This window comes from Monomorium pharaonis, chromosome 2 (genome assembly GCF_013373865.1).
Source record: "Monomorium pharaonis isolate MP-MQ-018 chromosome 2, ASM1337386v2, whole genome shotgun sequence".
NCBI classification, from domain to species: Eukaryota; Metazoa; Arthropoda; class Insecta; order Hymenoptera; family Formicidae; genus Monomorium; species Monomorium pharaonis.
In genome coordinates, this window is record NC_050468.1 from 28,543,018 (window position 1) to 28,615,106 (window position 72,089).

The 72,089-nt window shown below is 37.5% G+C and overlaps 2 protein-coding genes and 1 long non-coding RNA gene across 3 annotated transcripts in view; 1 reads left to right on the forward strand and 2 right to left on the reverse strand.

The window, feature by feature from the left end:
* The first annotated feature begins 12,786 nt into the window (after nucleotides 1–12,786).
* Nucleotides 12,787–52,652, forward strand: LOC105831576 (transcription factor hamlet). The gene is made up of 2 exons (XM_012671785.3): nucleotides 12,787–15,757; nucleotides 39,303–52,652. Exon 2 carries the CDS (start codon nucleotides 39,353–39,355, stop codon nucleotides 40,718–40,720), a length of 1,368 nt encoding a protein of 455 aa, XP_012527239.1. The 5' UTR covers nucleotides 12,787–15,757; nucleotides 39,303–39,352; the 3' UTR covers nucleotides 40,721–52,652.
* Nucleotides 52,653–53,197: 545 nt separating this feature from the next.
* On the reverse strand, nucleotides 53,198–60,697 carry LOC118644527. The gene is made up of 2 exons (XR_004962304.1): nucleotides 55,577–60,697; nucleotides 53,198–54,424 (listed from the first exon to the last, which is right to left on the reverse strand). It is a non-coding gene; the product is annotated as an uncharacterized LOC118644527 (long non-coding RNA).
* Nucleotides 60,698–68,110: 7,413 nt separating this feature from the next.
* Nucleotides 68,111–72,089, reverse strand: part of LOC105835951 (polypeptide N-acetylgalactosaminyltransferase 1) — a 4,572-nt gene continuing 593 nt past the window's right edge. Inside the window, exons 2-11 of the mRNA XM_012679630.3 lie at nucleotides 70,935–71,296; nucleotides 70,747–70,856; nucleotides 70,506–70,686; nucleotides 70,234–70,403; nucleotides 69,967–70,134; nucleotides 69,778–69,877; nucleotides 69,238–69,647; nucleotides 68,985–69,127; nucleotides 68,576–68,842; nucleotides 68,111–68,495 (exon numbers count right to left, since the gene is read on the reverse strand). Of these exons, the coding sequence (XP_012535084.2) occupies nucleotides 68,364–68,495; nucleotides 68,576–68,842; nucleotides 68,985–69,127; nucleotides 69,238–69,647; nucleotides 69,778–69,877; nucleotides 69,967–70,134; nucleotides 70,234–70,403; nucleotides 70,506–70,686; nucleotides 70,747–70,856; nucleotides 70,935–71,065 (1,812 nt within the window). The 5' untranslated portion in view covers nucleotides 71,066–71,296 and the 3' untranslated portion in view covers nucleotides 68,111–68,363. The remainder of the gene's footprint in view (nucleotides 68,496–68,575; nucleotides 68,843–68,984; nucleotides 69,128–69,237; nucleotides 69,648–69,777; nucleotides 69,878–69,966; nucleotides 70,135–70,233; nucleotides 70,404–70,505; nucleotides 70,687–70,746; nucleotides 70,857–70,934; nucleotides 71,297–72,089) is intronic.

The following is a 72,089-nucleotide window of genomic DNA, read 5'->3' on the forward strand; positions in this document are numbered from 1 at the left end:
GTCGGGGTCATCCCGATTAAATTCATCAACAAATTTAGAAATAAATCTCTCCGTGAAAACAATCAACTCTCGCACGCAGAGGTAAGTCCGAGAGGCCCCCGAGAGTTTCTGGCGAACAATTTCACATGTCGCACCCACACGCGCCGTCATCATGAGATGCAACGCAAACCGAAAATTCGGTGCACGAAAACGGTATCCTGCCGCTGTTAAATAAGACGCTGTCACGAAAGAAACGTTAAGTGTTTAATTTAAGATTATAGGTCTCGTAAAATACATTATTATGTCTTATTAATCTATTATTAAAGATTTAACATTTAAATTAACAAGTTTATTACCATATTTATACATTATTCAACGGACGATCCCAAGTAAATTATCCCTAAAGAGAGCTAACGTGTCTCTATGACAGCAAGTTATATGTTAATTTAATTTCTAGTTAATTTAACTTCGCAAATTTATTGTGTCACAATTATTGATAGCAAAAGTATAATTTTAATGTATGAAATAGTCCCTATCACCATTAATAAATCCGAAGGAAATCACCGTTAGTTAAAGAAGAAGCCTCTAGCTCATATAAAGTAGATTAATTCGGAAAGACGATCCTCGGCGATTCCCCGTAGACGCGTAACGGGAACAATCGCGTCGATCGAACCGCTCGATCGAGGGAACAGCCGTGGATCTCTCTCTCTTTCTCTCTCTCTCTCTCTCTCTCTCTCTCTCTCTCTCTCTCTCTCTCTCTCTCTCGATTCTTGCATCCGCGAGCGGAGTCGAGCGAATAGCAGGGCGTGGGGTGGCTGACTACTCCGGAGCCTAGATCGCTCCTGCAAGGTGGCCTCAAGTGGGAAGGAGGAACGGCGGGGAGACGACTTAGAAAGTGAAACTGAAAACGCCAAGTCGGATACGAGAGGACCCCACCCTGGCGTGGTCTACTCGCGCGCACCGTAAGCCGCCGCGCGCTCCCACACGCGCGAGCCTCTCGCGTACGTGCGCGTAGTACGTCTTGAGCGAATTTAAAGCGGCGCGTTGGCGGCGTCGGAAGAAAAACAGCGCCGTGTTGTCGTCACGGCGGGACGCGGGAAATTGGCCGAGAGAGTTTTCCACATATAGCTGATGTTCACTTAAAATAAAACTTTGTAAAAATTGTTCGAAGTAGTGGAAACCGGAAAGTATATAATATCCATCACGAGCGGCAAAAAATCGCGCGGTCTCTTTCCTACGAAGTTATTTATGTAACGCAACGCACGCTGTTATCCTTGGAACACGTAAAATTAATTCCACATCCGCGCAAAGACTGTAAGATATGACGTCTGAAGTGACGGAAAAAAAAAGAAGAAAACTACAGATAGACAAAAAATCAAAAAGCCATCATCCATCAGCCTATCGTCGAATAGCACGGTCGCTTCGTCTGCCGCGAAAGGAAAAAAGGAGCAAAACGAATTTCGTGAAAGGATGCCGGGTGGACGGGGAGCAAGAGGGGAGGCGATTTTTTGCGATCTCCTGCCTCCGCGAGAGTAGGTGTACGCTGCTCGGGACGTGCGCGGTCGTCGCACGACAGTATCGCGAGTAATCCAGGAAAAGGGGCGTGGCGCGCGGGGGGGATGAAGAGGGAGGGGGGGAGGGGAAGAAAGATCTTAGAAAGTAAAACCGAAGAGTTAAACTTCCACTCGACGTCTCTACGGGCCCCACTCTCCGGCGCGCGGCGCTCTACGCTCCCGTTGCTCACGGCGCATTGAAAGAGGGACTTTTGCGCACGCGGGCCGCGCGCGAAACGCACGCGTGCACACACGCCCGTCCGCCTAGCGAGCGTGTGCGCGTCGCGTATACGCGTTGTTATGCATGCGCACACATACGCGCGCGATTAGCGGACCGACGACGGCTCGCCGTATTGGAAACCGCGCGCGATAGACGACGGGATTCACGGGGGAGCGAAGTAAAAGTGGAGCGCTCGCTGTTTTTCTCTCTTTTTCCTATGGCTTCTTCCTGGTTGTGAAATCTTTCCCGCTTGGGGAGCTCGCTCTGTAAAAGCGCGCGACCCATAAATTCTAATTTATTTCCTTTTCAAAAATTTTGATGAAAATGGTCACGCACCTCGGCGGATTAACTCGATAGATTTCCTACGGTTTGTGGTTAGCGTGTGATACGTGGGCGATTTCACGGCCGGTATTCCGTGTCTCACTGTCTAAAAAAAAGAGGCGACGGTCGTAAAGCAAATTACTCCGAAGATCTCTCTGTAGCTTTCTTTTCCTACGCCGAACTTTTTCCCCCCACGTTTACGCAGGGCAGGGAGGTGTCCGCACGCGGCTCCACGGTACTGTCGGATTGATTTCTACGAAGCGGAAAGATGGCCAGCGACGGATAGAGAATTGCCACTGGCTTTCGTCGAAGACATCCGAACGGAGCGCCGGCGAGTGAATGAAACGAGTGAAAGTGAATAAGTCTCGACGGAGATTGTGATTATATACGTGGGTAATGCCGATACACGATAGACGCGCTTCATTGATGAAGTGACGGGATGAGATATGAAGCAATATCGACATCGAAAGCATCGCGTGCAATTTTAGAAAGATTGATTCAGCTCGTAAAAAGAATCATCAACAAACTTTTGAACGATCCTATCAGTTAATTAAATTTCTACCTATTATTAGAAATTTTTCTATTCTCCAACGCTGGAACTAATTAAAATAATATGAGAAGAGTTACTATACTTGTGATGGTAATTGAAAAAGTTATAGGCGAAGTTGTGGGTACGTAGGTACGTTTTGTAGTAGATTATATACAAAACGAAATTATTAATTAATTTATTAATTGATCGGCAGAACGAAATAAAGTCACAAAAGAGTCTTTGAATTATTTTGACAAACGTAAAATAAATGTCCCAGAGAATAGGTCCTATATCTGAAGACTTACATAAATACTTATTAAAATTTAATTACTTTTTATTATCCTTAAAAAAATTCTTGTCTCTGCAACGTTCCATCGTTTGGTTATTGAGGCTTGTTACATCGTACAATTGTTTCATCGATCATTTCTGAATCGTAACACATAATACGTAATTCAATGTAATGTGTATGTTTGTATGACTCCAAAACAGAAATAACGGTCGCGCAATCGTGAAAATTTTATTTACGGATGTTTATCCTGTTAAAGTCTTTCGAAACATTCCATAAGTGAGACGATCCGCGCCGGTGACTTCCCTCCCCGCAGATGCGATAATGGGTCACCACTTTCGCACTGGCACACCTGGATTCCCTTGCAAGAGTCTATCCCTGTGTACAATTTTGTGCGCATCTCTCGCGCCGTGAGACCGTTTCATGGTTCGCTCGTCACGAAGATATTTTATGTGCAACAAGCAAGTCTCTATTCCCCATTGGAAATCAATCGCTATCGCTATCGTTATCTTACTAATGCTAATGTAGCGTAACGAATATGCCTTGTGATTACCGCGACACGACTTCGCATAAGCATCGTCTGGCGATTTTTCAATTTTGTCTTTTACTCCGTGCCTCGCAAGTTATCTTCGGCAATTTGCAACGCAAATTTGCAACGGCTTTAACGTTAAAAATAACTGATATGTACATGAAAGATAATCATTAATTATAATGTTACATGGCGATGAAAAGGAATAAAAAAAAAAATGAATTTGACGGATTTGATCTTATCGATATTATAAGGAGACTTGATTCTTGTTACTCGACTGCAGAACATCTGTTATATCTAACATTATATTGCTATCACAATTACGAAAAATATATAATCATTCATGTTATATGTCCTATTTTTAATTTACACAAAATTAAAATATCTTATTCTTTAATTTTGTAATATAAACATATACACATTTTTCTTCAAAATCATGCAGTGTCTGAATTTAAAATTAATGTGTAATGATATAGCAACAATAAATCTAAATGACAATGCAAAATATTTGCATGCAATTAAATAGAATACTTAGATTTGAATATGAAGTAAAACGAGATTTTGATAAATTCAATACTTTAAGCTTTTGTAAATGTAAAAATAAAAATTAATATAAAATAATAAAGTTACTTTCAGAATCAAAACCCTCCCTAAGATTTTTTACCCCTTAGATAAAAAATATATTTTTTGACATAATGTTTTTTTTCAAATAGAAATACTTTTGTCGAGCTAGAATGGACAAGTAATACACCGCATAACGGAAGACAACGGGCAAAATGGCGATCCATCATTCATTCGCGATGCGTGAGACATATTTTATGGGAACGTCGTTTCGATTTTCACTCACGTGCCATAATGAAGCTATTTACAGTCATAATTTCAATTTGATTTAGTTGCGAATCGGGGGCGAGGCTAATTATGCAGCTCGCGTACGTCCGTCGTGCATTAAAACGGCGATAAAACCCTCTCCTTACGCCCACGACGGACGCGCCGGGCCGCGCGGCTGATATGGGAGAAGGAGATGCAGGACTATGAGAACGTTAAACGTATCTCACGTGTGTCTCCCACCACCCACAATCGCATCCATCCGTCGGCGGTGCACTTACCAGCCCATTGAGAAACACCATAGACGGTGCTGCGCGCCTTCCCCGTCCCTCTCTTTATCGCCTCCCCTCCTCCCACCCTCTCTCTCTTCTCTCTTGCCCTCTGCCCCTGCCACCCCCGTTTCAATCATGCCCGGGTATCTCGTTGCGGTTGGACGACCGCGAATTCTCGAAATTCGCCGCGCGCACGTACTCAACTGTACGTATACATTATACTTGGCAACGTGATCTCCTCGCCCTTCCCAAAAATTCCTACTAGCCGCGCACCTTCTTCGCGGGATTTAATCTCCGCCTTGACTTTGCACACGCTTTCCCTCCCGCGCTGCATATTCCCAGAGTTTGCCGGCGGCCTTTTGTAATTTCCTTATATAGCGTGCTATATATATGTATATATAGAAACATTAGAGTAGCGGGGATTTAAGGGAGTTCTTGTTTTACGCAACGCGTATCGCGCGCGAGTCACAGGTAACAACAATTTAGTCATTTATGAAAAAGAAATATTTCAATTTAAATAAAATAAAAATTTGACTTTATCTCAAAGAATTAAAGTATATTATTATTTTTAATGGTGTACACTGAGAAAGAATAGTTGTTGATTTGATTAAATTTTTCAACTTGATTTAATTTTTTCAATTTAACTATTTATGTATTTTAGTCAAATATATAAATACTAAAATAAAAGTTCAAGTATTTTATGTATTTAAGTTAAATGCATAAATACGTGAATTGAAGAAATTTAATCAAATTGAAAAATTTAATGAAATTAACATTTTTCTCTCAGTGTGACCACGTTTTATTGCGCAAACTCGAAAACTCCTGGCAGGAAGTCGCTTCTCGGCGACGAGCGCGACGAAGAGGAATCCTCCCACCGGGTGGGACGCATCCCGGTGCCGTGCCCCCGTAAAGGTACGGTTCCGATGTGTTTCTCCTGGCCCCCCCCATAAATGGCGCGGCGCGGTGCGCGACCCGGCAGCATCGTATCAGCGTCAGGCATCTCGGGCACCGTGTACCTACCGATGTGCTCCTACACGTGTGGGAAGAATGTGGAATATCGCGAATGGAATGAAGCAACCCGACGGAGAGCAACACATACACGCACGCACACACATACACATCGATATTCATGGGCGCACACGCGAACGGCCGAGGCGCGGATGCGCTCCGGCGGGCGTGTAAGCGCATAATCGCCGGGAACAAAACGCCACGAATTACCGCCTCTAGTCTCGTAAATGGGGATCTTCCCGTACTCGCGCATTAACCCCTTGCACTCCCCCAGTCTGACCGACTTGGCCGTAACATTCGCTATTTTCGCTCCTGTGCGCGTATTTTGTAGACAGACAAAAGACTTTTACACGGTTAAAATAATTACAATTTTGAACGGCGCACTGTAACAGGAAATAAAATTATGTTGTCAAATATATAGAATATTTTTACATGTTCCGTATCTTAAAACAGTATACAGATTTTTGTTAAGTAATGGTAACATTAATGTTTTTAAAATATTATTGTTTATTTCAAAATTTGATAAGCGAGAACGGTTAGTAATAATATTACTGTATCGATGTACACGTAAACGTTGATCGTACGATAGGTGTGTCGGGAAAAAATTATACTGAAATATGTGAAAATTATCAGATAATTACTCCGCTTTGCTTGGGAGTGTAACCTGGTAAAGTGCAGCAATTAGCCACGGGCATCTCCGTAAACAATACGCTTGCCCACGATACGTTGGGTGGTGTTCACAATACGTCAATGAGAAAAACAATGCGTGATTTGGCGGATAATTACGGACGCGGTAATTATATTCACGCATTTATACACGCCGTGAAACGTGAATAAACAGTCTAATCATTTGCTATTATTTTCCATACAGAGCTTTCTTTTTCTCTTTCCTTTTTTATGTTATTCTTTATTGTGTTCTTTACGTATTATTTAACTATAGACAATTATTACGTTTTAAAGTTTTTAACGCATTAAAATATGATAAATTGTTAATTTTTCTCTGTTAATAATTTTACCTCCATAAATGGTAAGAGAATCTTGTACAGAGGGAATAAAAAATGTCGCGATTTTTATCGAAAATCAATAATGCACTTCATATAAAGAAAAATGTGTAATTATTGCATATATCTACAGAATTCTATTTATTATTACTAACAGAAAATTTCTAATATGTATTCAATAATGGTAACACAGTGCACGGTTATACGTAGTACATTAGTTGATCGAAACAGCAAATTGGCATCGGCATTACGGAGTTGACGTCATCTTAAATACTGAATCGCTTGCAAACCAGATATCGCAATAATTACGGTGGATTCGTAATCATCGAGGAGGATCGAAACATGCCGAGTAAAGAGAGGCAGGGATAGTTCCGAGGAGAGAAATCTGGTCATTGGCCTAGTTATGATTAAAATGAAGGATAGATTACATGAGGCGGTAGATAATTTGAGAAAAATGTCGTTTTTGTGATAATGTTATGTGCAATAGAAATAAGTAATTTTTATTTGTTAAATTAAGATTAAAAAATTATATCTTCTTATATTTTTCTTTATTTATTAAATATTGTTCCCATAATAATTACTTCAGTATTAATTCAATGACAGTAAAAGTTTGTAATATTATTATTTATTTAAAATTTCAAAACTAATTTTAAATTTATCTCTTGATATATAAATTTAACTTAGAAAATCGATTGTTTTTGTCTATACATTAGATATTGTTTAAAATAAAAATGGTTTATTTAAACATTGCTAATATTTGTCAATTAATAGTAGTCATTTGTTGAGTTGCCCTAATTAGAGTTAAATATTAAATATAAGTCCAAAGTAATTTTATTAAAATATAATATCTTAACAATATGTTGTTTAGAAAATTAACATCAGCACACTATAATTTTCTTTATTTAGACGTCTAGAGAGAAAGAGAGAAAGAGAGAAAGAGAGAACGGGAAATGAATCTACTGTTGACCTACTTATAGTGGGAGGATAAAAGAGAGGAGATTGGAAGGAAGAAAAAAATAATTACCGAACACGATCGGCACAGATTAGACGTACGTGAGGTGGGTGAGGACTTCGAAGGCATCTAGCTGGCTCCAGTTGCGTCACTCTGGAGGTTTCCAAGGACCTCTCTGGACTGACCATCGCATGCCGGAAATACCAAACGATTTAAATGACAAATCACAATTCGCAAGTACTTAATAATCGTTCATTTCTGAGATTAATAACGATAACAATAAAAAAGATTAATGATATCGTTCATTGGAATGTAAAGAATATTTAAAATATCGATTGATATTGTAATCAATATTTTTTCAATCACAATATTTAGATTCATAACAAAGTTTAAGAATACAAAATAATTAAAACAAGACACTTTAGCCGGCATTCTAGAAGCATTTGGATGACATAATAATGTCATAATAATTACGTAATTTCACTCTCCAAAGATGAGGGAAGATTCTTTCTAGGACAAAGACCTGCCCTGTTATGTAGGCAAGACAATGCGTTTTATATGTAAATTGACAATGGAATTCCGTCCAACGTACTTCCTGCGTCAAAGACGCGAATGACAGTCGACATTTCGTCGAGAAGTGCAATGTTCAAAGTCGAAGCTTGTAGCAAGTCCAAAAGTATCCTTGCACACCTGGCAATTAAATGTTCATCAGCAGAACAGTGAACAATCTTTAATGATTCACTGATCGGGATCTCACTTGCGTTTGTTCGTCAGATCCGAAAACCATATTAGCGACAAGATTATTCAAGTGGCTGTCGTGATCTCATAGAAGAAACAAGAAGTACCATTTTTTGGTCAAAGTAGATTTTGATGTTTAATAGCATTTCCATATTAATTATATTTCTCAATACTATAAACTACGTGCTGATAGGGTTATCAGATTTAAATCGTAAACTAAAGCTAGAAATAATATCTAAAATTAATTTAATCGTTAAACTTAATAATACTATAAGCGTCATGAAAGACTGTTTTTATAACTTCTAAATTTTGTATTTTTTTTATTTGTATTATTCACATAACTAACATTCAACTTATTACTCGTAAAAGAGTACGGCCAACAGCAAAGAGCAAATGGCAAAATTAATTTAATTTAGCAAATTATTTCTAAAATACATAATAATCGTAATTTTTATTGCTAATGTATAAACTCAATAAATTTCATAACTATAAGAAGAAAAATGAGAAAAAGTTTATCGCCTAACGGTATAATCGTCTAACGGTAATTAAAATAAAGGAAGAATTATATATAATTACATAACGATAATTAAAAGTAAAGTAACTCTGTAATCGTTTCATCGAGGGTTCATTTCGCGGCGTTTTATGTTAAGATAATAATTATCACACAATTATCACATAAGAGATAACTATCATAACGTTCTGTGTAAACAAAACGTTTTGCGTGATCAAAAATATTATTACTCATAGTTTCCGCATTAATATTCCAGACATGCATGGTAACTATGTACATATATACCGAGATGTAAAACACTGTGCAAATCTACTTCTGCGAAAAAAAAAAAGAAGGAAGACGAAGTGTCGCCTTCTTAACAAAAACAATTAGCAAGCGTACAGTAAACATTTTGCAGATCATTCTCGTCCGGTTCCGAGATCCTTATCGAATCCGAGAGACATGCCTCGATTCATCATCCGACCGTCAGAAATGTAATTCGCGCGAATCGCACAAAGAAGCGTGATTGCGTGTGCCGCGTAATGCGAAGAGGTGTAACGAAGCCGCCCGCGGATGCCCGCTGTACATATCGCTGACAGTTACGTAGGCATGCATTATGCATTTTCGCTCTACGCGTACGGCCGTACAGCGTTCGTAACGCACAACGCGCTCCTCCCACTGAAAACGTGACGGTGTGGTGACCAATCCAGAGAGAACAGAAATCGCGTCGCCCCTTCCGCGTCAATATCTTACCGCGGTGCATAATAAATGCACTTGCTCGTCGAGCGCACGCGGACGAATTCCCGCGCTCGCCAGCTTAGAGATGCGCGACTTCGCGTTATCTTTTCTGCGATTTTACATACCAAAAGGGAATATCTTGTGCACAGAGAGAAAGATTTCTTTAAGTTCAATAAACCGTTTCGTTCGACTATTCCAAAGCATATATTTCTTTGTTTCTAATAAATTTTATTAAATTGCATTTTCTATCATTAATGTGTATCGAGATTATTCAGTTTCCAAATGTATATTATTACAAATATTCATAATACAAATATAGCTTTTACACAGCAACTTTCCTCGTCCTCGACGTCCTTTCGTAATTTTCCTCGAAGCATCGGCAGAATTTAGATCAAAACTTGTGCAAGGATCTCACAACAATGCCCGGGCCAACCAGGCAAGATCTTTGTACTTAATTTATCTCGAACGTCGTTAAAGTAAGATTTAAAGCGAGCCAGTTACGGTGTGTTGCGCCCACGGGAAGCAAATTGGCACGAAAATTGCAACTAGCTGACGAGGATTCGAACAGGATTCGAGCATCGACAATAAAGACGAGTTTGCGGCTGTCGAGATGGCCCATAGTCGATGAAAGTCGAGAAGGTGTTACGATATCTCTATTAGCACATCGAGATTTAAGTTGGCGCAATGAAGTCTTAAATCTATTGTACAAGAATTATCTGCGTTTCCGAGTCCTTTTCCAGTTTCACGATCGTCTCTATATTACATTGAAAATTCCTACACAAAAATTTTTAATTGAAAAAAAAAAGCAAACTTAAAAATAAAATAAAGAAAACCAAATCTTTTAATTATCTTTTAAACACATTATGTTTAATTAATTAATTTAATTAATTGAAATTAATTAATTAAAATTATATTAATCCAATTAATTTTTTTTTTTTGCACTTCTTTCAATATTCTTTGCTTTTCATAATACTAAGTATTAAAACCGCAGACTATTCGGTGTAAATAACGTTCTCAAATTGGTAACATAACGAGAGGCTGAATCGACGCGTTCCTCGCCCAAGCGGTGCATCTCGGACGATCCTCGGCTAATCCTCTCCGAGAGGGGCGTTTAGGATGATTAACTTTCACCGCGGCGCGGCGGCGAGCGAGGCTTCCGGTGCGCGCAACGCCATTGTCGACGACCATGTTCTTACCAGGGCGACGTTATCCCGCGCGCGGCGTCTGTCGTGGCCTTTGTCGCGCACGACACACGCACGACACCATCCGCGACATCGTGTCGTATACCGTCCTCGCCGATATTCGCCCGCGTAGGCGTTTAATGACGGGTTCCGCGGACGGACCGAGCGTCATCGTGTGCGTGCGCCCGCGTGTTCCATGCACCAACCCTCTACCTTGGCGCGCGGAGAGGCATGGTGTCGCCGTATGAGAATAGAATGCTCCTCAGACGGCCGAGTAGAGGGAGGAAGGGAGGGAGGGGAGAATCCGTCGCGACGCGGTCGCGAATTCCGACCCGCCTCCGTAGGCCTCAAATATCACGATCGACGACCCTGAAGTGACACCCAACACGGCGCGCGGTGTACCTCCGTCGTTCATCCGGTTCTCTCCCGGGGAGACCTCGTTGAGCAACGAGGCTCCGGCCGCGAATCAACCAACTAACGTGCCGCGCGGACAAATAAATTTTCGAGCGCGGAATATATCGATAGGTACAGTGCGCGCGACAAGGCGACAAAGGATTCTGATAAATGGTAAAAGGACGGACCTACTCTCCTTGTCCTTTCTCCCGTAAGAATGCGCCGGGGTGCGCGGTCACATTGTGCGTGATTTTTAGCGTGACTGTGCAGAATCGCAGAGAAGATCCATTGTGGGATGCCAATTCGTTGTAACGACTCGGTCACTCGGAATATCATCGTGGGCATTGTGGCCCGCGTTGCACGGGCCCGGCCCCTTTTCAGCGTCGTCGCGACGACATCGTGACGGGCGGCCGCCGCGTGCCGAGTTGAAGGCCAAAATTTGTGCAAGGTTGCAACACGCCGCCGCCGAAGAAACAGCACGACGTTTAACGGAGAAAATCCCGCGGCGACGAGATCAGAGAGCGTTTTTGTCCGGCAACAAGAGATCGCAAAAAAAGTCCCATCAAACCGTGAAACCGGGGGAAGGCACTGCGAGAGCAGAGAGCCTCACGTTTCTCCTCGCTTCTTCCTCCTCCTTCTTCTCCCTTTTTTTCCTCTCCTCTTCGTTCTTTTTAATCTCGTCGTAACGCCCTGACCAGGTAACTGTGTCAGGACCGTTGTGCCCGAGATCACCGGCGGTTGCGCAACAAGGCGGAGCGTGGAGATCCAGCGAGGATCCGATGATCTAAGGTCTCGGGGCGTATACAACCGGCCTCCTCGATTTACTCGCCGCGCTTAGTTTCTCGGGCGAGCTAAAGCTAAGAAGCTGACTAGAGATTGACCCAGAAAGCCGGCTTGCGGATAAGGTTCCCTGCCAAACACGACGTAGCGATGATGTAGAGATGATCGGGACGAGCGAACGCAGAGAACATGAAACGTTACATTCTGACGCGATTAAATAAAAATTATGCATTACATTACAAAAATACAGTAAAGTATATATTTTATTATATATATATATATATATATATATAATATAATATATATAAGTATATATTTTATAATATATAATATAAATTCTTAAAGCGCATATCTTTAAAGAGTGTAATCGTTTCATTTTTTCTTATAATAAAAATCTTTATTTTCTAATTTAAATAGAAAAGTGTTTTATATGAAGAGTGTCATGACGAATCTAAATTGTATGAAAAATATAATGCAAAAAGTTTTCCTGGAAGCATGATGAAACGAAGATGAGTAATTTACCGTGATTAATCGGATAATTAATACTCTGGTTTGCGTGAAATCTTGGTTTATTGCGCTCTCAAGACAGGATTACATAATATAAAAAACAACTTTAGAAAAATTTCATGAAACAGAATGACACAGCAATTAACTGACAAGCTGTTCAAACCGTCAAGAAACCAATTTCTTACAAATTATATTTATTTACCACATTACTTTACAACTTTATTCAGGCTATAAAGCTGTTGTGGCAATTCTTTATCATATATATATTTTGTGTCAACTTCTAAATATTTATCAATGCAAAGTTAATCTTAATTATAACATTAATTTAAAATAGTCATTACTTTTCATCTTAATATTTTACGAAAGACTTTCAGAGTTATTGATCAAAAAGAGAGAGAGAGAGAGTGATTGAGTTGAAAGCATTTAAGCCAAGTAAGCTATCGTTACGGTACAATAACGATCTTCTGATCCGGTCCTAGGACAACTGGATCGTCATCGTGGAGAGCCGGAGAGTATAGGGACAAACTATAACGTAGTGGGGCTGCTATACAGTTGCAGAGGTGAATTAGCGTAGTCAGGAGGTGAGGAATGAAACGGGAGTATTGCGACGACGGGAATGCTACGAAAGGACAACGGGAAATCGGTTTCGATCCTTGACGGTGAGCTCACGGAAATACCGACACACTCCTATTCCTACTCCTCGATACACAATTGCGACAACGCCGAAATCGAAACGCAGTGGATTGAACAGGAAGTCGAATGGATAACGTGACGACGGGACAGCCGAGTATAAGACGCGTAACCGAACCAAAGATATATCACTTGGAAGCTAGCGATACAATATAAGGAAGGTCTCAGGCCTATCGGGTGTCCTTTCAGCCACAGACAATGAATGCAGTAAGTTCGGAGTCGATTCTAACCGTGACTTTACAGAGGATTATTATTTGCTGATATTTATTAATTACAGTATCACTCTATAAACTAAAATCTAAATACAATCTTTTAATCACTTAAAATTCAAGTAAAATTAATCGACAAATGAGATAATCGAGCATAAACGATACAAATTATCGATGGCAATTTTTTCTTGCTTTTGCATAACTTGGTATTTTTTCATGAAATTCACACATTGTATAAATAAGTGATTATTCTTAATATCAAATGAAGATGATACCAAACGTAAAATTATTCGAAACAATTAAGAAATATAATTGCCTGAAAATACAAACTATTAAAAATATTTGTACGTGTTCAATGTACTTTTTCTTGAACTTTCTTATAAATTGTACGAGTCTTATCGAGACTAACGCGGTGAACACAAACAAAGAAGAAGAAAAAGAAGAGGAAGAAACCAAAGAAGAAAAGGACGAAACAAATATGCTTGCGAACGATGGAGCGGTAGGGTGTCGATACAGTTGCAAAGGTGAATTAGTTGCTTGGGAGGTTGCACCGCGAGTAACGATAGAGAAGAGATAGTGACTGTGTTCAATACTCTTCGTCCCATCTCTCTCCTCCCCCCCTCTCTCTCTCTTTTTCTCTCCTTCTTTCTCAGCCGTTCTCTCCCTCTCGCTCCTGCGAGAGCACATCGGCTAGCTGGGAGGATTCCGGTGTGTCGGTGACCATCGGGTGGGAGTGGTGCACCAATACACCATCCACCACCTCTCTTCGGAGTCCAGATCGGGACGCACGGGGAGTGGGAAGGACAGTCAGAAGAGCGCCGGAGGAACCTAGGAGGAAACGTTGGCTAGAGGGAGAGACGTCCTTCGCCGGCCGAAGTAGGAAAAGGAACACAATGAGCGCCGCGAAGAGAAGGGGAGGGAGGGGGGCAGGAAAGGAGGGAGGAGAAGGGTGATAGAAGAGAAGGGGGGAGGGCAGGTCGCGTGCCGGCGTGGTGCTACTCCGGAGCTAAAAGAGAGGAGAGCACTTACCTTACCGACGTCTCTCACGGTTAACACGCGCAGGGGAGCTCCTTCGCGCGTATATTCCTCCGCGTGCGTTTTCACACACACACAAACACACACACATACACACACACACATACACACGCGCGCGCACGAGTGCACACGCATACACATACACACACGATCGGAGCGGTATACGATATACGTACGTACGGCGGCGGTTCCCCTCCCCTGTGTGTGCGGACGTCTCCTCCGGTGTGTAGCTCACCTACCTACCTACCTACCTACCTACTTACTAACCTACCCGCACCGCGGCCTACGGATTCAGTCTCCCCGCCCAACTCGACGGTACCCACGACGGAACGTGTAGTACCTCCGTGTTCGTGAACGTCCCCGATTGTGTGTGCGCGCGGAACGTTCGTACGCGGCATCGCCCGCTTCACACACCGGCACACTCGGCTTACTCACCACCGTACGGACCACTCCGCTCTCGTCGCGTCTCTCACGAATCTCCTCCAAGAGCGCTCGCGCTGTTCCTCGCCGATATTCCGCCTCGTCCGCGCGGCACGGAGTGCGAAAGAAAGAGCGAGAAGGAGAGAAGGGGAGGGGAGGGAGATATCACACGCCTCGAGAGAGGACCTGGACAACGGAGCACCAAACGATCGTCGGACGGTGGTGAGCAACGTGGTTGGCTCCTTCCGTCGCTCCTCCCGCGAGAGAAACCAACAGTCAGGACTCGACTGTCCTGCCGACACGACACACGCGTGTGTTACGATCTACGCATTTCGGACTCGTACCCAAGACCGGCGGGCAGTGCGATCCCACGGGGATCGGTCATCCGGATCATCGAACGATCGCCATCGAAGGAATCGTTAATAAGGCCGATCGTCGCTCTTCGGCAAAACGAACTCTAGTCAGGAAGCGTAAGAAGGGAAAAAAGAAAGAAGAAGAGAACTGTCATCCGGAGAAAACGAGAGGCCGTCTGTTGCGGTGTGTGGTACACTTGAAAAAGGGACGAGTACCGCGGTATCGTCGGAGCGGGAACCGATCGGGACCGTTATCCGAGCACGTGGTCGCGTGGTGCACCACGAGGTGCAAGAAATCGAGAAAGGCTTCCGGTGGATCTTGGGTGTATTATCGTTGGGGAACGATCATCTGGTTATAGGTCGACGGAATGTTCGTGCGGACGTTCCGGTATCTCGTATCCACGTCGTAAGGGCCGACACCTCGTCGACCCGTGAAAGGGCCTTCCCCCCGCCCCCCGCGAAAGAGGGAGAGTGATTACGAGTGTGAGGATAGTGTGTTGTTGTAAAACAAGTGATTCCTCTCTGCGTCACCACCGCTCCTTCCCTTCTGTCTTTTCTTTCTTCTTGGTGGTCGTCTGACTTTCTTCTTTCCTTTCTCGCTTCCTTTACCGTTGTACCTTTGTCTCTCTTTCTCTCTATTCTGTTCGGATTGCCTCATGAGCGGAGCTAAGGAAAAGTGTCGCAAAGTCAACGGAAGTGCGGGAACCGCTGTCACCCTCGGCTCCAAGGTCGTGGCATGACGTATAAGGTAAAACGATTTACGATTCTTTCTCTCTCACTCTCCCCTGTCATCTTCTGTCATCGCGGCACCGGGGCACCGGGATATTATTATATCTCGGTATCCCGAGCACTTCTGAATATTTATGAGCGCTCCGGGCGATCGGTATTTTCCAAAGAGGCACAAAAACGTTTAAGCTTACAAGCCGTTTCTATCGGTGTTCTCGATATGCTAATCTAATCGTGTCCCTTTACGTCAGTGATAATCTCGATAATCTTGATAAAATAATTTAAATGCGGAGTAAGATAAAAATGTCGAGAAAGCAAAAGTGTCCGCTTTTTTAATAAGGGATACAATTGTCACAAATTTATAGCAACATTTAAAATGTTTGGTGGGTTTAATTTTACAAGTTGAAAGCACAGTCCAATGTTCGTGTCTTCTTCTATAGATAAGACTGTAAAACGATGATAAATGATACGAACGATATTTACATTCTAATATTGAAAATTCTTATTGGCCGAAATATTAACACTCTCGCGTTGCCCGTGATGATGCGTACCGTTTCGTCGACGAAATCTCAATTCATACTCCTGGCGCCGGCGTCCTCCCGCGCTCCCGGTAATTACCCCGGTAATTACAGAGTTCCTGCGAAATGCCGACACGGTGTCGCGTGTGCAGCAATCTACGGGCAGGAACGTTGAAACAGTAATTGGAGACGAAGTGGTTTTCATTTGAATGAAAATAAATGCGCGCACGAGTGTGACCGCGGAAGTCCTCCGATAATTCTACGATGCATCATCTAAATGAGTGTGCACGCTTCTCGAAAGCAAAATATAATAATAACTAAAGTTAATCGATAAAAATACATAAATGTGTATCTGTTATGTTTTATTGCGATTTCAATTTATTTAAATTGTAACAACACATTGGATGATGATCTAATAATAAGATTGAAACGTTTGTGTTTGATTATATAACATTGTTGAACATTTTAAACCATATTTAACATGCACATTTGACGACATTGACTTATTTTAGAGTGATTTACGATATTTGCAAGTGCCTCGATATTTTTACAAAGATTAAATGTCACCAATGTAATGCAAATTTTTCAGACATTATTCAAATATCCTTTTAAATTATTTCATTATTACCCCCTAATTAGTAATCGTAAATTCGGAACAACTGACAGCATTAGAATTTATGTAAACTTATTTGCAACTACAAATCGTGCGCGCACTTATTTTTCTCGCATTATACAAAAACTATTGCAGGTTGACACACCAGAAAAATCTTACGTAATGTAATTAAAGCGACGCGCGAGAGTCACGCCCATAAATTCGCGCTCTCGTAGGTTCCGGCGCGAAAACGCGTTGGACGTTCTAATTCGTTCGAGACCAGTTCTGAAGCTGCGCTTGCGATCCCGCGCGCAAGAGCGAATCGCCCACGCTCGTCCTTATATCACCGAACGGTTCGTTTTGCCGCCCAGGAAAGCAGACGTTGCAAAAGCTATGTTCCCGCGTCATCCCCGCCGTTTCCTCGTTCATAAATTTACGTGCCTCCGGGCGCGCGCGCCCATTCGAAAGATAGAGGAATACAGAGAGAACGAGATTCCACGAGATACGAAAGACCCCGATAAATATGTTTACGTTGGAACAGTCAAAATAACGCAGGCCAAGCGTCTTACGTAATACGAATGCAAAAGTTACTGATACCGACTCATGCGATAGTCACATTAGTTATGAAATATTGTTTCCGCAAACCTAAGATGTTTAACTGTTGAATACCGGAAAACTAACCATTATATATTAAAATTATTACATATCGTTATAATCGCTATAAATTCCGCGGATAGAAAAAAAGAATATTCATCGCTCTGAGGGAAAAAAAATTATAATCTACAATTAAGTAATCAAATTATTTGGATCGCTCGCAACCTTGATTTTACGTTTATTTCTTTGAATGAACTCTGTGTAACTAAAAATTGCAATTAACTATTCTATCTATTTCAAAGATTTTTAAGTTGTACTGATCAACTCTCCCAATTAGTTTCTTCAATACCTCGTTATGTAAAAATCTTTTTTCACCTGAGTGGCATTAACCAAAATATTAAGTTACTTAATTACAAAAAAAGATCAAAATTTTTCCCAGACCGATGAGAGATAAAAATAAGAAAAAAAAAATCGAAAAATTGGTTCAACTCTATTTTCTCTCGTCAGAGAGATTATTCTCCCGTAGGAATAAAGACGGCGGATCGGAATATTCGATAGAGTGGCACGAAAGATATACCGGCGATGCATTATTCATAGAGCACAGCCTGCGTGTGGCGATAGCACACCGCAATAGACGCGCTACCGCTGCGTACGGTGACGTTAACAGTTAATTGATAACAGGTAAGTCGGGAGTGCGGGACGCGGTGATTTTTGTTGCACCGCCAAGCGATGCCGATCTCGATATAGGCCGGCCGACAACACCGTTAACAGTTATGCGAAACCAATGCGGCCGAGAGCGGCAGGCCGGGGCTCTTGTCTCGTGGCCCATTATTTTCCTCTCCCTCGCTCCGGCCGCCCGTGCTGTTTGCCCGATCCATCTCTGCCTCGCTATCGGCAATTTGTTAGAATCGGCTTCGTACGTGTGCGCCGACGCACCCATGACTATCCGTACGCGATAAATCGCAAATTACGAGACGGGCGCGAACATCGCACACCGCACGAAAGTAATTGTAAATAATATGCGCCGGACCTCGCCTCCCTTCGCCTTGGGAGTAATGATAATTTGTAAGACTGCGCGGGCAGAAAATTTGAAGAGGTGAATCTACGCGGATAACGAGTAGAATGATATTGCGGACGTAGACCTTCCCTTCACTGCAAAATTATTTGACGACAACAGTCGTGTACATGGGTCACAGAAAAACGAATTGGGATCTACAATTAAAAAGATTGTAACGATTTGCGTTTATAGTCAGCGCGTAAATCAGTTGAAACCTGTTACGACCGTTAAATTTCTTTGGCTTCGACAATTTTGCATATAATTTTACTTATTATTTACTTATTATTTTACGTCCATAGAAAAAAAAACGGTTTTGCTGAAGTACTCGAAAATTTAGCTAGATACAAATGTGAAAATAACTTTGTCAGATCATCAAAATGTCGGGAAAAAACTTTGTGCTGCGTTGCATTTGTTTTCTTTAATTTACACACTTATATTTAATTTTTAACATTTATGATATATAAGAAATACTTTTAATTATGTTATATGTATTACAAATAGAAAAATATTATTCTCGTGCTAAGGAAATTAAGTACTTCATTATTTTTTATTTTCTTCTTTTAAGTAACAATTATTCGTACAAAGAATACTTTCTGGTTAATAGTCTTTAAATATACTCATTATTTACTTAAAACCAAATATATGTTTGAATTTTTTAAAGTATTATTTATTTTAACTATTTCATGAGTTTGTCACAAATTTATCGTAAGCGTCAATTTTTTTCAAAATATGTTTTAAATTCTAGTAATTTAATTAAAAATATTATTTGCTTATTATTTTTGTTTTTTTCTTAATACAATTTTATATTAATCTTCTTTGAAAGAGTAAATTTCTTTTTAAGTATATGATAATGTGTTTTTTTATCTATGATAAATATATTTTAAAATAATCAAGAAACTATTTGTTGTTAAAGATGACTGATTATTTACTAGAACAAAAAAATAAATTAATTAATTGCTTTTCTTAGCAACATTTTTCTATGTGCCCAATCCTGAAAGTAATTTTACAATAATTGCAACAATGCTAAAAATGTACTTAGCTACGTTTTTAGATGCTTGAGCGCTTTTTGTGTGTGAAAAAGCGAACTCGCAAAACATGTGGTTAACGTAGAATGGAATAACGCCAGATATGGTTTAATACCAAAGCCATACGTGACGACTCCGCCTACTTCGTTTTTCTCTTTAATCTCATCCTTACAAAATCAAACGGAACATAGCAGTGTCAAGCGATATTACACGGCACCGGGATCGTACCTCCTTTTTTTTTTTCCTTTTCGTTGCTCAACAATCCAGGCAAATCTGTACACAAACGGTAGACCGGTATTTGAATACGCCGGCTATTACGAGAATGGGGAGCACGACAATCATGAGAGACTCCCAGACGTTCGAACAATGTCCTCACCTCGGTCCTGGACTGGCGCAAACGGCAATAAAACGGGCCTCGAACGACATTACCGTCGCCGAGTATACCGGCCATCAAGTACTTCTGCGGCAGTAATTCTATACCAACTTCTGTCTTCTATAATCTGCAGTGATATACACGCTTTCTTTATATTAAATCGGTTTTACACATACATCATGAGATGATATTTAATGTACAATTATAAATTATGTCTTTTTTAACATTTATAATGTCTTGTACTTATAAGTTAGTTAACTAATTAGTTAATTTTTTTTTTTTTTTTAATATCAACAGGGAGTTCAATAAAATAATTCGCAATATTAATACTATTTAACATTTTGTACCTTTCTTATTCTTTACTTTTTAAATTTTGTCCTTGTTTTGTTGTACTCTAATATACATATTTTTTTGGCAAACTCTCTTTTGAGATACGGTTTCCATTTAAAGTTTCTTCATACTTGAGTATCTTTACCCTAAACTCTCTTTATAATTTTACAAAATAATACGAAACATTTTCTCAAGTTGAAAAAATTCCATTGAGTAAAATAGCCGATCGGTAAAAAAAAAAAAACAATTGCAGCAATCGCAATTTTTGTTTACAGCATGAATAGATTAATTCTACGATGCAAATCTCCGTGGAAGAACGAGCTTATACATAAGAAGTCGTTTGGGAGAAGAAAATTGAAACAATTTCAATCGTCTTTTTTTGCCTATAGCCATAAATGTAAATTTGTTTCGCGACGGGGACAGGATCTCTTCGGTAGCGTGAAGCTGATGCGTGGGCTTGCACACATGTGCCGCGTCTATTTATACATTCCCGCGCGTACAATGGACCTGTTGCCTTTAAATTAAATTCGAGCAGCACCGCAATGCCATTGTTAAATTTCATTGCCGCTTAGAAGCTCCACATCTCGCGCTGCGGACAATCCGTGTGGACCGACGAAATTTCGATTCCATGAAATTTACGATTCACATCGAGTGCGATTCTGTAATGGGCAATTATCGATAAGCCGTTTTACGTATAGTATCTGTGTATCTCATCAGCAATAGCTGTCGTGTGGTGACAAGTTGGGGGGAATTTAACGTTATCTCGCGATACGTGAACCAGTTTATAAAGAAAATTATGTGCCTGTAATCCACTAAAGATGCAACGTCGCGCCAAAGTCTGCATAAAAGATGACCGTAGAGAAAGAGAAAGAGAAAAAAAAAGAACTGCCTGTGCTCTAGCGATTTAATCAACTGCGTAACGGTTCTTACAGCATTTCCAGAGATTCAAGATAGAGTCCTCTGTCTCTATTGATGTTGAAATGCTGCAAGTTATGAATTACCGCTCGCGACGGAAATTAAAATTTACAGACTGGTTCGGCGTGAAAGATGTGCAAAAAAATACGGGGGGGGGAGGGGAGGGGAGGGATCCGGGATTGCGGCGACGAGTTGCATCCCGCCGAAAGACCGTTCAGCGGCGGCCCGAAACGCGAAACCGACGCTTTTACGACCGGGCTGTAATCGTTAAACATTGCTGCAAACGTGTTTTTTTTTTCTTCTTCCCTTTTTTCTTTTTCGTTTCCGACTTTGATTTATGCCCCGCGTCGAGAGGACGAAGCGCATCGTTTAAGCCAAGCTGCATATTAATTAGCCATTCCCGCCGAAAGAGGAAACACAAAAATTGCAGGGCGAATGTATCATCATCTCTTATCTCAACGAAAACGCAGACGAAACGGCGCGCGCGGCCGGTTTGTGCGCGCGGCGTTTGTAAATTCTTCAGCCGCGGATTTCGCGTGAGGTTCGCGTTGCAAACGGGATGCTGCAAAAAGCGTTATTGTCCATCATTTAATTGTAGTGAGCGGACGCGACGTTAACCTTGTGGCGTGGTGAAACTGCATCGACTGCATCTTCGAGTGGACAATACGGTGACCTTGCCGACTTGGAGAGATAATTGTAGCGCCTCGAGAGATGGAAGCTTAAATTTGAGGCCGCAGCCTACATTCGCGATGTAAGAACGCAACGATAACATCGTACGCGGTGCGTAAAATGGCATACGGAGAGATGTAAAAAAAAAAAAAGGGCCGAACAGTACCTACGTGTTTTATTATTCAACGCGTGTGTATGCGAGCGGCCACCGCTTATCCCGCTACAACACGCTGACCCTGTTATTTCATCTCGCGATTCACCGCAGCCTCCTCGCCTCTTAATCGAAAATCTTAAATCGTATCGTACAACTAAATAAACATTCAGCAATACCATCGTACATGATGTCTAATTTAATCCTGCGCGGCGATTTAAATCGCGCGGAAATTACGAACACATACCTGCGCCAAAATTAATGCGGGACTTAATTAAGTTAATTTAACTTAATGACTCGGCGACAGTTTGCGCTACATTTGCCGATCGTGACCGAATTTCATTAAGGTCAGTTGATTGTGTTAATTAGATAAAATGCTGTAGTAATCGAGCGATAACTCATTCGATGTTGGTTGCACTTTGCTTGAACAATATCGAAAATATCAAATGTCACGATAAATTTTACAATAAAACATTAGTATGCAACAAAAAATGTAACAAGAATATAAAGTCAAAAAATCACAAAAGTATTCGAGTCAAGTTACAGACATAAGAATATAATATGCAATTATTATGGATTGAATTACCTAAAGATGTATTATGCAATAAAATAAAATAATTATATAGATCTATTTTTTTGCAGAAAAATAAAAATTGGAACAAATTAACACAAACTCAAAATTTGATCGTGAGTAAAATCAACCGCGTGTACGCATTATAGGTACGCATGTTTCTGATTTGCTTAATCAGCCCTCCATCAGCGCTGAAGGTTGCCCACACTTGTTATTTCTTGCCCGTCATTGCGAGACGAGCCGCCTTCTGGCTTCGTATTGTTACATGCGAATATAATCATGAATTGAAATCGAAACCAGCATCTTAAGGCAGTCGGTCATCTGACAAATTAAAGAGGCTATCTTTGTGCGCGCTACAATATTTCAGTTGCTTACTTATTAGTAATCTTTTAATTATCTTGAACATGATAAACTTCAGTTAATTCTCCGCGAGCCAATCAGCTTTTCACTGCTTTAGTTAGTCTAACTAGTAAATGGTTGTATTTTTTAAAGAATTTTTGAATTCTAAAAAACTCTGAAAAAATTCATAGGATTTTATTGTACGATAAATTTGAAGCAGAAATGGGAAAGTTGTTCCAAACAACTCCGATTGGTCTATAAATGATTAAATACAAATCTGAGAATAGAAAAATCTGTAAATTTATTTACCATCTTGAGATACTGTAACTCGTTCATTTATCTCTCCGTCAACAAACGTAGGAATGTAGTGGACGTTACGAGATCGTCGATTTGTCAGGGTGAAAATGAAAATGTTCTCACGATCGATGCGGTCTATTAACGACCTACCTGCTCATTAAAAGCGCAGAAAATCTTCGTGAACGTCACGGCACCCTCCAGAGAGGCTCGTGTTATCCCACCCATCCTTTCACCAATTTTCGTTTCGTGCACCATTAGGCGGCGTCGACCTTGCGATCGTATTCGAGTACCTTTTCGTTCCAAGGTTGCAGGAGCACCAGCAATTTAGGCATTTGATTGCACCGTTTACGTATATATAACTAATATTTTACAGAACTACCATAAAAAAAGGATTTTAAACAAATTCTACGAAACATGATGGTCGCAATTGCATTAATATAATGACTTGGAAATACGTTTTAGTACAAAGAACAATAACAATATTTATCTTTCGATTTCGTAACAAAATTTTAATCAACATTTTTCTAGTTTTTTTTTTTTTTTTTTTTTTTTTTTTTAATCAAAAAAGTCACATGTTTGTACAAATCTAAACGCAAATGTAAATCAAATATATGTATTCAATAAAAATTTAACGTGCTGAACGTTTAAGACTTTGAAATACAATGCAGAAAAATTAGTTATTAAACATAAATTCGTTTAAAAACAAATCCTTCCTTCAGCAAATTTTATTACATTATTAACTTTTATATAATTATATAAATCTCTCCTATCAATCTATCTCACTTAAAATTTAAATTCTTTTATCGTATTACTAACACATTATGACCTTAATTATAATTCTAATAATATGATTTTTATTGTTACTTAAAATTATAGTTTTATTCTTATTAATCCTTTCTGCCGCTTTTTACACTCTTCATGAAATCGTTGCTTCTCACAAACAAAAAAATTTTTTTAATCACTTCTACAACAATTATAAGGTATTGAATTGAACCTGATTTATTTTCTACTCGCAAATTGTGAAAAAAGAAACGTACGTAATGATAACAAAAGAGATCGCGAGGAAAGAAATGGGCCACGAGGCTGACAATGTCCGACAATGTAAGGCCCTCGCAGTGAGAGAAGAAGAGAACGGAGGTGGAAGAGGAAGACGGAGAGAGATGGTGTTGACTAACAAACGATGATTTCGTCGTACTGCGTGAATATTTCATGAGGAAGCGGTCGGAGATGCCGCGTAGAAGTTGGGCGGTACGGTCGACGAGATCGGCGGATCGGCAGACGATCGAGCGTGGAGAGGAGACGAGATAAATGCGTTTTACAACGGAGATGGACGACGCGGGGAAACGGGACAATCGCGGAAGAGGACGGAAGGTAGATCGGGGAAGGGGGGGGGGGTGGAAGTGGAAGGGAGGTTAAAGAAAGGGAATCAGGCCAACGGCTGGGCAATAACCGGCCCCGGAGGAAAATTCATGAAAATCTATTCCTGATTTCGTGCCCGATCGCTGTATATATTTATGCGCAATATGGAAGAGTCCGCGTAATCGTGTTTGACGATTTGAAGCGATCAAGTAGAGACTCCCCGGCTTTCCTCGTACAAAAAGTTGCCGTTCCGAGTGATATTTCGGTCGGGCGTGCTGATGCGACCTCACGCGATTTAGAAACACGATAATTATCTGGAAAATAATTACAAACTGAAAACAATTCACTGTTTAGTTTAGCGAACGAATATCGCATATGCAGAAGTGTTATTCACTGTTAATGTATTTTAAGAGTTCTGCAAATTGTTAATGCAATTTTTAGTATCGTTGATTTAAGCGAGAATATTTTCTAATATAAATATTGAATATTAATATAATTGAATTAATGTATTTTTTAATTATGTATTTATATATTCTTTTATTAACTTAACAATATTGATGTGTCTTATTAAAGTTTTATAAATGAGCACAATATTTTGTACTAATATTTTCAAAACTAAAACGCTTTCGAACCGAAGGATCGCATTAATGAATCTATAAACCATCGGAAGAGTCTATGCTAATTAGGAAAATCCTTTTTCATTAGTAATTGCGCGGAAAGCGATCGACAGTAGCGAAGCGCATAACCAAATTAAATGTTTAATTGTGAAGCGGCCGCTTCCTGATTCGCGCTCGTTCTCGCTGCAAGAACTAATAACGTGCTAATCGATTAATTAGGAAGGCACTTTCTAGAGCATCCAATTAAATTACATTCAGTCCGTTCGGTCTTCATGTGCCATCACTCACGGGCGTTCCCCGTTTATTTTCTATACTGTCGCGCTTCTCGTTTTCTCATTCGCCGTCGATTTCACTCCTTTTAAATCACAATCGCTCGTTAAAGACGAAACTTTATTTTCTCAATTGCAAACCGGATCGATCATTCGTGTGTGGAACGCCTTAAAACAAAATTCGAACCTTGCGCGAATATCACGTTACCGTAATAACGGTAAACACTTCATCGTGCGAATTATATATGTTATCGATAATTATTATCATTATTCTGGTACGTTCACATGGTTAGTATAAGAAGGTCAATATTATTAATTTTATAACAACGCTGAAGAAAAACTTCAAGTGCTTTTGTAAGATAATAATTTAATTGTAATAGGTACACGTAGATATTATGTGCGGAGCACATTAAAATTCCAGAGTAAGTTGTTTTTAAAATCTTTAATTATTTGAACTTGTTGGTGTGCAGAGCACATAAAAATTCCAGAGTAATTTGTTTTAAAAATCTTTAATTATTTGAACTTGTTGGTATAAATATTAGCGATTTGAACCCAACATTCTTTGAAATTAGAGGTTTTACAAAAGTCTTTCCAAACAATATGTCTTCCGCTTCAATATAAAAAATTTACCTAATCAAGTTTATTTTTGAGTAAATCAAAATTATTTATTTTATCAAATGTCCCAATCGTATCTTAAAAGAGAAAGAAAAATTTCATGACGTAATTTAGCTAAACATAAAAACGAAACTTTAATAACTTTAATCAAATTAACTATAAATTCCTAAGGGTATTGTTCTAATAACAGAAATTTGCTGCTGAACATTATTAATAGCGCCAATCGGCGAATCCTAGAGGATTGTGGGGCAAAACGGCGAGCGACTTCTCGCGTACTCACCGCGTTCGCTTTCCATCGAACGTTAACGGCCAATTTCGCAAACTCGGATATCCGCCAGCGGGTATAAACCATTTTCAGCCTGGCTAACAGAACTGAAGAAAATTATTGCGCCTAATGATGATCGTGTTTAATGGCGGAACCAATTGTTTGATATCTCTGTTACGCCAGAACCCTTCATCCTCTCTCGCCCGATCGTTCTGCCTCTTCATCGCTAACCCTAGCGATTTCCTGACGAAAGGCCAAACGCGGTGGAAAGACGCCGCGGAAATTCATGAGAAAGGCTCGTTTACCGCTCGCGACGAATCTTGATGTTGCACCTGGCTCTTATATGTAGCCGCGGGTCGTACTAATACTTTCACAGCCGATTTTTGTCGTGCGCGACTTTTTATCAAATGTGAAACTATGTTATAAGGCAGAACTAGGCAGGTATCTATTGCATCTCAACATTTGCATATTCCTCTTGAGAGTAGCACAAGAATCTGTACAAATGCGAGCAATAACATATATTTATACTGGAAAATATATTTTACATGACGTAACTAAGATTTAATGAAGTTTTAATGAAATAAGATAATACAGTAGTTTAACGCTTGTTAAAATGTCTCGGTCTTCTTTCCTCATTTTGCAATTTGTAAAGACAGTTAAGTATTATGTTGCTGTCATTATCCGCAAAAAATTGCACAAAGTTATCATAAAAAAAATAATAAAGACTGTAATACGTTAGGAGAATGAGAATTTTCCATTTCGATGTAAGCCCGTCGATCGCCGTATCGGCATCTGCGCCGAGAGAAAAGTGAAATCTCAATAAAATCAAGACGAGACGCGAAACGAGAGCAACAAATTAAGCGAGCGGGAGCGAGGCGCGCGCGCGCACGGGTTTATTGAAATCTCGAGGGAGCGGTTGAAAATCGCATTACGATACGCCGATCGATCTCTTCCGTTCGCCATCATAAACATTTTTCTTTTTCCTCATTTGTATACAACGTGCGCAACGACTGTCCGTGTTGCGGATCTTAATCTGAAAATCGATCCGTATGAAAAGCAAAAAGGAGCAAATTAATTTTCCATCGACGTACGCGCGGTGCCGAGTGAAGGTACTTCATTAATGATCCGCGATACTCGAAGGACGATTAACATAGCGATCGTCCTTTCTATACGTAATCGGCTTCGCGCTTATGAGTTACGCGGAATTCGACGGCGCGGGATTGTCCGTTTTACGGTGAGAGAGCGCGCGCGGGCCGGGATTCCAGCGGCTCGCTTTACACTTCGGGTTTTCATGAGGAAAACGCTCGAGCGATGGCGAGTCCGCCATTTAACTAAATCACATCACTCGCACATATAGAGAAAACCATCGAACACGGGGCACACCGCGCGCGGTCCGTCGCGCCTCCCTGCGTCGTCAATCTGAAATTCCGCAAATACGTCGTAAAAGAGGAAATCCGCGCTTCCCCGCCATCCCCAACCCCCCTCTCCCGCGGCATTAAAATCGTTGGCAAATCCGAAATGCCGATCGATTTTCTTCCTCCTTCCCTCCTCTTCCCCCTTTCCCTTTCCGCAGGAGCGATTGTCGGGCTCGCCGGGCCGGAAAAGCAGGCAAGCCACGTCGAGAGGTGGAAGTTTTAGTTTCGCACGGGCAGAGATCTAAACGCCGTCTCGTGCTTGCTCAATTCCGAAACGGCGAATCGATTTCGATGTAACAGTGACGGAATTGTGTACCTCGATTGCGCAACGCGGCAACTTCTCGACAGTTTTTGCGGGATGATAATAAATCGCTCTTCTCGCCGGCCTGCCTTTCGATGCGCGTTTCTCGCGAAAATGGCGGGTAAGGATATTTGTAACGATCTTATTGACGACGTCGACAATGATCGTTTCATCGATTGTATCGCTTTTTTTGTCACGATTTTGATCCTATTAAAGTCATTCGGCTGAAAGAAGTAAGACGGTTCGAGTGAACCTCAATCCCTCCGTTTCACTGTCAGCGTTTGAAAAGGAGAAAGAGAAGAAAAAAAGAGAGAAAGAGAGACAACCTCATTAACCGATAAGACCGTCGTCGTGATGCGCTTTGCGAGCGCGCTTCCGAAGTAAATGAGACGACAGATCTCGAAGATTAATGATCGCGATCGGTTGCGAAGTCTCCGCTGCCGGTTCTCTGCCGCCGCGCGCGACGATGGATGAATCATGAAATTCGCAATGCGTTTTTCTACGGGTCACAATATCATACCTTATTGCCTTTAGCCGCCATTTGACTCCTCAATTAAGGAAGATTGTTTTCGCGCTGTTAATCGATCTGGAAAGACGGACTGTAATTTCCTTATTGAGATAGTTATCGGAGATAAAGAGTGAGAGAAGAGGGTTGCTGCAGGAAGGAGGGGGGACAGTTCCTCTCGCGCGTTACCTGAGAATGTTTGGCGGGCTACTGTGAGATGCCTCGCGTAAAAGTAGGCAAGTCACTTCCAAACGCGCGCGTCTGACCCGAGCCTGCCGGTTTCCACTTCCAAGAAGCCGGCCGCGCGAGAGATTAGAACCGATTTACACGGATTGACTGCGATCGTCTCGCGCTGTCTCTCAACTGTCGGTTTATGCGTAACGTCGCTGAATGAAATTGAAGAGCCATTAATTTACTTTCGTAGAAGAGAGAGGAAGGATCCACCGCGTATGACGCGCGTACATAATTCATTCTAACACGACGGAACATTTACAAATCTCAGGCGAGACAGGGACGCGTGAAAAAAGAAAGGTGAAAGACCGATTTTAAACGCCTATTAAACGGCTCTCTATTAACCGTAGCGGAGAATGTGTTTGAGGATGTACGGTGCAATCGTAAATTAGAAATCATTAGCGAATTAACGTGTTTGTCAGTGCAAAGATACTCTTACATTTTGTAATTTTTCAATTCAATCTCTATAACTACATCAAAGGAAAAAAATTATATGTATTACGTTAGAAATATTAATACACTTTCTTTGATAAAAAAAAGTTACGCACAAGTCTACAATTGTCAATTTCTTAAAAAAATCGTACAATCTTCCTGAGATTATTTTAACAAAATCTCTACTTTTTTCTCTTCAAATTGATTTTCCTAGAAGATATTTTTACATTATAAATATAATTGTAAAGTTTACAAATTAATATAATAACAACTACATTTGATTTAGGCGTAAAACTGGTATCGGACCAGATTTTTTTACATATTTTTGGAATCGCTGAACACGTTTCATCCCTTATGGCCTAAAATACCTCTAAAAAACAATTGTTTTTGGGTGAATAATGGTTTTATATTTTTTATAGGTTCTTTGGTGTTTCAAAGTTAGGGATATTTTAGGCCATTCCACCTGATTTTCTCAAAATCCTGACGTGATAGAGCAAAACTAAGGGAGGAAACGTGTTTAGCGACCTAAAAAACATAAAAAATCTGATCCGATACCAGTTTTATGCCTAAATCAAATGTGATTCTGTGTAATTATTATTATTATTTATAAGAAATATAAAATAAATGAATATTCTAACTTTTTTTATATAATTTTATAATATTCTTTGAAAAAGTATTTATTCTTTTAGATATAATATTAAGTTTTTCTTAAATTTGTGTAATTTTAAAATTGATAAGTAAAAGGCAATTATCATAAAAATATTTCTTAAAAACTGTTACCTTAAAAAAAGAGTAAATTATTATCCTTATAAGTCAAACTATTAAAAAAATATTTTATATAATCGCGTTATCAAACAAATCATACAGATAAACATCTCGACGAAACAGTCGCACATCTCCGAGCGATCCGACCGAGAGAAGCGATCGTCGTACGAAAGATCGATTATGTGCGGAAACTCCTTATCTGCAATGCGAGTGATGGAATCTTCCGAAAAACAAATCGTCACCGAAGGAGGAGCGTATTTATGGGCGGACGCAACGATATTACGATATGCGGACGACAATACTGACGTTTGCGCGAGTTATTGGCAAGGCTGCCGACTCTACCAGATAATATCTATGAAGGAACGTGGGGCAAGGGAAAGGGGAACGCGCGTGGGCGACGCCGCACATGTCGGTCGGCTTCCGCGTACAACCCGGGACAACATTCAGCCTTTTACGTCGCCGGCAAGCCGGAATCATAAATAATAATTGCCGGATTATCGGCGGATGCAACGCGCACACCCCCCCCCCCCCCCCGACGTAAATGCTGTCGGCGAATTAATTCTCGCGGCGCGGCGCAGCTTCATAGCGCGCGAGATCCATGAATAATGAACGACGCCGAGGACTGTCTCAGCCGAACCGAGAAAGCGCGATGTTTAAAAGTTTTTTTAAACATTTACGCACCAACTCCGTCTCAAACGCACACCACCTTTCACCGTGCGCGTCCACCTGTTAGCTCGCTGGACGCAGAGCCAAAACGAAGACAGCGCGGGAGCGATAGCCTTCCCTTTGAGAGCATTGTATTAATCTGTAAAGTTCAATCTGTGTATAGCACTATAATTTGCAATATTTTAATAATATGTTTTCATATGTATTTTTTGGAAAATTGAAAGTATTTATTTTATTTATATAAAGAGCATAATTTAAATATTTTGAGGATTTACTTTTTTTTTACTTACATCGAGGATTTATTGAAAATTGAAAGGTTACTGTTATATATCATAGATAGAAACGATGATATTAGAAAGGAAAACGGAAACGTGACTTTTTATATTGTACATAAATAACCTTCATAAAAATAGACACGCAATGCTGGACAATATTAAATTAAAAATTATTAAACAGCACTAACAACACTGCTTGAAATACTTAAAATGAGTAATAATTGCTAGCTAATTTAATACTGCCTTAGTATTGCATTTTTACGGGAGAAATTTTTGAGAAATTTTTAATTGAAAATTGATTACAAAAGGTTTTTAAATGCCAACGATCAAATATCTGTCAACTTTTCGTTGGGAAAATTTCAGCAAGTTTTCGAAACATCCCTCTGTCATTGCATAACGATATAATAGATTTATCACACTTATATTAGCGCGTCCCAGATTTTCCAAGAATCGGTACTCTTACGATTACTCGGAAGATATTCTCAATTTGTTCCCAGCTCCTAATAATAGCGGTAAAATGGTTCGCGAGATCCGCGTGCGTATCTCCTTTGTATCCTTTGTTTACATCCTTTCACCGAGGGACGCGGCGCGGCGCGGCGCAGCGCGCGGTGCATCGCGCGTTCCGATGAATCATAGCGGCTAATGAGCCCGATAAACTTCGCGTAAGTAATAATTTTTCTTTACAACGAAGAAGACGTTCCTGCGCGTTACGTGATCGCGCCACGTCATATCCCAGGTCTTTAACAATGTTGCCAGAGGGGCAACGCTCGTCTCCTCGCTGCTACAACACGGTAATGATGATATAGACGCGCGATGGAGCGAAGGGAAAACTTATTTGCTTATTATACCTCTCGCTCTCTTTCAGCGCAATGAATACATTTCCATGGAACTACGGCGGTCAGTTTTTCGCGTTACGCGCTGTATTTCTCAACGTTATAAAGAACCGATATACGCATTTCCAGTAATAAGGTAATTGGACAGAACTCCTAGTAACATAAACGTCAGCGAGTGCGAAATAACGCACTTTTCACGACTTCTCATGAGAAAGGAAACAAGTTAAATAGTGTATTATCTCTGGAGAGTTTTGAAATAAACTATTTATTAATGGTATAAACTTGATTGTAACATCTCGTCTCGATACGAAAATTGTGACGTCTTAATTTAACTGTTGCAATGCAACGTCATTAATTAATATCCTTATACATCATTACATAAAACATGCTGATTATAATCGATTAAAATAAAAATGTTATTAATACTATTTAATAACTTATTTACATCAACCAAATAAATATTATTTGTCTAATATAAAATAGTTATATGAATAATGTTAATAATATATTTATTTGGTTATCAAAGAACTTCTTTCTTTCAATGCAGACATATAACTTTTGTTATTTAGACAACTTTATAAAAATTGGAACAAAATACAATTAATAAAATTAATTTAATTTAATTAATATAAAAAAAAGTGTTTTATTCTACAAATATTTTGAGAGCTTATATAAATAAAAGTATAACCGGAAAAGAATTCTCCAAGTTCTTTGCGAAAAGTTTATGCCGATATTTATGCAACTTTCTACGGAAACCTCTGTCCACATTCACATTCAGAAAGTGTCCGTTTGTAAGAATATTATTAAGATAATTGTGTGTCTTCCTCGTGAGGAGTGGAGGATGGCGGAGGAGGATATATCCCAAGCGCGCCCAAGGCCGATATTTCGTGACCGTCCGTCGCACACGGCGAGTAATATTTTCGCGTCGCGCAATGTATCAATTTAGCGACGTTTGCGCACTTTATCGCCGACAAGACCGTCCTTAAAGCGGCGCGCGTCGTATAATTAAATACCGGCACTTCTCGGCCGGCTTATCGGTAGGAGCGATCGCGGACCCCATACGCGCGGATCCCACGCGCCAAGAGACATGCGAATCGATACTTTTTTTTTCCCCTCTCGTTTTTAATTCTCTTTTTCTCGCGCGTGTCATCCTTCGAGCGTAGACGGAAGAGACTACGAGGAGAAATTGTGCCGCAAAAAAGGAAACGGCCGATCGAAATCTCGCGCGCGCGATCCGACGACACGGCATGCCGAGCGACGCGTCTCGTTAGCGACGATAACGAATGGCGAATTCGTTGAACGGACTGTAAATTTTAAAATGAGCGTGTGCGAGTATATGCGCGTGAATGTTTCGCGCGCTCGTACGATATATGAATCTTTCTCCAACTCTTAAAAACGCACGCGTTTGAAAGGCACTTTTGTTATTAGGGTAGATTGACAACTTATTCATTACTCTGAGAAATATTGCTTAAATGTTAATTGAATAAAGTGGAATAAGAATATTATTTGATAAAACAATAATTCATACTTAATTTTTAAATTTAATTTTAAAGTAGACTGATTGATGAAATTAATGATTGATTATTTGAATTGTATGAGTCACGCAAAATTATTATTAGTTTACCAAAGTGAATCAAAAATGTTTTGACTGATACGGAGCTCTTCTTTCGTTTATATTTAAATATTATTTAACATTCCTGTAAATTGTAAATAACTTAACAGCGTCATGGCCGAAATAGAAATTGGATTTGCAGGAAGAAGAAAAAGTTGCGACAAATCGCAATGATGAAATCAAGATCGCACAATACATCAGTAATCTGAGAATGTTAGTGTGATTCAACAAAGATTTCGCCGCCGCAAAATGCATTAAGATCCGGCTATTATGCACGCGAAGAAAATTGGCGCTTCCTTCTTTTGGTCTCGCTCGGCTCTCTTCTTTCTTTGTGACCGAAGAAAGAGGAATTACGTCACGCGAGAAAAAAAAACGGCCGATTAAAATCGTCTTCGTACTCGACAACCGACCAGGGACGTGTCTCGTTTGGATAACAAGTGTGCTGGATAAACGTGCGTTACATGATCGGCATTTATGGTGCTACACACGCGGGAATTTAATTAAGGTGAAAATAATTGTCGCCTTTGCGATCCGCAAAGGGACGATCGTGCGTACCGATGCTGTGCGAAAGTACTGTAGATCAATAAAAATAAGGTCGTCTGTGAATAATAATAATAATAATAATAAATCGATGCATGCTAAAAATTGCATTTGTGCATCGATAGATTCCTTTCTGCACATATAATTATTCGAAAATTTAAAAAAAATTCAATATTTCTGCACAAAGTTTGATATTTATATAATTCTTTTTCCAATTATTTATCTGATTTTCTTTATTCATAAAATTGTTTTAATAAACGGAAAAATTATATATATCGTATATATAATATGGAAATCACATCAATATTGAGATGTATTCGCTGAAATATCGCGCAATACCGAGATGCATGCGGCCCTGGAGAAGCACTTATCGCACACGTAGGTGAATGTCGGCAGAGAAATCATACCGGCAAGGACGACGTAGCGAAGGAAAGAGCAGGACAGGGTGAGCGGGAAAGAGATATACAAACCACGCCCGGGCTCATCCCGACTTTCTAGAAACCGAAAACTGGATCGCGCGGCTGCCAACATCTCGGGAGATCTCGAGAAACGTCAGCCCCGGTTGATTCACGTAACAGACATCAGTCCACGCCGACCGCGCTCCTCTTTCTTTCGCTCTTCTTATTTCTCCTCCCGTTCCGCGTAACCGGCTACCATTTCCCGTGGACATTACTCACTCTCGGCTGCTCGGAGAAACTCTGCTCGGCACAGAAAGAATCCGAGATTTTTTTTTTTTTTTTTTTTTTTTTTTGTAAACAATCGTAGCGATTCACGAACGGTGCGCTGAATTAGAACGGATGATATATCCAACTGACAACAATTCATTTCTAGGTTTATCCCGTTGCGCATTATTTCTCACAAGTTTAACAGAAATGAAGCTTCCTTTTGGACGATCAAACTGGCAATTTTTATTATCAAATTAAATAGTTATAACTTTGATCTTAATTTTAGGTCCTTCTCAAGTAACAAGATTGAAACTATTATTGTAAGAAATTTTAAAGTCATAAGTTTGTGCCAGCAAATTTATAATTTGAACAATTTCCCGTGTAAAAACATTTATTAATAATTATTTTGATAATCCAGTTCGTAAAATTAAAAAGAATCGAAAAGATTTAAAAAACCAACTCATATTTTCATATTTACTTCTTATCTGTGCTTACGTATTTAGCGATTCTCACAAATTTTTCAAATTTTACAAATTGAATTATCAAGACAATTTTTATTATTACTTGAAAAGAATCTAAAATTAAGATTATAATATTATAACTCTTTAACTTAATAATAAGTTGCCAATTTGGCTTACCAAAAGGGAGGTTTACTAATTAATCTAATTATTATTGGTGATAATAAGAAAATTTTTTAATTAATCCAGTTTAATTTTTAAATTGTAAATCTTTCTTATATCAAACAGCTAAAATAAAATATGTTTTTAATAGTAAACTCAATTTACAAGTTTCAAATTTACGAATTAATGAATATTAACGAGTTAAATGCCACGCCAAATTTAACGACTATCCCGCGGCAATCGTGAACGACTGAAGTTTTTATTGCCTCGGAAAACTTTTAAATTGATGCCCGATATTAATTATTGCACAATGAAATGCTGCTGGAATACGAAAGGCGGGCGCGGCAGGTTAAGGTGTTAATTAGAGAGCATTACGGAGCAGTGCGCCCAAAAAACAATGTCAGCGGGACCCCCTTCGTTAATAACGCGTTGCCAAAAAGGCTTTCGAGCACAAACAACCCGATTCAAGATCCAACATCCCGATCGCCCGGTTCTCTCTCCTCTCCTTCAAATTCGACAGGGCGTCGCCCGAGGATGCGTCCGCGTGTTCCAGTCCGCGCGCGAAAGTTTCTCCTCGCGGAGAGTATTATTGCACGGGAACAAGGGAAAGTACATGTAAATCGAGCTTAATCGACCGCATCTCTCGCCGGACAACACACACGTTCTACTACTATCACTTTCTTGCGCGCGAAAACGCGGCTGCGGCAGAAATGCAGAAAAATCGTCCGTCGCCGCCGTCGCGATCGGCGACGCGTGTACTTTCGACTTCGAAACCCAGGTCGCGCGAGGAATCCCTCTTGACACCCATAATTAACGCTTTTCACTATTATCGTCGGACGAGCGGGATTTTTGCGCGCCTTCGTCCGCGCCTTTTACGCCGCGCGCGCGCGCGCGCGCGCGCGCTTCGCCGCTCTTTTTTCGCCTCACCCTCCCGGCCGCTCGTTGACGAGCAAGCCGATTTCTCTTTCGCCGTAGTGGACAACCGAAGAGCGGATTAGAGTTTCTGGTTTGTAACTGGATCAAACCGAGCGCAACGGTATACACGCGGGCAGAGCAGCGATCGATCGCTAAACGATCGCGATCTCCGAGATACAGATGTGTTTACGGCTTGGCGATGCAGACCGTTAAATCATTGCGTTAATTGCTTACATCTGCGATATAAGAAGTTTTCTAGACTGTGTTTGCATATTAAGAGCTCATGAGTAAACGGTACTGATAAATATCGCTTCAATACACTCTCTCTTTCTCTTTTCTCCCTCCTTCTTCCTCATTTCTCTCATAATTGTTCTTTTTTATATGTAGCTGTTACTTGGAAAATCCATATAACTTTTATAGAATATGATACAAATAATATTTGTGGAAGTATATAGAACTTTTTGTGTATTTATCGTAATATAATAATTCGTTATTCTTTTTATAATATATTATAGTAATAATTTTATTACTTATACGTTTTAAACATAAAAAGTAATGTAGAATATTGTAATATTGTAATAATTATATTTAGTCTTTGTATTAATATTTATTAATTTATTTATAGAGTTGTTTTGTTGTTTGGAGTTGTTTTAAAATTTTTAATTTTTTGGTATTTGATTTCTGTAATTAATTTCAATACGGTGAAGAGGATTTAAAACAGGGTCGAAATGTTTATATATATTTCTGTATATTTAAATTTTTCTTTAATGAAATAATTTGATTAATAACCATAACTCACACAAGCAATTTATATTTCTTTGTCCATTTTATGAGTTCTACATTGTATTTGATTATTATAATTCACGTATTATATGTCTTTTACATGATGTTTTATATTTTTCTATTAGCATGCTGTCAGAAAAATTAATAAACAGTTGTGGTGATATATGTTTGCGGCATACACAATAAAAGCCTCTCGCCGTTTCTACGTTTAACTCGGTAGCACATGGCGATTGAAGATAAAATATACTCGCCTTCTCGCCATGCGCGGATAGAGACATCAATGCTCGCAAGAACGTGCGGAAAGCAGTGATCCCGACATAGCTGCGTCACTTTCAGCCAACCGATCGACTTATCACAGCGATCTCTCAACAGCACACAACAAACAAAAAATGTTATTCTTCTTTCTTTGTAATTTGAATATTCTGCCTGGAAATGCGTACCGATAAATTATTAGCTAGCAAGCAGACACAACAAAGTAGTAAAATACAAGGAAAAATATGAAATATTCCTTGCGTTCATGATTTATGAGATTACACATTGAATTATTTTTATCGTATTTATATTTCATGTTACATTTTACATTTAAAGTTTTATATCTGTATTCTAACTATATAGAGGTACTATACTATAACATTAAAAATCATTATTATATATTTGAAACTTTAGTATTCCTCCTTTCCTTGAAAAGTTATTGTTTATTTACTCATCTTAATTATCGTATTGTTCCCCTTTTTTGTACTTGTTTCATGTCTTACTTGTCTTTTCAGACATAAATTAATTGACAGCATGTTTATATTTATCCGACAAGTTGTACAGAAAAAATTGACGGTATCCCTTTCGAATTGTTACAGATATCGTTACTTCATTATATCGCGGAAGAACTTACGGTATCCATTTGCTGACGAGCGAAACGGAAAAAATCCGAGCAAAATTAACTACGCGTATGATCGCGATCCATTAATAAAATTCTGTCAATTAGCGGGCGCTATGGAGTCCGAAGCACGTGCCAGAGTGAAACGGTGAAGCGTTTAGAAACGGAGCACAAAACGGGAGGGAGAAAGAGAGAGAGAGAAAGGCTCGACTCTCTGAATGATCCATAATACGGGATCATAAAAATCTGATAGACACATCTTACGTATCTGGCAGGTGTTCCTACTCCATCTATATTTTCTTTTTCTATCCCTGACGTCTGACGTCGAACGGTAAAAATGCGAGCAGGTCGATTTGCCCGGGAGATCGATTTCTTCGGGTTCTAAAATTTTTGCCGTAGCCTCGGGTCGAAGACACATTTATCACAACGCGATTGATGCCTTGATTTATCGAGTCCCGTTGCGTTTCCTCCCCTTGCCTTTCTCTCTTTTTTTCACTCTCTCTTTCTCTCCGTATTTCTTCTTGTACCTTTTGCGCTACAATTGACAACAATTCTCGATGATATTAATCGAGAGAAAAGAGAGAGAGAGAGAGAGAGAGAAAGAAAGAAGGAAATCCTTTCACTAATGTTTCTAAATAGCGTCGTTCTAGCGACCTTATAACACTTCTCTGTAATTCTTCTCAGTTCATCGTATCTGGTTCTATCGCTCGCGATATAAAGAAAGTCCAATACGATGGATTTTTTATTTACGAAGCACAAGTGGCGAGGCTCGCTCGTCAACCGATCGACGTTACGCGATACGTATCTCTAATAATCGGTTGTGTCTATCTAAAGATGTTACGAATTGGTATATTCAATTACGTTTGACTGACGTTTCGAGTGTTGTAATCGGACGTGACCTTAAAATTTGTTTAACACCGTACGTCTGCGTTACTCAATGACATATTTTTTTTGCACGGTTGTCTTGACAGGTTCAAATTTTACTATTGCTTAAGATATTGATATTTTCTAATTTAATATCCCAAATATATCATATATATATATATATATAAAGTGTCGACAGTGAAGTAAAGAACTTATTTTCATTTACTAAACATTAATAAACAAATAAAAAAAAGTTCTTTTTCTTTGTTTATTAATAAGTAATATGCGTGTCTCACGGACATGCACACAAAATAATAATTATAATACTTTTCTCGGAACTGTTTATAACTTTTTTATCTGCTACTATAATAAAACATAAAATAAAACATCTATTCTGAATCCTTACATGATCTACAATTATTTATTAATCAGAGCCGTCTTCGCCTTGTATGAAAAATACGAATACCATTTTAATTTGAAACGTTCTCATCTGTATACTCGAACCACATGAAATCAAACATCTTTTATTAGCTTCAAAAAATTTGTTTACAAAGAATGTGTTGTCAATTTTGTAATTTCTAGTTGTGTGTTATATATTTTATAGAATTATTTTTCCTTTCTACAATATATAACAAAATATTTTAAATTTGAGGCAAAAAGATATAATTCCGTAAAAATTTGTCAGCTAATTTAGCGTGTCATATATTCTATGTTTCAGATTGCCCCAAGAGGAGAGCAGGAGCAAGGCTGAGTGATAGAGGCAGTGTGATGAGCGGATACCTCGGTAGCATCACCCTGCCCCCGACGTTGCTGCACGACCCGAAGTATCCTCCAGCCATGCGGGAGAAGGATTCGAGTCCGAGAAAAATGCCGGGCCACATAAGCCCGAAGCAAGCCAGCATTTACCCCCTGAGCGTCCGCGTGCCGGACGTTGAGGAGCTGCCGTATGATCTCAGCCACGGTCACGGCCGCGGCCTGTCGAGCCCGACGAATCAGCAACAGCAACAGCCGCACATGAGCCCCGCGGCCAGACCGCCCCAGTCGCATCACCAGGACGAGCTCGACTGCGAGCCGCTCGATCTCCGCGTCGATCACAAGAAGGAGCGGCTCAGAGATGAGAACCAGAACGAGATCGAGGTGTTGAATCAAAACAGCCTGGGCGGCAGCCTACCTTACCACACGGTGCTCTTCCCTCAGCATCACGCGATGCATCCGCTGGTTCTAGAAGCGATGTACAGGTCACATCATCACAGCTCGCCGGTGCCTGATCTGCCAAAGATCCAAGTCAGAGCGCTTCCCACGATGGTACCGCTGCCACCTAATAGATTCTCCTCGACCTCGTCCACGACGTCCTCTTCGTCCTCGTCGCAGCCGACCGTGAGAGCCGTCAGTCCGGCCGTTGGTCAACAGTCCCAGCAGAATCATCCCTCGCAACAACAGCAACAGCAACAGCAGCAGCAGCAGCAGCAGCAACAGCCGCAACAACAGAGCACGAGTTTGCCGCCCTACTCGATCAGCGTGCAAGCCGGTCTCAAGCCCAAGGACAGATACTCCTGCAAATTCTGCGGCAAGGTGTTCCCCAGATCGGCGAACCTGACGAGACACCTGAGGACGCACACCGGCGAGCAGCCGTACAAGTGCAAATACTGCGAGAGGAGTTTCAGCATCTCCAGCAATCTCCAGCGTCACGTCAGGAACATCCATAACAAGGAGAAGCCGTTCAAGTGTCCGCTCTGCGAGAGATGCTTCGGCCAGCAAACCAATCTGGATCGCCATCTCAAGAAGCACGACGCGGACGGGCCGACGATACTGGATGAGGTCAGATCGAGGTATCACGGGCAACTTCCGCGGGCCGACGATTCCTACTTCGAGGAGATCCGCAGCTTCATGGGAAAGATCACCTCGCAACGGCAGAGCATACCGTACTTCCCCGGTCTGCTGGGTCACGCAACCGACGACTTCCGAAACGACAAGCAGCAACTGCAGTTGGAGGAAAAGCGCGGCGACTCGTCGTACTTCAGCGACCGAGATAACCTCAGTTCGAGGTCGAGCAGTACGGCCAGTAGGCCGGAGAGCGTCCAGGAGGAACAAAGGGACGCGAACTCGCCGCCACTCTCTCCCGGCAACAACACTTGAGTCCTGGAGCGCGACCATCAGCATGGTAATCTAATTAAGAAAGGTTTTTCATCGATTCGTCGGAGCACGGTGGAATCCGGGAGCAAGAGAGAATCTAGTAGCGAACCGGAATTTACTAAGAGTGAGAAGAACTTGAAAAAATTAAACTTCTAACAAGATTCCACAGTGATGTCCCTACGAAGAACCGTTTTATTTACGGTGATCCTAAATTAATTCGAAACTACATCACCCTCTAAATTGGAATCACTAAAATTTTACTGATTTCAGTGCTACACTTATATAAATACTTATAAATTGTATTTTATAAATATATATATACTCATAAACATATAATATATATTTATAAATATAACCATCAGTGATATAAGCACTGCCATACTCACTGACGACCACAGTTATAAGTACAACGCTATAAATCAATGAATACATTGATTCCGATTTGGAGAGTAGATAATAAGAGATAAATCATTCCTCGTAGAGAAATTCCTGCAAACCGTAACGTAAATCGACGGAATCTTTAGCGAAAAAAGTGATCTATATTCATAAAGGTAGAGTCTAAATCGGCAATAAATCTCTTGCTCAAGTTGGTGAGCAATAGTTTTTTATTCTAGGTTTTTAATAATTATGGACTTTGTAAGAAATTCGCAGAAGGTTACGATTCGTTAACACATAAATTCAATCCCGCTATGAGACGAAAAACTGAAAATTGAAACGTGGTGCCTTGAAGAAACATGTGCCTAACTTCTAGGACGTATCGTCCTTTGATCCTGAAGAATACGATCCAACCGGATTGATAGAGCCTTAATTATAAAGTTAGATAAACAATTAACGTATATTAAATATCGTACAATATTAGAATCTTAGACTTAAACGCGTGCTTGAGTGAGTCGGAAAGTCATAGAGAAATAGACGGAGAGTCGATCGTAATCTACAGACCGATTTGTAAAAATAGAAACGACGAAGAAAATATTTAATAGACTTTCACTTTGTAAAAAAAAAAGATATAAATATATATCTTACTTTTAACCCGTGAAAAAAAATTCGTGCCTAATTTTGTCAATTGTTATTACAATCATATTTCCAATTTTATCGAAATGAGCTCTGCGTGTAACGTGAAGTATAGAAATCATTACACTGGTTAATTTTTTATATTTAATCTTTATATTTACAAAATGAGATGAAAGTTACTCTTGGTGTATATACAAATTACACTTTTATAAATTGAGTTTTTCCATGAATTTTTATTTTACCTCAGATATTTATATTTGTGCCTTCTCTTCTATATTTCTCGCATACAAGCTCAATATTAATTGTAAGGAGCATTTTATTGATTCTATTATTTCCTTAGATCCAGAACTGCAGAATTATCAACAAAATGTATAACACAATTATTTAGGCTTACCGGCTGTCGCAATATTTCCATTTACTTGCCGAGTATTGTAATTTCAACCGTTTCGTCGCCGTAAGTTTGAATCGCTGTAATACAAAGTTTTTCAGATAACACCGGGCAAAAATACGAATTACGTCAGTCGGTCAATATTATTCGCAAACGGTAAGAAAATCCTCTGTAAAAAAAAAAAACCGACATTGTTCTTAAATTACGTTAAGCCACGCCGCAAATTACGACGGCGTAATGCATGACTAATTTGCAAAGAAGAAAGGATAGCACGGAAAAAAGTGCCGACACTGTAATTAAGGCCGTTGCAATCCTTTCGATCGTCCCTACACTTTTCCACCTTTCACGACGCATTCCTTTCGTGCGATGGGTTTAACCAGCGAAGCTATAGAAGTCCGATTTCGAGATTAATATAAAGTATCATCCGAAGAAATTGCATGAAAAAAAAATGCAGACCATTTTAATTGTAAATTGTGAATATACGACTGTTATCTGATTTTTCAAACGTCAACGAATTTATATACAAAATTAGAATGACAATAATCGTCTTATGCGGTAGTTGTTTTAATAATAATAATGATGATGATAATATATAATAATAATATCTTTATATATTAATTTAAAACTTTAAATCAATCACGCAACTACAAAAAGCGTGAAGAAAAGTAATATATTCATACCGTAGAATATTCAATTTAATACTCATTTTTCTCACGCGGCATCGTCGCTGCATGTACTTACAAGTAAGTTGTTAAGTTTGCGTAATCCGATGAGCATAGCTTAAAATCACGGGAGATCGTCGCGTCGTGTGTCGCAAGATTCGCGAATACCGAATGGATATACCGAGATCGTCTCAAAGGGGGTTTGCGACCCGTGAGAAGGAAGAAGAAAAAATTAATGAGAGAAGGAAAAGTTCGGGAGAATGCGGGACGATTCGCTTCGGCAGAGAAAAAAAAACCGTCGCTGATGGGCGACCGTTCGATTTTACGACCTAGAAAGTGAATTTCAGCGCTCGGGCAACTCGAGCGCCTTCGAGCGTAATCCGCGAATCGCGGAATCGTCGGGCCCAATGATCCGCTGAGGAAGCCGGACAATAAAATAGCGTTTAGAAATCGACCAATGGGCGGATCTCCGTGCACCGGATCGGTCTCGTTGCCGACTGGCAGTGCGTTGGGAAATTGGAAGAGCTCGGAAAGTTCGTCGCACTTCGCGCAGCACCTTGGATCATTAAGTTTTCAATCCGGGGAAGCCGGTGACGTGTCGCGGAGATATGCCGGGAATTATCACCACGAAACGAGACGCGAATCATTAGAGCAATATTTCGCAATCCTTTTTCAACGTTGAAATCTCCGATACACAAACCGCTAAATGCGATTTACACTGATCGAATAAAAATATAGTTAAAGTTTACTTTGAAAATTATACAAAGTTCTGCAAAAAAAATTCTCTGATTTTGGAATGAGTAGTTAAGTATTTTGGATACTAAAAACGAATGTGATTTATAATCCAATTTATATATCAAGTCAAAACAAGAATAATAAGTTGTAAATGTATTTTTTACAATAAGTTTTTTGCATTTTTTAAATTAAATTGATGATTAATTTAATTTAAAAGATTATTCTTAGAGCTTTAGTTTGCTAAATCATAGTAGCTTAATTTGTTAAATTATAGTAGCTTAATTTGCTAGTAATAAAAGTAAAATACTTTTATGATAACTATCTAAATATTGATATTAATAACACAATGAACAAAGGTTCAAAGTTCAATGTTTAACACGCTTGATCTTAAATTTTACCGACGCTGCCTTCTTTTACCAAAATATCGGAGGACGCAAATATGCAAATATAATAAAATTAAAATAAAAGCAATAGAATAAACGATTCTTCAAAATAAAGATTTCTTGGAATTTGTAAGAGCAGAAGTTATAATACAAAATTTTATTACAAAATTTTCGCTCTTTTATAAACTATATATCTTATTATTCTCGAAATCCTGACGTGATAAATTTGGGGATCAGACTCGTTTTCTAAAAATCTACGCCCAATTCTTTTTCAAGGGTAGAAAAATTTTTTTTATTGTAGACTTGTTATCAAAGCTATAATTATGCCTACTTTCTAATTGAAATTCCGCGGAACTGTCCGATAGCAAAACGTCGCTGCTCCGAAGAGGCGGAAGAGAACTGTAAGGTTTTACAGTTCCTCGTCTCTAAAGCCAATTCGTGCCGGGAGAAGAAATCGGTACCCGCAGTCATTAATAAGTAATTATCACGCCGACAGAGAGAAAGAGAGAGACACAATTATTATAGCGACTCGATCCTGTCCGGATCTAAATCGCGAAACTTAACGAACACCACGATACTTATACGCGCACGGTTTAAGAGCGTAATCGGTACACTGGATCACGCGCGGTCTTTGAATTACCTAATCCCGTCGCTCGGGAATTAAATAAGAGCGCACAAGTGACAATTTATCGATGTTAATTTCCGCGCGTTATCGTTTTCCTTATTACGTATTTAAGCGCTTCAGCACTCGAAGAAATTAACGGGAAAATATAATATCCGTGTAATATCTGATCTCGCGAAAATCGCATTAACGTGGATTGCTGCCGACACATCTCGTTAGGTGGCTTTTTTTTTTTTTTATTCGATCGGCAAATGACAGCGGGATGTAACGAGGCAGGGTTCTGCTCCGCTTGTTTCCGTAATGTTTCTCTTTTTTTTTTTTTTACGTACCTGACGCATCGGGAAACGATATCCGCCGATATGCAGCGTGTTTCGCGGGGCGGTCGGGGCGCAAAAAACTCGCGGCGGCGAACGGGTATCATTCCGGCCGGCACTTTTCTGGCGAACGATGCGAAACCTGCCGAGAGGTTCTCATCGAACCGCGGAAATGTCTAGTCGGGTAAAGAAAGGACCCGATCTGAAATCGACGTGGCGCGCGGCGCGGCGTAGAAAAGCCGCGTGCTTCCTGCCGGCGATGATCGGCAAGAAGAAGAGAGGCGAGTAAACGAGCCGGAGCGCCTGGCAAATCCCCACCGCGGGCAATCCCACGCGGACGATGATGATGATGATGATATATCCCCTCGTTTCCTGCGGACGGTCGCTGAAGACCGTACCCTGGGTGAAACGATGCAATCGTTTTTCCGTTCGTCGTCGAGTCAGGTGCAAATTTATAGGCACTTTCTAGCGAGCGCGTTCGCTCGGTGATACGCAGATATATGATGCGGATTCCTCCAGGAGGATCCTCCGTCGATCCTCGGGATCTCACTTTAACCCAGGATCAATTCCTAGTAGCAAGAGCGTAACGCGCGTGAGGTCAAAGGCATAATGCAGGCGCAAAGGGGGGAAAACTGTGTATGACTGTCTGTCCGTTTTGCGTATGCGCAAGATAGATTTATATGCGAGAGCTTCGCGCTGAGGGCAGATCTTAAGGACCTCACGTGTCCGCGGTATCTTTCACGTAGAGAGAAAATGCGAGATCTTGTGTGCGTGAATACACGTTATGCCCCGTGAATGTGTCGGGAGTTCACGCGTACGTATATTATCGTAGTGTGCGCGAAGATTTTCGCATGGACGATTGTGGAAGATTGAACGTGCAATCTCCGCTAAATCATATTGCTAAATTAGAAGGCTCGCGGCTCAAGTAGCGGATGGTTATATTCTGTTTTAGAGACGTCATTGCATGACGCACCTCCATTAAAACTGTCTATTTCTATTCTATTATCTCTGCAAGTTCCTTTTTTCTCTAACTGAAAAAGGCTTGTTTACTTTTTATAAGTAATATTCTGTATCTTCTTTTCTTCCTTCCTCTCTTAAATTAAATCTAAAGTGAAGAAAAAGACATCTTAAATATTCTGCCGAGTTAAAAATCAGGTCTTACTGTATAATCTAAGTCTACATCTGCGCGAATACTGGAACTACTAAATTTAAATTATAATTAACAATTAAGCGATGAAGAAGACCGTCATTTTTTTGGTCGAAATGAATCTTGGTACTTATTAATATTTTTGTGTAAATTTAGACCATTTTTACTGTGTTTTAAGATGCTTGTTAGCATGAAAGTATTATTAAATTGGTTGTCAACTAATTTGTAAGATTATATACTCAAACTTTACTTTAGAACTATGTTTCAAAATCGACAAATAATTATCATACAATATAAACTAGAAATTAAAAAAAACACCAAATTTTATTACAGGTATCAAAATCTGTTTGTGTTTTATATTTTTATTGCAATGATTATATAAATAACTCAATTTATTAATTTATGTATTTTCGTTTTTCTTTTTCTTTTAAAGATACATCTTTTTGACAAAAAAGTTACACACACAGGTCCGAAACCTCTGTGTGTATTAAATGGATACTAAATATTAAATACATATTTGTATTAAAAATTGGTAGTCTCGGTATTTCTCACTACATAGTTTTTCTTTACTAATTTTATGACAATTTTTGGTGAGAATCGTTTAAGTGCCGTTCACATTTTTTTTTATATTTCGATTATTATAGTAAAATATAAAATTGACCAGGAAATATTTTGATTGCTCCGCCGTTAGAATAATTCCACGCGACACGCGATATCACTATTATATGCGCGCGCTCGGTTTCCTCTACGAGTTCTATGGCACGCAGTTGAAAATCCCGACCGGCGGGTCTTAAAAACGGATTAATCGCTTCCCGGCTCCTCGGGCGCGAGTTTACTGCGCTTTCTAGATCGTGCCGACACCATCGAGGCGGAAAACAAACAGCACGTCAGTTTCGTGACTGAAAGTGTTATCTCGAACGACTCCGATTAATTGCGAGAGACTCGCGTCTACGCGCGTAGCCGCGCGATGCCAATATAATATATCGTTTGTCCGGGTTGTTTCATCGATTCGTTCCAAGAATCAGCCGTCATTATAAAGATAAGAAAGCCACATGACACGGAAATCGTCGCAAATTCCTTATGAAAATGTAATACTGGGCAGTAATTAATACTTGTTTCAAGTATAAAATTACTGTCAGTACTTTTAATACTCAAAATAAATAATTATTGGCCAATTTAATACTGTAATACCAATATTGCATTTTTATAAGGAATGTGTGAATACCGAATGGTCTTGATCCCAAATTTATAATCTTACATAATTTTAATCCTTGAATCATACAAAAAGGATCTGTACAATTTAAAAGCGATGATAAAAACGGTTTTTGGCGCCTTCTGTACATATATTCCTCTTTAATTCTCTTTTTTCATTACTTTTACAAGTATAAAAAATCCTTCGACTCTTATTACATATACTTTAACATCTCTAGAAAATAATTGAATGATTACTTGTTACACTGCAAAGAAGTGTTAATTTGACTAAATTTGTCAACTTATTTAAATTTTTTTTAAATTCCAGTATTTATTCATTTAACTTAAATACATAAAAAAACTTGAGCTTTAATTTATATATTTATATATTCGACTGAAATACATAGATACTTCAATTAAAGAAATTTAAAGAGTTAAAAAATGTAGTCAAATTAACATTTTTTGCAGAATATAGAAAAAACCGTATTTAAACAATATAACTACTAATTATAATCTTAATTTCATAATAAAAAAAAATTTGCAAAACAAAAAATATCAAGTCGTGTATACAGAGTTAACATAATTGATGCACTGAACGTTACTTCTGCAAGATCATCGGTGGCTTTCGCTTACCTTTTATCGCAATTCAACGGTCGCCGTTGTAAATCGCTTTAGATCAACTTAAAGACGTTATTATCGCAAACTCCGCCCGATTACGACTGCAATCTCGACTCGGCGAACGAGCCGTCGCGTGGGGCACTTCGCTGCGCCGTGAAACGATTTAATCGTCGCTTCCGGTACGATATTGGGTGCAAATTTATTGGCGCTTTCTAAGCGGCGCGGCGTGGAGGTGGCGCGCGTAAATCCGACCTTGATTAACCCGATCGGCGATTCGTAACGAGGAGAGCTCGGGGACGATGACGACGTGAGCTACAACGGCGCGGGCGGTGCCGTAGCTCAAGGTGCATCTCGCGCATCTGTTGGATGCGCTCTTTTTTTCTTTTTCCGGGCGCTGCACCCTTCATTTCGCGTCCGCGCGCGGTCACGGGCGAAAAACGATCCGCGCTTTCTATACAACGCGCGGATGCAAACGCGCGGAAAGATCCCGGAGTGCGATAGGACCTACAATGACTCGTAAACCGCAACATTTTAATGGCTCGCTTCCCCGAAGCGATCCACTTTTGCGCGGCGCGGCGCGGCGGCTCGCCAGGGAGGGAGGATCTAATAAATATCTACCGCGGATTATTATTCGAATCGCCGCGCCGGCCGGATCAAAATTATTGCGCTTTCTAAACGATAATATCTGATACGCAAAGCGGGTGCTTTCGAGACAGAAGCAATCTTGCGGATAGATCCCGTTTCGCTATATGGTATATAAAGGTCGGAGAACCTGTATCGTAACGTCAATATTGAATTTTTGGAACCAAATTTATCGAAAATAAAACATTTTTAATTCCAAATTCTGGAGCCCAAAGAAAAGTATTTTTTTTTTCCACAAGAAAATATATGGAACGCTATATGTACGTGAAAAATTTTATTATAGTTCTATAAACACTTGCTAATCAATTTTCTAAGCTAATTTCTTTTTCGCGTCTGTTTCAACACACAATTAGATGTAATTTAAATAAAAAATTCTTCAACAATCGACATCTTTTACTTTCCTCTTCTCTCTGTTTATTCTGTTTCTTTCTATTTTCTTTTTCTAACAATGACTATCTGAATTTAATATTCTCAGTCTATCTTTTGGTGTATACTTGCCACGATTGTGTTTTTTTCTTTTATTCATTAACTTATGCCGAATATATCTTCTCGCAGGTATTAAATATCTTTAAGTTTTCAAAAGGCCAATAATATTGCTTATGCACAGCTTTCAATATTACGCTTTCTCAAGTTTCCATTCACCTTCGTATTGTCATCTTCTCTTTTGCCGATTCGCCCTCCCGCCGTCGAATTCCTCATTTTACTCTTATTACTGGTGTTTCGTAACGCGGCCTTGCGAACGCCCGGTGACTAAGCTCGTACAATGCAGATCTCGGATGAAGCCCTGGCGCGCGCGCGCGCGCGAGCGCGGGCCCTGTTTCTCTCCTTCACACGCGTACGATCGCAGCCGATGGCCTCGGACCTCTCTTGCGTTACACTTTTGCCACGCCCCGATCGAACGGGTAAGCTCATCTCGCGAAAGTGAAACGCAATAAAGGAGCCACGCCGAGCGAGAGTCCGCGCGAAGGCGGAAGAGAGAAAGAAAAGGGGGCTCTCGACGGGTGAGGGAGAGAGAGAGAGAGAGAGAGAGAGAGAGAAACAGGGTGAGAGAGAGGAAGAGAGAAAGAGAGACGTGAGATCCTATCGATCAGAACCTCGAAGCCTGGAAATCGGTTTTCTCGCAGCATCCCGCAGTCATCGACGCGCAAAGAGATACTCTTGCAATCTTGAGTATTCTTTTAAATTACGCACCTCTGACAAATACAACGACTTACAAGCGATAATAATTTAACATAAGTATAATAATTTAGCTATAAATCGTGCATCCTATACCGCGAGTCACGATGAAAGAATTTGTGATAAGAAAGTGCTGATGAGGTTTCTTAGGAGTCTTTCAATGATCAACCCATTCGAGAGTTGGTATATACTTAACGTTACTTTTTAACCGTGGACGAAAGTTTATACGTATTCCGGATGTGACTATTAATTTTAAACACACACACATCCCGACATCTCAGAACAAGTCGATATTTTACACACGTTGTTTTTCGGTATCTTCTCTAAGTTTGTTGATGGGGGCAGGGGTCACGACATATCTAAATTGATCTAAATTAACTTTTATTAGTCTTTTATAAGTAATAAAAGTATTTAAAAAATATAAAGCATTTTCGATGATTTTCTTACATATACTTTAATATCTTAAGAAAATTTGTATGGTTGTTCATTTAACCAAAATTATCAGATAGTTTTGTTTAAAGTGGGACTGTTACTTTTGATAACTTTGAATATATAAAGCTTGAAAGAATTCGAATATCTTCAAAGTTAACTTCGAACTTTGCAGTTTGAAACTTTAAAGAATTTAAAGCTTCGAAGCGTTAAACTTCAAATTTCAAAGTTAACTTCAAAGATTCGAAACTTAAAATATTCGAAGTTGTCAAGCTTTAAAGTTTAAAATTTACTTCAAAGATACGAAACTTCGAAATTCCAAGTTAACTTTGAAGGTTTGAAGCTTCGAACAATTGAAATTATCGTAAGTAACAGCTCCAGTTCAAAGGCAACGCGTATACGTGAAGATTGCACGGAAGATACAATTCGTACAATTTTCACAATTTAATCGAGGGCTATCTCGAGCGGTTCTCGAGCTCTCGCATCTTTTACATCGTCGTCGCGTCTACTCGACTAAATTGCGTCAGATTCCCGCGGTGCGAGACACGCCTCGCACTCCTCTCGATCTCATCTCGAGGCTTCTCGTTCCAGTTCGCGTGCGTGATTTCACCGGTCACTCGCGTCCACTTGCGACATTCTCGGCCATCCGATCTCCGCCGAATTGCGACAGCCGGCAAGCAGAAATAAAGGAAAGAGAAGAAAGAAAGAAAAAAAAGGGAAGTGTATAACACAGAGGGGAAGTGCGCTTAGGTCGCCGTCGGAGAAAACTGTAAAACGTTTGTTCGAGCGTGCTCGAGCTGCGATGCTCCTCGGCACGCGAGCCTTATGTTACCTTTCAGTCGCGAATCATAAATTCCGACGACTACAACGTATAAGTACGTATCGTAACAACGAACATTAATGATAAGGATACGTAGCGTGCGTACGGCACTGTGCCTGTGCAAACGTTTTTTTTTTTTCCACGTAAACGCGAGCGATGTATACGTACATCTAGCTGTTAGAATTCGAGGCTCAATCTTACAATTAGTTAGACAAAGCCGTAAGAATTACGCTGCGATGAGCAATGTGCAACGAGCGTTTAACGGAAACCCCGAAAAACCTTTTTGCGCAAGATTAGATCTTTTGGACCACGATCGCGTACCATTATTATCAATACGCGTACCACATTGTCACGTTTCCATTGCGCAATTTCATGAAGGATTTCACTCACGTTCGACACAACGCGTTCAGATGTTATCTCAACAGCGAACGGTTTTCGAGAAGTGACGTTCGAATGCAAGTATGAGAAAGGCAACTTCGCGAGAATACGTGGGCCAAAATCAGTCTAATCTCGCAGCTGTGCGTACGCCGTCACGACGACGTAACATCTCACTTTGATTTAATTTAAGTCCGGCTTAGATTTTTATTTTAGTTACGATTTAAGTCCGGCCTACAGCCACCCATGGGCCCCTGAAACTGCGATCTCGATTGTCGCTACGTCGAATTCTAATGGAACCGTCGATCCGATTCGCACGAGTATTCGTACATACTATCATCCTGTAATTATATATAGTCAACCGCGCGCGATATGCATTAGGAGAGCTGTAAAGAATTATCTCTAATTTTTATATGAGGTATATAGACACAAAGTAAATATATATATATACACATAGATATATATATATGTGAATATATAGATAATATATACATATATAAATATAAATTGTACCACCACGATTGTGATTTGACCGAGGTTACCGTGTTATACGTACTTTTACTATTAGCCACGGAAACGGCGCCGTGTGCCGAGAAAGCTATAAAGCGCTCGTTACCTTTAGAACAAGTAGTATTTAAGGACACATAAATTACACGCATACACAAGTACACATACACAAGCCCCCCCAAGTTTTTAAGCTCAGTTCAATCCTACAGATTCTTCTTTTATCTATAGTCAAATGTTGAAAAGTATGGAAAAGGCGCGAAGCGCTTCAACCGGACGAGCGATCGTAGTATTGTTTTATTTTGTCGCAAAGAAGATATGTTTTCTTTTTTAATAAACTGTTTGTATGTTGCGTGAAAAATGAACGATACCTCCACCGAAGTGCATTTCTGTGGTTTGTTCCTGTGTAGCTAAAAATTTATTATAAAAGTAAAATAGAAAATGTTTGTTTCAAAATTAAAATTCTTCAAAATAGCTTTAATTATAAATATTTTAATTATCCTTATTTTAATTAAAATCTTAAGAGCTCAATGTAGTGTTTTCTTATGTATTTTGAGAAATTACTATTTATATTCAACTATTATAATTAAAATCTCTATTGAGAGGCAAATTATGTGTGTAATTCCAGATCGCACTTGTTTGCTGATTAAAATCATTTTCTGGAATGATCCATTGAATTGTAAAAATCCTCTTATGGTGCGAGGACGTAGTTGGCTCATTGTACGGGATGATCGAGTAAAGATGACGCCCGTGAACGATCCTATAATTGTTCGTCACTCCTATTTTCCATATGACATTTATAGTTACGTAGTCACGCCTTTGTGTGTGCAGCACGATGATGACTGTATATATGTCAATATGTAATATTTGATGCAAAAAATATATATATAATGATTCAATACATATATAAAAAACTTCTTTTGTATTAATATTTATTCCACCTAAATCCTTTCTACGAAATTTTCAATAGAAAAGTAAAATATATTATTATTAAAGAATTACGAAAGAAACAATTGGTATATAACGAAAATGATTGTGTATATAAAATAAAATTTTATTTTATATATTTATTTTATATACTTTATGTATTTTATATTTATATAAATATTTTATTTTTAATATTTTGATAAACATATATTCATATTTATTTCTTCTAAAAATTAATAAGTATTTAAAGATTCTTTTCACATATATGTATAATAAATTCTTTTTAATTTATTTTTACACATTTAGTCGTGTTGAAATTTTTGTTAATTGCTTTATACATATATCATCAAAAATGTACGCGGCTCATAAAATAACATTGTAGCTAAACTTCAATGTAAGTTGGTACAGTGCTTTCTCTCGCGTCCGACTGCTTTTTAAAATTATCTCTTTCTTCTTTTTTATACAGCTATATGAGGAGGTCAGTGACGAGTTCAACCAAAAATGATCCCGTTTTCAGGAAATTAAATTCTCTTTTCCCCACATTGAGAAGAAGTACCGCAAATTAATGTGAGAAGCAAGGACTTGACCAGGGTCATAAGTGTGTGAGAACCGGAACACTTGCACTATTAGTGAACAAGTTTGGCGACGTGACTTGACAATAAATTTTGAAAATTATGAGACCTTTGATAATAGTAAACTACATTCATTTATTCGTGTGTTGTATTCACAACTTAAACTAAAAAAATTAAAATCAGTATTAAAAAATGAGTTATTCAAAATATCTGAAATTAATTGTCTAAATGTTTAAAATCTTTATTAAGCACAAATCATAAGCAATTTCCTTTTTACAGTTTTGGTTATAATAAGAGAACTAAAATACAAGCGCATATTTGATCAACTAATCTTAAGTACATAATGTTTTCTTATAAATTTTCGTATTTTTCAAAACCTTTATATAAGTTTTATAACTTTTCTATTAAGTTTTTCAAATGTTTTATATGAATTATTAACATTTCAAACCGCTGCAAAAGCCTATTACTTTTTCTAAAATTTTTCATATATGTATGTGCATTCCGGAAAATTTTTTATTCTATAATTTTCGATAAAAACTTATAAAATCTGAAAAGGATTAAGATAGTTTTTATAATTCTTTATATTTTATTAATTTAAATTGTAAAAAATTCTTAAAAATATTATAAAATGTGAAAATTTATTTTACTAAAGATGCAAATAAGTAAGTAATATTTGACAACTAAGGCTTATCAAATAATGTCTAAGGTATATTTTCACTTTTGAAATTAAAGGATTTTAGATATACTTGCAAATTTTTTTCTAAGTAAAAAGTAGATCAAAAAATATAATTAAAAAATAGACTTAATTAAAAAATAGAATTTTGCAAATTATGTACGATGCGTAGTCTCTCGATGTGCTTCAATTACCTTCGTCGACGGAAAAAGATTGTTTATTTTGGAGACGACGTGAATCCATAAATAAAGTCTCACTCATCTTGGCCAAACTCGGCCTGGAGGTGATCAGATCCAAAGGCACGGGCGGAATAGTGCTTCGGGCTAAGTACCTTCTCACCGAGGACGTGACTTTGACCCAGATATCGGTAAACTGTGCCAAGTAGCCCGCAGATGCAACTCGTTCATCGTATCGTCTGGATCGAATTCATGCCGAAACGATATGACAGAGATTGATCTCCTGCCGCGCGTCGTAATTTGACGAATGTTCTTCCTTTCCAATCAGTTCGCCAAAACAACCTTGAAAATTCAGATTTTGGTAGATAATTTATCAAGAACTATTAAACAATGCCGTATATCTGTGATTATTATGCACAGGAGAATATTTTATATGTGTAAGTATACAACCATTTTTTAATCCAAATTGCAATTATACAATACGTTAATTATACAATACGTTAAAATATAGTGCAGTGCAGCCGATAATAACGCGCTGCTCTTTTTCCTTTATTGTAATTTTAAACAAGAGAGAATATATCAGAATTTTTAAAAATTTAAACAAAAATTACACTTAAATATATATAATTTTACAAGAACAGAAATAATCTATCTATATATGTAAGATATTCTTGAACTGTTAGAACGCATATGTATTGACCTCGTTCATACGATACAGATTCTTGAAAAAAAAAAGTTATCAAGATTACAGAAATAACATCTTGGCTTAAAAAATAAATATTGCTAAAACCGAGGAAACTTGGCACATTACGTATTGTATTAACCTTCAACAAACGTATTTGCCTACTGCAGTTGACCAGGGTTGAAAGAAATCAAGATCCTTGAGAGACGCGCGTCACTTTTAATTAGGAATGTTGTACCGTGACAGCGTATTGCGTTAAATTGGATGTGTAAAATAAAGTGAATGTTAATATGACAGATGTATATAAATAAATTTAATGTAAAACTCACATATAGTTATACAGTTTAACAAGTTGGATATTTTTAGAAAATATTTTTTACTATCACTTTTATTCGTATTTTTTATATTTCTTTGTACATACATACATTGTATATACAATAACCAGAGAGGAACCTGAGAACGATAGGTGTTTTCATCCATCAACGCCTCTACATGCACAAAATGTGCACATTGAACTATGTAGTCAAATATCTATATATGAATCCTGTAGGTAATGTGCATGACTTTTTGGGTCTCTTCTATGCTATGTCCATGTTTATTTTGTTCTGTTTCATGCTATACCCGTAAATTTTACAATTACATACATTCATATTTTAAATCTGTTTTATGCAAATGTGCATAATCGTGTTCTATAAATGTGCACAATACTGACACTGTACAGATACAGCAAGGAACAGAACCAATATTTTATCTCGCATCACGTTTATCACATATCATTTTGTTCCACATATACATGATAAAAATTCACTCACCCATTGCTGTCGCTGCTCTTGCTGCTACTGCTACATTCCGGAATTACAATATCACCGGAATAAACACAAATTTTCACGTAATTGTAATTGAGACAGCTCGAGTTTAAAACTTTTCTATCAAGAAATAATAAGAGTGGCAGCAAATTATTTTGAAACTTTTCTTCCTCTCTCTACAGATATACGCGTTTACTGCATTGTATACTATATTGTAAAACACTTCGATCTAACTGATGGTCTTTGCCGTTTCATTTTTTCATTTTTTCATTATTTTATAATTTATATATAATCATGTAAATGTAAAATACGATACAGTAAGAATGATTTGAATAAGTAATTTTTTCAAACGTTACATTATTTGCAATGTATTACACGATAGCGAAAACGATTTCGATTTTTGAAACATGAATACATAAAATATTAATATATTGCTTTAATTTATCCATTAATAAGAAAGTTATTAAAGATAAATATAGATTTTTAAAAATTATTAAACTACAAGTTATACCTTTCTATATCTAATTTGATATTATAGCAAAAATATATTTAAAAAGCAATCAACATTTTTTAAAATTATTCTTGATAACTGAATAATCAGATAAATTTACAGTAATTAATAAATATTGCAAACTAATGTAAGTATTTTTAATACTTTAATACTTATTTTTAATGCTTACTGTTTTAAAATTTTGATAAAATTTAATAAATGTCTGTGTGCTCACCAATGCGAAAAGATGTTCTGTATTGCCATGTGGACAGCCGGATTCTCATACTTGCATCTGGACTCACCGCAAAAAATGACGCACTGTCTATATAAAGCCTGCGGGGTGAATCTTCGCAAATTTTCGGACATCTTATTGTATCCGCTTGAACTTCGCATGCATTTAATTGCAATCCTTGAAGTTCCGCCGGGATCAATGAGTTCACATCCATTCTACAATCAAAAGAAAATCCGAGTAAAAATTTCTTTCTTAATAAAAATTTTGGGCGAGATTACGAAAACTACAATAAATTTAGAAACTTTAAGGCAGAAAAAATTTTTAGAGCCTAAAACATTTTTATTGTGTATTTTGGCATAAGCAACAATTGTGAGTCGATATATAATTTTTCTGGATGCATTTTATCTGAAGTTACAATATATTTTTTACGTAATTTATATAATTTGTAATTTTTTTATATAATTCATATAATTTATACAATTAAATGTAACACAAGTAGGGGAATTTTTAAGATTTATAAGAACCTTTTTTATTTTTTGGAGCATGGTACAATATGTATAAATGTATAATGTATACATTTGCGAAAATATTTATGCGCTTATCATCCATTTCATATCCATGCACGAAAATAACGATTGTTTTTATTAATCACTCTCGTTTATCGATTATCAACCCGAACTACACGCAAAGGGAATTTAACGTACTGACTTGATGTGTAAAAAGAAAAAAGAATCTAACACGGTAAAGTAAACGCATAGTGACTGGCAGTGACCCGCTACTATAACGTCACTTTATCTGTTATCATGATATGTAGAGATAATATGCCTGAGAACCGTAAAGATGGAATGTTTTAAGGTATATTAAGCTGGCTGAGCCACATCATCAGAACACATCGATTTCTACACTGGAATTATTTACTAATTATTTGTTACTGTTTGCTAAAAAAAAAATTTTTTTTGCTTTAGCCAAAAAAATACCAGTGGCTAGATTATAGCTTAATATTAAGCTATCTAGCCAATAGAGAAAAAACCCATATATTTTAATCAAATTAAAAAATCATTAATATAGAAATTATTTGCTAATTATTTGCTAGCCTTTGGTAATAAAAAAAATTTGTTTGCCCCCAAAAGTTACCATTGGTAACTTTTTTTGGTTAAAACAAAAAAAAATTTGGTCATTAAAAGATAGCACATAATTAGCAAATAATTCCTATATTAATAATTTTTTTTATTTGTTCAATGTATATGCGTTTTTTTTTGTAGTTGCTAAATAGCTTAATATTATACGTTAAACACGTAATAACTTTCAAAAATTATAATAAGAAACGACAAAAATGACACACACATAGAGGGAGAAACAGCCATAGTTATAAAAAATCAATCAAATATAAAGAAGTAAAAATACTTAAACTAAAAAAAGTAAAAATATTAGAACACACAATCGTTAAACTAAACACCGTGAACAACCTTACATAATAACAGCATTTTTTTAAATTACATTATTACATTATTTGATCTACAACAAAAGAATTTGGTGCTAAATAATAATTTTTTGTAAATTTAATATTTGTAGCGATATAAACCGCACTGACACATTTATCAGTTTTGAAATAGTTACTAACTAGATACTATGATGCACTAAACTAACTCGATGCTGTAATCTGTATGCATCTATAAGGTTTTCCCTCTTTTCCGAATTACCGCGAATAATTTATTGCGATAAATAATTCCTCAGCCAGGGTGGTCAGTCCTGGCTAAGGTATGTATTATTTTCCCAATAATTTATATACAGCTTTTGCAAAAAATAATATCTCAGCCAGCGTGGTCAATCCTGGCTAAGATATGTATTATTTTCCCAATAACTTATATATATAGCTTTTGCGGAAGAAATCTTATAGATGCTTTTGAGTACCAGTATCTAGCTAGTAACTGTATTTCAAGACTGAAAAAAGTGGCGCGTATTTCACAATAAGCTGAAAATATTAAATTCAATAAAAAAATATTATGCAACAGTAACATTTGTTGCAGATCGGATAGACAATCTTATCTTTATCTTTATAACATTTTTGTAGCGCTGTTTTTGAAGAGTTTCACATTGTATCTAAGAAAATATACAAATTATTTCCAACTGAGATTGAGGTAAAATTTATCTACTTAGTTTTAAAATTTAATAATTAAAATTAATACGAGTAATGAAATAATGTTTATTTTGAAAAATATATTATAGACTACATATGCATACGAGCCGTTTGCAAATAGTCCAAATAAAAAAAATATAAGAGTAAAATTAACTGATAAATTACCTGATAAATTTAGATTCTACGGACAATAATAAAAATGTGCCTATTAATACGAGTACATCTAAAAATATTTAAATTTATTGATTTAGATAATGATTAATTATTGAGTCATTTTTAATAGAATATAGAAACCATTTTGTCAAATTATATTTAGTAAAAGAAAACGAAGTGTAAAACAGCCATTCGATGGCTAAAAATAAGTCGAGAATCATGGACTAACGTATTAAGAAATTAGAACATAACTTATAATTTTCAACAAAAAGCACTACCAGATCCGAAAGGTGGAAGAAACAAACCACCTTTCGATAATGGATTATTTTTTCCAATGAAAAGATTTTGTCTTCGCCTCAAGAGTATACTCTTGTAAGTCTATTAAGTATTTTAATTTTATTATATTTAATTGTTACTCAGCCGCTCAATAAGTGGTGTCATTGTAAAAAAGCATGGTAAAGGAAATAAATAATTAAAATATTTAAAACCCCAGACGCACATAATTCTCCCGGACAAATTTTCAATGCTTTGAAAAATCCCTCTGAACGTTTTCGAATGCCCTAAAAAAGAAGACAGTGTCCGGGAAAAAAAGGCAAATGGCAACCCTAATTACAACAGATTGTAAAACCTGTTAAGAATTTAGTATTTTGTATGGAGTATTTTTTATTTAGTATTTAGTACTTAATATAAGTAAGTAGACAGTTTTATTAATGAAACAATTTTTTCTTAAATGTAAATCTATAGCGGAGTTGAAACTGTTCTTAATATACATATAACACATAGATATATGTATGTGGAAAAATAGTATCTAAAGGTAATTATTACGCGCAGTCAAATTTTATTAATTTATTAAACAAATATTTAATTAAGAAATGAAATAGTTTATGACAGTTAAATAATCTCGATATAGTGGTCATTACACATCTATCGATATTACGTTCGCCTCAGCTGACAGCAGTAAGCGACCTAAATGCTTATGGACCGTCCAGCTTACGTCACGTCTCAGTCCAAACTTTGCTTGTGTACGAATGCCGAGTAACTATCGTGAACAAAAAATTTATTTTATTGATCATTTTTTGGGACAACTAATATCTGTCTTAAAAAAAACTTCATAAATCGCAGTTTATCTGATTTGTTAACACAATATGTTAACATTATACACATAGTAAAAGTTAATATACAAATTAAAAAAAAAATACAAATTTCATGCAAAATTTATGCAGAATTCATACCAAATTTATTCAAAATTTATAGAAAATTCGTAGTTTATTCCTAAAAAATTTTAAATTTTTTTAAATTTCTTATAAAATTTTTATTCATTTCACATTCATGAAACAATGGAAGAAGCACTGGGGCACCAAGAGAAAAAACAATAAGTGAAACCCTATTAATTGGATGAAGAAATCGAGAAGGACATTACAGAAAAAAGAAATAAGTAGAGTATTTTTTAACTCAAAAATCAATAAAGATAAAACAGAATACAAAGCCCAAGCAAGAGTTAGAAAAAAGATTGCCAAGAAAAAAAACAAAGCACGGGAAACAAAATGTAACAGGATTAATTCCTTCCTGGGAAGACAGAAAAGTACGAAAAGCTGGATAATTATAAAATTACTATGATTGGATAAGAAAAAAGATATAATGCGCTAATTTCGCTTCAGCGGTGAGTTACTTTTCAAAACTACTAAAAGAAAATAAGCCAGATTTTCAGGAGTAGCAACAGCAACAGAATGTCCAAGTAATAGCATCCTCAATCAAAATAACTAAGTATAAACAAAGTCATAAAAATCTGCAAATTGTTAAAAAGCGGAAAAACACCAGATCCCGGCAATATCCCTGCAAAACTAATAAAACATGAAACAAGAAAGCTTTGGCAACGCCTGACAAGTTTATTTCAAAAATGCATAAATAGAATGGCGGTGCCGCAAGAGTGAAAAATGTCATTAATATCAACCATCCAAAAGAAGAGGAACAGAGTTTTATTTAATCAATTCTAGACACAAAATTATAAAATCTAATACTTAGGATATTATTTATGAAATATGACGACAATGCGTAATCGGATCGGAGAGAAACAGGAGTGATAATGTGGCCCCTCCATTAAAATAGATTGAAATTATTATGTTAAATTTTTTAACACAAAAAGTAAAAATATCTCCGTATTTATAAATAAACTTTTTATTTGCATCTTGAGCATTTTTTAATTTTTTCATCTTCTTTATTTTTTAGGACCGAATTTGAAATCCACAATAATATAGATTGTTTTTATTAATATTAAAGTACATTGAAAAATAAATTTTTAAGAAATAAATTAGCGCGCACAAGTGATCGAAACTGATTGCACTTTGCGCGTCTCGCGAATACTGTGCCGTCGGCAGGAGAAAAAAATTTTGAAAAATAATTAACAAAATTATTTATTAGAACGCATGGAAATGGTCGGGGCTATGTGAGAACTATTATAGGAATAATGATCGACTCTGTTTGCATCTCATACATGCTGAATGCAGTGACAGGAATCGGAATGGAAAATTGTTAAAAAATAATTAATTGACGGAATTGTTATTAAAACGCATGGAATAAGTCGGAACTATGCGAGAACTATTGAGAACTGTCAAAAAATAATCGAAATTGTTTGCACTTCACCTCTCGCAAATGCGGTGCCGACGGCAGGAGAAAAACATTTTGAAAAATAATTAATTGACGGAATTGTTATTAAACATTATTTTTATGACAGTTTTTGCTGGTTCTCACACAGCCCCGACCATTTCCATGCGTTTTAATAATAATTTGGTTAATTAATTATTTTTTAACATTTTTTTACTTTTACCGTCGGCACAGTATTCGCGAGACGCGTGAAGTGCAAACAGTTTCGATCACTTTTTTTACAGTTCAATAGTTCTTGCACAGTTTCGACCTGTTTCATGCGTTTTAATAACAATTCCGTCAATTAATTATTTTTTAACAATTTTTTATTCCAACTTTTGTCACTGCATTCAGCAGAGGTATAAGGTGCAAACAGATTCGATCATTATTTTTACGACAGTTTTTGCTAGTTCTCACACAACACAGACCATTTCCATGCATTTTAATAATAATTTAGTTAATTAATTGTTTTTTAACATTTTTTTACTTTTACCGTCGGCACAGTATTCGCGAGACGCGTGAAGTGCAAACAGTTTCGATCACTTTTTTTACAGTTCAATAGTTCTTGCACAGTTTCAACCTGTTTCATGCGTTTTAATAACAATTCCGTCAATTGATTATTTTTAAACAATTTTTATTCCGATTGCTGTCACTGCATTCAGCAGAAGTATGAGGTGCAAACAGATTTAATCATTATTTTTACGATAGTTTTTGCTAGTTTTTATATAGCCCCGACCATTTCCATGCGTTTTAATAATAATTTTGTTAATTAATTATTTTTTAACATTTTTTTACTTTTACCGTCGGCGCCGTATTCGCGAGATGCGTGAAGTGCAAACAGTTTCGATTATTTTTTGACAGTTCTCAATAGTTCTCACATAATTCCGACTTATTCCATGCGTTTTAATAACAATTCCGTCAATTAATTATTTTTAAACAATTTTTTATTTCGACAACTGTCACTGCATTCAGCAGAAGTATGAGATGCAAACAGATTCGATCATTATTCTTACGACAATTTTACTGTGCCGACGGCAAGAGAAAAAAATTTTGAAAAATAATTAATTAACCAAATTATTAATAAAATGCATGGAAATGGTCGGGGCTATATATAAAAACTAGCAAAAACTGTCGTAAAAATAATGATGAAATCTGTTTGCACCTCATACTTCTGCTGAATGCAGTGACAGTAATCGGAATAAAAATTGTTTAAAAATAATCAATTGACGGAATTGTTATTAAAATGCATGAAATAGGTCGAAACTGTGCGAGAACTATTGAGAACTGTCAAAAAATAATCAAAACTGTTTGCACTTTCCGCGTCTCGCGAATACTGTGCCGACGGTAAAAGTAAAAAAATATTAAAAAATAATTAATGAACAAAATTATTATTAAAACGCATGGAAATGGTCGGGGCTATATATAAAAACTAGCAAAAACTGTCGTAAGAATAATGATTGACTCCGTTTGCATCTCATACCTCTGCTGAATGCAGTGACAGGAGTCGGAATGGAAAATTGTTAAAAAATAATTAATTGACGGAATTGTTATTAAAACGCATGGAATAAGTCGGAACTATGCGAGAACTATTGAGAACTGTCAAAAAATAATTGAAATTGTTTGCACTTTACCTCTCGCGAATGCGGTGCCGACGGTCGAAATAAAAAGATGTTGAAAAATAATTCATTGACGGAATTGTTATTAAACATTATTTTTATGACAGTTTTCGCTGGTTTTCACACAGCCCCGACCATTTCCATGCGTTTTAATAATAATTGAGTTAATTAATTATCTTTTAACATTTTTTTACTTTTACCGTCGGCACAATATTCGCGAGACGCGTGAAGTGCAAACAGTTTCGATCACTTTTTTTACAGTTCAATAGTTCTCGCACAGTTTGGACCTGTTTCATGCGTTTTAATAACAATTCCGTCAATTGTTTATTTTTAAACAATTTTCCTTTTCGACTCCTGTCACTGCATTCAGCAGAGGTATAAGGTGCAAACAGATTCGATCATTATTCTTACGACAGTTTTACTGTGCCGACGGTAGGAAAAAAATTTTGAAAAATAATTAATTAATAAAATTATTTATTAAAACACATGGAAATAGTCGGAGCTATGTGAAAACTAGCGAAAACTGTCGTAAGAATAATGATCGAAACTTTAATAACTTTGCACTTTACGCTTCTCGCGAATGCGGTGCCGACGGTCGGAATAAAGAAATGTTGGAAAATAATAGATTGACGAAACTGTTAGTAAAACATGTACCCCGGGGCCATGCGCCATTATCTAGAACATTCCCAGACAACACGCATGTCTAAAAGACATCTTTAAGACGTCTTAAAAGAGACGTCTTTGAGACTTTACCAAAAGACGTCTTTATGACGTCTTAAAATCGTCTTATTTTAGACGTCTCTCTTAAGACGTCTAAAATACGTCTTTTTTAAGACATTCTTTGAGACGCCATTTAGACGTCTTTACGACGTCTGAGAAAGACGTTTTTAAGACGTCGAATGACGCACATAACCAAATCTGCCGTGTGATGCGATCAAGTCGATCGACGTGCTTATCCCGTATCAATTTTTGAACTCTTGCACGTATCGCGTGTGTGTTGGGACGTTTTGTCCTGGTTTGCTGTGTAACGCAGCCGAGTGTGGATACGTTAATACAACACAACTTTTTAACTCTCGTACGTATCGCGTGTGTAGGCTGTTATTGGAAATAATTAACCTTTCTGACAACAGTTTTTGACAATTAATAAACCGGACGATAATAGTGTTGCGCTTAAGTTGCTGTAAAATATGTGACTGAATCCAGTATCTCTGTAAAATTCTGTAATTTCCAATCACGAAAACATAAAATTGAAATATATAATATAAAATTTTGTATTTGTAAAAAAAACTTATCTTAATAATAAAATAAAAATAATGAAATATAAATATAAAGTATTTTGTTTAAAATAATAAAAAATAAAAAATAATAAACCTAGCTTTTGGAATCCTTGGCGGAAAAATTTTCTACAAAATTCTAAAAAACTACAAAAATTTACAAAAGTGTGTTTCAAATTTAGCATTTTTCTGTAAAAACTACAAAAAAATGCCAGAATTGGAACACTTTTGTAAATTTTTGTAGTTTTTTAGAATTTTGTAGAAATTTTTTCGCCAGGGATGTCTAAAATAATTTTTATATAAGACGTCTCAAAAACGTCATAAATAAAAAAAATTAGACGTCTTTTAGACGTCTTAAAAACGTCTTAAATCGGGTCATAAGACGTCTTAAAGACGTCTAAAAGACGTCTTTCTGATAGTTTTATAAGACGTCTTATAGAAATATAAGACGTCTTTTAGACGTCTTTAAGACGTCATAATGTTCTCTGGGTTATATCCCATCAAATAGTCGAAAGATTTTGTTACTCGCATGATTGCGATTGTAAAATTTTAAGATCGCGAGTATGCGAGTAAAAAAATTTTTCAACTATCTGTTGGAGTATAATGTACTAGATAACTAGATAATGGTGCGCTGTGGACGGGCAGGCAAAAGTATTACTAAAATATAATGTACTTACTATGCTCGTTCGCAGCGGTCCACAGCGATCGTCCTGAAGCAGCGAGGAAGGCAACGGCGAAGATAATCCTGAAGCAGCGAGGAAGGCAACGACGATGCACTTCACACACCACACCACACCACACCACACCACACACGAGGCGATCGCGATATTCTTTTCCGATAGACGAGCAGCGTACATGTTCACTACCGAATCTTCGCGACACAACTGACCCTCCGATCCCCTCTCGTCAGGCAACTGAGCCCGGTCCGCGCGGAGTCGTCGAAGCGTTTGAAAGAGGGAAGGAGAAAATAGTAGGCGGAGCTAGTAGCTGATTGGCTACCGTGAGTCGGGCGACTCGGGGATTTGGCGAAAAAGAAAAGATAACCGTTAGGCTCGGAAATCGTGGAGGGGACGATTTCCGAGAACTGCGGTTTCCGCTTCGATGCTTCGGGTAATCGTTTCTCGGAATTCGTCGAGGGGACTGGCGCCTCGTTTTTTTTTTGACGACAGAAAAAACTTCGGACAAGCATCCCGGAGCCTTGACGATTTCCGAGAAGCGATTATCCGAAGCATCGAAGCGGAAGCCTCGCTTTTTTTCGATGACGGAAAAAACTTTGGACAAGCGTTTGCACTTAAAATCAAATAGGCCGAAGGCGATTTTCGAAGAATCCTATTCACCGTGAATCGCGAGACTCGGGATTTCGCGGAAAAGGGAAGAGTCCCCCTCGACGATTTCCGAGAAGCGATTATGCGAAGCATCGAGGCGGAAGCCTCGCTTTTTTTCACAAGTACGGTGTTGTGTTGGGAGTGTCGTCGCGCTACAGACGACTCGCGAGCCATTTGAAATCGTACGTAACAGAGGTCGTATTCATGTGTAAAGTGCGGCATCGTGCGTTTGCCTTCGGTTTCGAGTGAAGTGTTCGCGTTCACATTCGAGGTAAGTGTGAAGAGGATACGTTCGGTAGAATATCGCGAGTGCCAATTAAGTGAAGTGCTACTATAGTCGTGCGAGCATACGAAATATAAAATTCTCGAAACGAATTTGTCTCCGTTTGTTGTATCTCGGCGTGTAATTTTCATTCAAACGGTTTTTCTCACCGCCGCTCTCCTCAGCCTGTGTTTCCACGAAGTTACGTGCAGTTACGTGACGTCACGCCACTTCCGTGTTGATTTTCGTTCCGGGCAAAGTTTTCGTGTACGCGTATTCGCTCGAGGAGGATACGCAGTCCGTTCGGTAGAATGTCGATCGTGCCAGTAATGAAACTTTACTAGTCGTCGCGCAATCATACAGAGATACAAAACTTTGAGAGCGAATTGATTTACTTCTGTTCAGTGTGTCTTGACGAGCCGTACTTTTAACGTATTTTTCCAAATGTAACGGTCGCGCCAAGTGAAATTCTTGCGCGCTATTTACGTTTTACTCGTGTGTGATATATAATATTATCCGTAATATCGGGAGTGCCGAACAAAGTATCGGGCGATCGTTATTAATGCGCGGTTCGAGAATAGCAGGATGATGTCAGCAGAAAGTGGCATCTATGATGGATTCGAGCGACTCGGTATTCCGGGAATGTAGCAGCAGCAGCAGGAGCAGCGACAGCAATCGGTGAGTGAATTTTTATCATATATATGTGGAACAAAATGATATGTGATAAACGTGATGCGAGATACGTACAATATTGGTTCTGTTCCTTGCTATATCTGTACACTGTACAGTGTCAGTATTGCACATTTGCATAAAACAGATTTAAAATATGAATGCATATAATTGTAAATTTTACGGGTATAGCATGAAACAAAATCAAATAAACGTGGACATAGCATAAAAGAGATCCAAAAAGTCATACACATTATGCCTACGGGATTCATAGATATTTGACTACATAGTTCAATGTGCACATTTTGTGCTGATGGATGAAAACACCTAAAACGACGCGATAACCGCTCTCAGGTTCCTCTCTGATATAACTTACCAAGAATAATATATTTTTTCAAAGCTCGGCAGGCGAACTATGCTTTAAAAAAATATATTATTTTTTATAAATTATTTAAAAAATCTATAAAGTTTGTATTAATACAAGGTATGAATAAACAAGTGTCGAATTTGAGTTGATTTATAAGTTTATGCGGTTTTGTCAAATGTGTTTTATTGCACTGTTTAATGAAAACAGTGCATTTTTTAGCTAATTCTTAAGAAAATTGTCATGAATCATTAATAAAAAAATTTTCATACATTCTGCATTACACTCAAATGATTGATTACAACGCAATTCATCATTTAATGAAAAATGACCATTCTTAAACTGAAAGAAACAACATTTTTTTGTGCTGTTCTCTCAATAACGTAGCCTACTCTGTACATTGCACGAATATTACGAGCAGTTTCAGCAACTTAGAACCATAATCAAATTAATAGAAAACCATATCGGATGTATTCAATTTTGTGAACTTAATGCTCCATACTTTCTGTACAACTAATCACTTTATTATTATACTGACATAGAACGAAAAAATATATAATTTTTATTCGATAGCTTTCGTTTTCTTCTTTTACGATTATATTATATGTTCTATATATAACTATTTCACAAAAAATAAAAGAGCTTGTAAATCATGTGTATAAGTTAATATTCCAAGATTACAACAGAACGACGTCAAATTGAAGCATTTTCGATTCAGCCTTGGCGACGATGACAATAACGATGACTCGTCGGCAGAGCCTTAACTAGCAATGAATCACTAACAATACGCATCTTCTTTGGAATTGCGATACCAGAGGATTATCTATTTAAGGTAATGCTAAATCCGTCGAAAGAACGCGACCCCGCGAGATCCACACGTGCATTTATTTAGATACTTGCAGACTAATTATCCAAGTTGTCGTTTATACAACGTTACTTTGAAGGGTAATGTTAATAGGAAGTCAAAATGATGGCAAAACGATGCTCACGTATACATGCACGATAATTACAGCATCGATGTATTCTTATTCTCGAAACGACCATTCATGTTTCTGATTATTAACCGTGATCAAGCACAGTCATCTTATCCATTAGATGGCGAAACGAGATCCATTTACAAGATGAAAAGACCGCACAAAGCAAAAAAGTATTGTATCTTTGTACTCATTTTTTAAATAAACTTTATTTGTTGTAAAATATTCAATGTAATTTTATACAAATATAGATCACAATAAAGAAAAAAAGAAAAGCGAGATTAAAATAAATAATAAATCAAATCGAATTGCAAATATAAAAAGAAGATTCAAAAATTTTAATTCTAATAATGCAGAATTAAAGATTTAAAGAAAAAGTAATACGGAAATGATTAATAGTATTGTTTTTTTATATTGTCTATTGTTTTTTATTATATAATTCGTACCTTGTCATAAAACAAAGGTATACATTTTATTTCGTCAGTACAAAAGTAAAAAATATTGATTTTCAACAATTTTCAGATAGTTATTATTAAAATGATAACTATGCGAATTGTTGCAAAGTTAATGCACTAGTAAAATATATATTAGTTACTGATAGACTGACAGTTCATTAAGGCGCTGCCTTTTCTTTTGTCAATAACATGTTCATAATTATCACTTCCAAGAAACTGGTTCCAAGATCCATTGTTGGTCGAGATTCTTAGTGCAAGCTGCTATTGTAGGCGTGTCATCGTCCGTTGTTGCCTGAAGACACATCTCGGAAGGTACGTGCAGGAGTATTTTCGTCTAGAAATAATCATTGGTACTGTAGAAATCGTTAAATAAAACTTCTTGTCATAATTGATACTTCATCAAAAATACTATACTTGTTCATTATATTTCCATTTTTGTCTTTCTCGACCACTACACGCCATTATTTTCACTTTTGGCGTCTTTTGTTGCGTATCTCGTTCCGGTGCGTCCAAACATACACTTTCATCGGTCATTATAACGCCGTTTTTGGTCATCACAAACATCTGGCTGAGCATCGGCCGTGGTATGCATGAATGTAGAACCGCATACCCTGAAGGTTGTGCATAAGAACCTTTCGCAGTCGGTCGCATAATGCATTTCTTTGTTGCAACATGCACTATCTGCCATGAATAATGTTATAACTAATTTCAAAATTTTTATTTAAAAAATTTAAATAATAAAATAAATAATAGAATAATTAAAAATTAATAATTATGCATATACGACAGCTAGTATTGTATTAGCTAATAGAATTAATAGTACCCTGCCAAAGAATCGATCATCCATGGGAAAGAAATGCTCCGGCCATACATTCTCCAAGTACCATTCGAAACTTTTACACTGTAGTTTCTCGCGTAAAGCTAACCTCGAACGAATTTGCTGCTTATACCTCAATCTAGCCGCCTCTAATGAAATTCAACAAGATATAAGAATTCACTCATCCATGAAATTAAAGATCAAACTGAATAGATATAACATAAATAAATGACAAATATATCATCATTAATAATCTCACCAGGATTGAACTTGAAATAGAATTCCGCCCATTGATCCATCCATACCGAAGCGACTCTGGCAAGGTTGCCATACAAAATATCTCCGACGCCGCCCGGAAAAGTGTAAGGGGAAGACTTTCGAAAAAGATGCCCGACATGAGAGCATGGAGCAATCTCGATACTGCCTCCACATTGCCAAGCTCGGAATGATAGTTCCAAGTTCTCACCACCCCAGATTTGCATCTGATCATCATAGCTACCCAATTTAAAAAAATAGTCTCTATTTATTGAGAATAGCCCACCTGCCATAGCAGGCGTTCGAAATGGTTCAACGATGTTATCGCGTCTTTCCTTCAACAGACGGCCATTCAAAGTTAGCCAGCGGAAATGTAAATCCCAGTTAAATGCACCCCAATGAAGTTCAAATGATCTAAAAATGATTAAATTTTCAAAATATTAGCAAAAAAAATAAATAGAAAAACAAAGCCTCAATCATAAAGAATTAAGATTCTTTGTCAAAATACTTTATCACATTGATAATTAAAAAAATAAATAATTACCTTGTATAACTAAAAGTATTATCGTTTATTATGTCAATAACTGGAGCGATTATTCTCGTTGCATTTTTACCAACTACTTCAAGTAATGGCTCTAACCATCCTGCAAATATTATATCGAATCAATATTAATATTATATATAACATCAGAAAAATAATTCCAGATGCATTTTTATAATAGAGCTTACCTACCAACCGTACATTCGCAGTGAGCATCGAGAAAAGTGAGAACTTCACCTTTAGCATCGTTTGCGCCCAAAATTCTCGCTTTTATTAATCCTATCCGTTCGTTAGATCGCAAAACTCTTGTAGAAATACTCAAATTCTTAACGTAATCATCTAAAGACTTTTTCAAGAATTCTAGCAATAAATAGTAAATTTAGAGAAAAGATTAATTTGTTACTAAAAAATTAATAATATTATGATAATGTTATCTTGTAATTAATGTAATATATTTACCTCTTTCACTATTATCATCAACAAGAATAATTTCTTCTAACAGTTCTTTTGGTGATCGATTGATGACACTGTGTACTGTCCGTAATAGAGTACTCCAAGCTTCATTATGAAATACTATAATAATCGATGTTTTCGGTAAATTACCTACGTTTGCATATCGTGAAATACACCTGTAAATTTTTAAAAATAAAACTGTTTAAAAGATATTTTACACTTAAATAAAATTAAAATTTTATTTGAGATAGAAATTAGATATACAATAGCGCTCTTACTTCTTTTTCCTAACATCTGGTAGAGTTCGGTTTAGCGGTATTTTATCACTAGCCATTAAATTAAATCGATTAATTTGATATAATTGTTGCATCTTGTAAAAATCTTTTGGATGAATTACTACAGGTTCTCCATCTTTTCCTTCAAATGGCAGTGGGTTAAACAAATTTTGATTAATGACATCTGAAAAAAAAAAAAATTTAATTTCTATTCACAGAATATTTCTGATATTACGTTTGTTACCTTTTGTGATGTTTGGAATTTTCAAAGAATCTACAGAATCTCCTATGTAATGACCGACTACTACATGAATTCCTCGTTGATCAATGTAATCTTTCTGGTTCCTATGTGATCTAGACTCAGAAACATACTGAATTTAAATCAACACACTTAAATCAATTTAAATATCAATTAATTGTTAATTTATATACCGAATAAAATTATTTTGCAGATCAACGCTTTTCTCCTTGCTCCTAGACCAAATCAGAAATGCGCCTATGAATATAACAATGAAGAAAACAATCGTCGACAGACGTCGCGATCGTCTTAACTTAGGCCACATTCTGTTTCTTATTAATCCATAATATCAGTCGTATTCACATCCTCGACGCATATCGGCAGAAGGTCAATTCATGCACTGATCAGTTTCGGGAAGTTCCACTTCATTTTACTTTTACCAAACTGCTTAAAGTTATCATTCAGATCCAGTCTCTGTTATCACAAGTTCCTCATAATCGATAGGTCAGGTCATTGCGACAAAAAAGAAAGATTCCAAGAATATCTAAAGTGGACTCTGGAAGAGAGATTGTTGTTGTTATTGTTTTGATTTTTAAAATCTGCTTTTTAAAATTCGTTCTTTTATATATTTTCGTTCTTTCTCTCTCAATATTTTTTATCAATTTAATTCAATAAAATAAACATATTTTTACATAACAAATTCTCATTATTTATAATAAAATTGATTTTTATTGACATAATTATCTTAATCACTCAGTAAAAAGATATTAAAGTTTATCAAAAAATTCTTATTTAATACAATCAATAATTCAAGAAATATTTTGTATTTTGTACAATATATTGTACAATATATTCCAAATACAGTATAAAATTTTATAAACTATTAAGAAATATTTTGCATTTTGTACAATATATTGATAATATATTCCAAAATACAGTATAAAATTTTGTAAACTATTAATTTTTTACAGATAGTTTACTTTAATATTTTTATACGCAATCAAAAGAATCACATTATGTTAAAAAAATTATATAATTCTATTTGAAAAAAGGTGATAAAATCTTGACGTTAATTTCAAAAAATATTAAGAGAGAAAAATTTCTTGCTTATCATAATATTTGTTCTTTAACTTTTCCTTTGATATTTCCTTCATATCATTAAAAACAACAAAACTTAAAAAGTAGCAGAGAAGGAACAACTTTTCATTCATATAAATCTTTTATCACAGGTGTTTTTTGATATCACTATCTTCAAAATAATAGATAATAATCAAAACTTAATAAAAATAAAAAATAATTTATTACAAAAAATATTTTTAATACAAGCAATATAAATATAAATTTGAGCG

Excerpts from the sequence above, each read along its gene's own strand:
- LOC105831576 (XM_012671785.3), top strand. The coding sequence starts at position 39,353 with ATGAGCGGATACCTCGGTAGCATCACCCTGCCCCCGACGTTGCTGCAC.